The sequence below is a fragment of the Myotis daubentonii genome, chromosome 3 (assembly GCF_963259705.1).
Source record: "Myotis daubentonii chromosome 3, mMyoDau2.1, whole genome shotgun sequence".
Lineage (NCBI taxonomy): Eukaryota > Metazoa > Chordata > Mammalia > Chiroptera > Vespertilionidae > Myotis > Myotis daubentonii.
Genome location: NC_081842.1, coordinates 181,103,000 through 181,175,088, shown reverse-complemented (window position 1 = coordinate 181,175,088; position 72,089 = coordinate 181,103,000). Strand labels below are relative to the sequence as shown.

Below are 72,089 nucleotides of genomic sequence, written 5' to 3'. Positions count from 1 at the left end.
TGGTGATGAATGGATTTCCTGGTCTTCTGGCATCTTCAGGAGAGGCTGTATGAAATTACTGGCCCATCAGCTCCCACCCATCCCACCCTCGCCAGTCAGGGGTGGCCTCATGGAGTGTTCACTCTCCGGCACTTCTAGGCTGTTCAACTGCAGATGTTAAGAAGCTGGTCCTGTGGTGGCTCAGTTGTGACACTAAAGCCCCAGAGGAGAAGGCGATACACAAGAATATGTGTTTGGGGCAGGCACCTGCAGGGCAAGCCCTCAGGGGACCTGAGGGGTTAGGAGAAATTGCCTCTGCTTCTGAAGGTCTTTGCCATCATCTCTATCTGCAGCAGTAGCAGAGGCCGCAGAAGCCTGAGTTCAAGATCATGGGAGCCAAGCAAGTCTTCCCTAGGCTTGCGGTGGCCAGGAGCAAGGTGAGGGGCAGATCCTGGTTAGGACATAAATCTGAATCCCCTCTAGTTAGGGTACATGGAACTGTTTTCCCTTTGAACAATTCCTGACATGTTTAAACTAAAATCAACATTGAAAGGAAGCATTAATTGAAGCACTGTAAACATCTTTAGGTTCTGAAGGTCAGGGGCTATTTCTTAAGACCTAATGTTTTCCTTTAGATGATTTCCAAACTGTAAAAGCTGGTTGCTATTCATATTGTAGAAGCGCTGGAGAAAGGTTGGAAAGTATCTAAAAGTGTAAGAAAAAAAATAAAAATCCCTTTTATCAACAATACCTAGAAGTAAATTTGTAGTATTATGTGTGTGTTACAAGAAATAAAGGCAGCTGTTATATAAATGTTAAGTAAAAAATGAACTAAAGCTGCATACAAACAGTGTGTTGGATATATATTCCTTTTAAGAAATATTTGGTTGTGGTAAAGTGTATATAACATGAAATATGGCATTTTAGCCATTTTTAAGAGTATAATTCAATGGCATTCATACCCCTTTTCCTCTTTCCTATTATCACTGTTGTAAGATACAATTGCCCATGTCTCTTAGAGATTCCATACCTGTGACAACTGCAAAAGGTCAGCTTCAGCAGCCACGGCCTGATAACAGTGACCTGATGAGGGCTCATTCTGCTGAGGTATGCAGTGAGGTTCAAGGGATGTGGGAGGGACACCGAGAGCACCTGCTATACCTCTGTGTGGTCCTCAAAGAATAAAGGAAGGATCTCTCTTGCTTTAAATCACAGCCCAGAAGTCTATAAGACTCCAGTTTAGTGCCCACCACATAAGGTGGTTCTTCTGTGTGAAAAGCATCTGCCCCGGGCTGAAACCCACAGCATCCAGAAAAGACACTGATTCCCTTCTGAATGGGGCCTGGGATTTTCAGTGATGAGCATCTGGATCACTCTATTAGATAAGCACCTTAGGCCTGCAGAGTGCAGATCAAGCGTGGGAGAGACCCAGAAGGAGCAATGGAGGAGGGAGCTGAGATTCAGTTACAACCTGGGCACCACCTGCAATAGTGAAGACTGGAGCTTGTTCCGCTAACCCACCTGCATTCATTAAGTCTCAAGGAGAGTGCACTGAGCAAGGCTCATGGAAGGAGATTGCACTGAGAAATCTTGAGATGGAGCAGTCATGGTGATAGGCGTGACTGCAGTAAACGATGGCCTGTGTCAGACGCCCTTTATGTCCTGTAGTAACTATGTGTCTTTCAGCTCTCTCTTCACTCCACACATTGCTGCAGCATCAGCTTCCCATGGGAGTAACTTTTCAATACCTCCTGTTTCTTGCTTTCTGCCCCAGGTCTTCCCTGACACCTCAGAGTGGGAGGTCCAGGGGAACTTGCTCAATACTCATGTTTGTGCTGCCCTGGACATATAGAGGGAGGCAACACCCATGGGTAATCCTTGGCCAATGGGGAATGGAGTCAGCGGACATATACTCCTTCCCCCCATCTATTCAGTGGATGATTCTGAGGTGCATTCTACACAGCTCTTCAGAGGATCACAGTGGGACGGAGCCCCCTTGCACACAGTGGTGACAAGCTCATCCTTGCCCTGACTTTCCCACTTTTCCTGTCTTTCTTTCCGTCCCACCATTCCTCTTCCCTGAAATACCTTCCCCAAATAAGTTACATGCTAGCAAGCTCTTACCTGAGGCTGTGCTTTCTAGGAGAACCCAGGGTAAGATTAGTAGTGTGTATCCAACTCAACATAAATGTCATAAGCCTGTCTCCCCTATCATTATAATGGATATGAACATTTTTAATAGTTGTAACTTAAGGCAGCCTCTAGGGCCACACTGCCTGTCAAATACTGCCTGTTAAATAACCTTGGGCAAGTTATTTAATGTTTTGGTGCTAATAGTAATAATACCCTCATAGGGTTTTTGAGAGAAATTAATATGTTAATTCAGATTAAGTGCTTTGAACTTTGCCTGGCACAGAATAGCTGATACACTGTACTCTCTATTTTTATTCTAACAAGAAAGTGGCTAATTACAATTTCCCTACCGTTTTCACAATTTTCCACAGTTGACTAAGGCGCTGTGTGAACCGTAGTGGCACGAACGGTTCTGCCACAACCATGCTCACTGTGGAAACAACCTCCATGTGGGCCATTTCCACATTCCAGCTTATTTCCTAAGGATAGATTTCTGGAAGTAGAGCTTCTGGGTCCAAATAGCCCTTTGCCATGGCAGCACTTAGCACACTCCGTTGTAACAGGATTACCTGTGACCCCTGAGATGTAAGTCCTTGAGGGTAGAAGCCAGGACTTTGGATCCTCATTGTATCTTCAGTACTTGAAAAACAAAAGACTCAGCCCTAGTGTCAAATAAACACAATCATGGTATGTGTGTGTATATATATATATATATATATATATATATATATATATATATATATATATATATATATATTTCTGAAGTGTTTTCCAGAGTAGGTGACATATTCTTAATATATTTTATAGTGAGCTTAGAGGGCGTGAATATCTAAAATGGATCAGGATACACACAACACAGACAACTTGCACAGACAGACATATGATCAGAGTTTACAAGAGCTGGTGGGCAGAATATATTACTGTAATATAAACTTGCCCACCCACCCCCATTACAAAAAAGTGAACATGTTTCATATTCCAACTTTGTCAGTAACCAAGGGGCAGAAATGGATCCCATGAGAAAATAAACATTTGGCCTTCATAATTAAAAGTCAATATTAGACGAGGACCCCAAACAGTCCAGGCAATTACCTGCCTCCTCTTAGCTCAGGCCTTGGTGAGTCCTCCCTACATTCCGTGGGAGGAACAGCTGCTCTGCCAAGGCTCACCTGGTTAGAATTTTTCATGGAGCGTGACTTTGAGAAAAAAATCCCAGTCAAGCAAAACTGTGCAAATTAATTTGGGTTTACGTTACCAAATAGGTATCCCAACTGAGTGTCTGCAAAGGGGTCTGAAGGAAAACTGAAACATAAAATGTCATATAAACAGAATAAGAATTGACCACTTTGGAAGCAATAAAATTAGTACCTTCTGGGAAATTAAACTCAGTTACAAAAAGATACTAAGTGTAAACAGAATTGATGGAAACAGACACAATATACATAACTCTTAGTTTGGAGATAGTTTAAGATGTTTCAACTATTATTGTGCATCTCCCTGCCCGGTGCCATGCTATGTACCAGGGTGTGGGGTTTTTAAATCAGATTATATAGATTTCCAGGTATAATGAAAACACAAGATGGGTCACCCTCCTCCTTGAGATGCAGAATTCTTTCACGTGAATTCCCATCGCACCAGATGAGAAACTGCCTTCTAATCTCCTTGGGACTCTCAGGGGAGAGTGCTTGGGGAGGTTTCTGTTTCTCCTGATTATAGTGGCTGTGGCTGTGGGCTCCTGATTCTAATGAATTGAAATCAATCACCTGGCTGTTCACACCGGCAGTTTCTTTTCCACGTGACATTAGCCCACCATGAACACCAGTCCATCTTTTAATCCCCAAACACCACTGATACCAACTGGGCAGCACCAGACTTCTACTGAGTGGTGGTGGGACGATAGAGGGAGTCTCACATTCTAGCATCTACCACAACCTCAACATGAGTATTCAAGTATTCTTATTCTTTTTTTAATTGTTTTATTGCTTAAAGTATTACAAAGAGTATTATATATCTCCTTTTTTTTCTCCCCTTGACCTTCCCCTAGCCTCCCATACCCCCCAGTGTCTTGTGTTCATTGGTTATGCTTATATGCATGCATACAAGTCCTTTGGTTGATCTCTTACCCACCCCCCCAACCCTCCTTGGCCTTCCTGCTGTAGTATTCTTATTCTTAAGTCATTTATCCACTTGGCCACTAGGAGTTTCTGTCTAGTTTATTTCTTACCCCGCTCTCCCTTCAACTCTGCTTCTCAATACTCTTCACCCCAAACTCCCAATTCTTGTAGCTAACTGATTCTGTGTTAAAATGTCTTTAATGGATTTCTTGTTCAGGTCTATCATGCTAGTTTCTTAAAATAATGGGGGGGTGCATTATTGGGTGTTTCAGGGGATAATAATATAACAGGAAAAAGAACAATAACACTGGGATGAGAAAGAACTCTTCAAACCCTGTACATTTTCTCTGTGAATTGCTTCAACAGGGACAGATCTGCAATCTCTAAGCCTCTGTGCCCTCAAACTGAAAATAGGGACACTACCAGCTATTTCAAAGGTTATGGGAGGACTCGACGAAGCAGTATATGGGGGACATCCATGGATGGACAGAGATAAGACGTGGAGAGCTCAGCGAAGACTGAAATAATTTGGCAGACTGTGGCCCAATGAGCCTGCAGACAAATGGGTATTTGTTTTGTTTGTTTTATTTTTTTTTTGGATTTCCCAGCATACTCATACTTTTTCAAGTCAAGTGTGTTGTGAACATTTTTTGAAAAATAAGATGTTCCACATGAAAATCTGGTGTTCTGCATTTGAAAAGGTCAGGAGATCTAAAACACCAGGCCTGCCCTCTCCCTGGCAACACCCGGCTGGCCTTTAGCCGTGACTGCCCCGTGACAGCGGGTCAGCGTCACTCATTTCTGTGGGCTGCTGGCTTCCATCAGCTCCAGGGTCCGCAACTCCCATCCTACGTGTGAGTCCAGGGGCCGCTCTGCTGAAGGCAGAAATAGAACATCTGGTCTGACGAGAACGCAGGCAGTCAGGACGCTATGAGACCAAACCACTGAAACTGGGATTCTCCTGGAACTTCTGAAATCCACGATTTCTAGAAAAATGGAATGGTGAGGGATAAAGGGTTGGAGGAGTTAGGCCTGGGATGGAGACTGTATATTTAGATTGGGGCCAGGCTCAGCAATCCTGCCATGGTCCCTCAGGGACTAGCTGCCTTACTCAAGGACTAGCTGACCTATTCCGTGCAGTTTTTTATGGCAACAAGAGCTTCAGTTTTCAGTTTCTAGGAGCTTCCAAGTTCCTTCTTGCCCTGTTTCCTCTTATCTTACCAAAACACGATTTTAACAGCTAGAGAATGCAGGTAGGTAGGGGCCCCTCTGTCTGCTGATTCCTTCCATATGTAGGTTATTTCATTTTCCAAGGGGCCCTGGGTTTGGGAAAACTACTTGTCCAGTATAATCACCTGTGAGCTAGTATAAACTCAAGCTTTACTGCAATTTATTAGTCACTGACATACCAAAAGGAAACGAGGTTTAAAGAAACTAAGAAAATAGCCAATGGAGATTTTAACCTAAGGTATATTTGAGCATATTTGTGTTTGCTTTTTTAAAAGAAAAAACAGATCCATTGCTATCAGTGTCAGTGCAACATCCTGCACAGATATGTTACAGCTGATGTGGCTTGCAAGCCCATATGTTCAAAACAGCCCAAGAATGGGTTTCAGCAGCCCTTCCCTGGTCCCCAGGAAGACTGGTGTTGGAAGCTCATGAGAGATCAAAGCCTTGGGTCTGTAAGAGTCTTGCTTTGTAAATTTCAGATTGCCCAAAACATCTTTAAGGGGAAAGTTGGTATATACCCTAGGGCAGATGAATGTCTTTCTTATAACCTGAAGAGATACCATGTTTGTGCCGATTAGGCCCTTAAGAATCTCCAACTCCCTCTTTTTAAAGGTAGGAAAATGTAGGCCCAAAGAAGAAATTCATTCAGTAAGCCACCCAGCCCTCAGTCGGTGTGGCACTGTGACATGGTGGGGAGAGAACCCTTGTCTTCACGGAGCTTAAAGGTTGACAGGTGAGACAGACACATAATACACGAATATGAAACTATTAGAGGCCTGGTGCATGAAATTTGTACACAGGTAGGATCCCTAGGCCTGGCCGGCGATCAGGGCCAATCTGCTGGGTGACCAAGGGGCAATTGGGAGGCCTCCACTGGCACCCGCCTTAGCTGGCCTGGGGCCTGTGAGCTTGGGGCAGCTTCTGAATTGGGCATCCCCTGGTGGTCAGTGCGCATCATAACGACCAGTTGTTCCACCGGTCATTCAACTGTTCGGTCAATTTGCATATTAGACTTTTGTTATATAGGATAACTGATACAGGTACAGAGAAGTGTATACATAGACAGGCTTAACCTGGGCTGGTGGGGGGTCTCTGAGGAAGTGAGACTAAGTAAGAATAAGTAGGAATTAACTAGGCAGACAAAGTCAAGTCATGGGGTAGAAAATATCCTGCCAAGAACATAAAAATTAGGAGATTCTGATGATGGGCAGTGGGAGAGGGAAGGCTCTGTGCAGTGTTCTTTATTCACCTCCCCAAGATATTCCTTCAAACAAGTGTTAGAATGTTGCCACTCCTGCTTCTAATTATCTTTAAACATTTCTGCACGTTGCACGATCCTGGGCATTGCAAATGCTTATTTTTCTTCTGAAGCACAGGGCCTGTTACAGAATCTGCGATTGCTGAGATATCTGCTTTGTCTCCCTTGTTTCTTTACTTTCTGCTGGAAGTGCTAATCGACAGAAAATCTTTCCAAATCTTCTAAACCTGAAGAGAGGAAAAAGGAGGAACTCTCTGACTAATTGGACTTTAAGTGAAAAATTCCCCCCCCCCTCTGATTGTCAGGGGAAGTCAGTGACCAATGAAACGATGTGCAGATTGCTCATACATCCGAGCTCCTCCCGCCCGTGTTGCTATATGGGATTAGAGTAACTGGAAAATATTAACCACCAGACCTGTGATGAGAGGCACCTGGAGACTTGGCTCCGTTCTGTAGAAATGATCATTGGATGGCTCATTAGTGAGAACGTTAACAAGATTAAGCAAATGTTTCTGCTGAATCAGCTCCAGTCAAAATTATGTAGCTTTTGGCCAAAAAACATCATGAGACACACGGAGCAAAGGGTAGTTACAATGTACTTTAATAGTCATATTGCAACAGTCCCATTCACTAAGCCATACTAACCTTGTTTAGAGAATTAGGTCCATGAAAAGAAACAGATCTATATGTCGTGTTCTCATTTTAAATATAATGCTAAAAATGGCCTTAGATCTGATGTTAGAAGAATCGATTTAAAGAATGTACATACTCATCTACATATCAATATCTGATAATGTGTTACTTTTCCTGAAATGGTAGTTAATTACTATTTAAAATCATCTCAAAAACCCCATGGTCATGGTTCCAAGTTCCCTGGATAGGATTAAAATTAATGTAGTATAACCTAAATAAAATTGAGATGCCCGGTGGTGCAACCTTAAATGATGTCACATGAAAAAAAAAGAGAAAAGAATGAATTATTTTTCTCATTTTAAAAAGTATTCCAAAAATGCAAAGGGAGAGATTCCATATATGACGTATTGTCACCTTTCCTAAGTTTCTTCCTTTTCCTCCCTCACATGTATAGCAATTGTCCGGCAGTGCCCTTTCTAAACTGTCCAAATTCTCTCTCAACCTAGAGGCCAGTGGCTCACATTTTTGTAAATCACTCTGAGTATATTCATTTGTCTTCTGCCACCGAATACCTGCCCTCTCCAAGGGGTCATACAGCATCTCTTAATTCTCTCTATCACTCTGCAAGATAAGTGGTAAAGACAATTTCCCAGGAAAGTATGCCTGTGTGAGGGAGGAAGAAAGAGTGACTCTGATGGGGGAAAAGTTAATATACAAATGTTCACAACCCCTTTGCTTTAGTCTTAAAAGTCCATCCCTCTCAGTATATTGCAAATCCCTTTAGGAAAAAGAATGAGCCTGACTGTACATACAGGGTGAGACAAAAAGAAGTATACAGTTGTTCATATGGAAAGTTAATAAATACTAATATGAGAATAAACTATTTTTGCATACTCACAACTGTAAACCTACTTTTGCCCCACCATGTATCATAGTCCCTGAGCAATTTAATGAAGCATTCTACTATGACTTGGGTATACAAATAAGCCTGTTGAGAACAGTTTTTAAGTGGAGTCTCTTGGTGGTCATTAACTCAAGAAATAGTCACAAAGCATCAAACCTGTGGGTCTTGGAGATTCTGAGGTTGGATAACTCTTGCCCTGTGGACCTTTCATTTCATTATGGCCCATTAAGACATCACCTTTCTTTGGATCAATGAGTGTTAAGGGCCCCTCTTAACCTCATGCAGCAAAGTAAGAACAGGATTGACTGGGAAGCCTTGTTCTGTCACCGTATAAGGGCAGAGTTAATCTGTATATAATCACATACAATGCCTCCCTAGGAATCCCCCTTGGCTGGTGATCTGGGCCATCTGATCATTCTCACCTCAGAACCCATTTGTTCCCTCTTGCACATGAACTAGCTGCCCTACTTACATAAAACTATTTCTGCTCCCTTCTATGGCTGACTGAGTTCCCAGTTAGCGAGAAGACTGACTTTGGTTATATTCTTTTCATTCTATAAATATTTCTTGAGCACCTGAACTATGAAAATCATTGTGGTTGGTGCTAGCAAAACCAGAAAAACATTGAGCTTCTTGTGATTATGGATGGCCTGATGGGGTGAATGGGGTTAGTCAGAAGGTGGAAGATTTCACACCTTATTAGATACCAAAGCCAATAAATGTAAGTGCTAGGAGACAGGGAAATCCAAAGTTGTATAATTATATAGAAGGGCGTTTGACTCAGAAGGCTGGGAAGGGGGTCATTGTCAGAGAAGTCTTCATGGAAGAGACTCTGGAAATGAATTATGAAGAATTCCTGGGAAATTCACCAAACCCAGAGCAGGTAGCATATACTTAGAAGTAAGCAAGATCGTGTGCTTTAAAAAGCAGAGCCTGAGCAAGGATTACAGTTGATTTATTGAAGGGGTGCAAAGTCAAGGCCCATGTATTTTAATAGTGGGAACTCAGCAACACATAGTGGCTCTTGGTCCAGAAGGATAGTGCCCCTTGCTTGCAGGAACCATCTTGAGCTGGCACTTCAGCTACACCTTGGAGAGGGTTTTTCACTAGTCTCTCAGGCCAGCAGCTTCTGGGTGGTATGTTGCGTGGTATGTCCAGTAGGTCCAACGGATACATGTGCATGTAGATTTGACCTTCACTCCTCATGCCAAGTGCCTTAGGTCAGGTTCCCTAAGACAGGGATTTTTTATGCAAATGATTTATTGAGGGAATACTTACAGGATAAATCTGTAAGGAGTTAGGGCAGGGGAGATGTGGTTTTAGCTGAGTTTACTGCAGTGTGATCTCTAAGGGAGCTCTGGAACATGAAAGGCACCAGAGCTCCCTGAGGCAAGGAACTGTGCTTTTGCATCTCAACATCAGTGATTGGTCTTGGAACACCCCTGGGACAGCATTTCTAGAAAAGGTGGTTCTATTGGTTAAGGGCAATTTTCTGGAGAAATGTACACCTATGAGCTGTTAACATCCCACACTCACATCAGCTAGGTAATGGGTGTGCTGATCCAGGAAAGATCTTCTTGAGGCCCCAACAGTTGACTCCACTATGCCTTGTAACCCTCCCTTGAAAGTTCTAGGTTACCTTGATAGTATTGTCACAACCACTAAGCTGGAAGGTGCCCCATCCCAGCTTGCAAATCTGGGAAGTCTAGCCAGCTGTCAGATTAGAACATTTCTATTCCTTTACTGCAACTTCCGTTCATCGACTCAACACATTTGTTAAATCCTGACTGTGGCACATATGATATGCTTTGGGGATATGGAAATAAATCTAACAATATTGTTCTTATAAGCATTCTAATCCTGGCATTTTATAGATAGCATTTACTGAGATTTTATATAGCAACTCAAGCCTTAATCTACTGTAATCACAGAACCATTCATCAGGATGAGGCATTGAATCACTTATAGGCACCATATATTTTCATATCACTGGCTATGATGTCTGCCTCTATCAACTCCTGATCTGCTTCTTCGGGATGATCTGATGTCTCTGTGGGATTTGCTTCTGCTGACAAAGTCAGCACAAGTAGTCATGATAACAGCTTACATTTGGGGGCACTTAAAGCATGTTGGGTACTTAAAATGATAAACAGTTTTCATCAGTTCCAGAAACTACTCTATAATGAAGTTTTTCAAAGTATGGCCCACCATATTCTCATCAGATCCCCCTCCTCTAAGAGAAGACAGTCTGCCTGCCATGCCAAGACTTCTTCAAGACAAGTTCTCTTGGTCCCACTCCCCTGTAACTAGGTTTTACTGCCCATATGACCCTCACAAATATAAGATTGAGCCAGTATGGGTAGCATTAGTAGTTCCTCTTAAATAAAATGGAAAGGGTGTGAGGCAGACGTTTGTCAGTGCTGCCTTTATCCCTGAGAATGAATTGTTTCATTATGCTCCAAACAGCTTCCAGCTTTTAGGATCTGCATCTCTGCTGCCCCATCCCCATGGAGAGCGGGCTGGGAGTGCTGGGGACGGACCACCACCCACACTCAGGCCTTAACCGAGGACAACTGGGGGGGACAGCAGTACCCAGGGCCCTTGAAAGAGGCAAGGGACAATCCTGAGGGATGTGCGCTACACGATTTCTGAGGTTAAGCTCCAGCCCCCCACAGGGTAACTAGCCTAATACATCTGGTATTGACCATATTCCCCTTATTACTTCTTCATTACCAGCCAATGTTCCCTGAACCTCCCAAGTAAACCAGTGGCACCTAATCTTTGTTTCAGGGCCTGCATCTGGGGGAACCCAAACTAAAACACCAAGTCTTAAAAACAAAAATTCACATTTTAAAGCATCTTGTTCATTGCCTTTCAGCTCACCCCCATAGTAAATGGGAGAAAGGCTATTCAACTAAGATGTCTATTAACAGTATACCAGATTTAGCTGTAAGGCAAGAATGGCAGCAAAGGGAAGAGGTTATGCCTTGAACACCTTGCATTTCAAGTGCACAGGACCAGGCCTTAGTGTCAGTTCTTAGTGAGAAAGTAATCTATTCAGGAAGGCAGCTGAGCCTAGACCATGTTGCTATCTCCATTCCAAAGAACCCAGCAAGCCTCTGGAAGCTTTCCACCAGACATCCCATTGCACAGTCTAGAACAGTGGTTCTCAACCTTCCTAATGCTGCGACCCTTTAATACAGTTCCTCATGTTGTGGTGACCCCCAACCATAAAATTATTTTCGTTGCTACTTCATAACTGTAATTTTGCTACTGTTATGAATCGTCATGTAAATATCTGATATGAAGGATGTATTTTCATTGTTATGAATTGAACATAATAGTGATAAATCACAAAAACAATATGTAATTATATATGTGTTTTCCAATGGTCTTAGGCGACCCCTGTGAAAGAGTCGTTCAACCTCCAAAGGGGTCGTGACCCACAGGTTGAGAACCACTGGCCTAGAAGGAACGTGACGTGCTCCCCAAATCAAGATCCATAGATTTTGTTCAGTCTTCACCAACTGTTTTATATTTTATCAGCCTAAATACAGAAAAGCCTTTTCAACAGATGGATTGCATCAGATTCTGTAAACATTGTAATTGTTTGGCAGGATTAGTGCTTGTGCTGAAAAATGTAATTTGCAAAGATACACACAGACGGCATATATTCCCCCAATACACACAGCAACGCAGTTTAGGCTGCAAAGGAGGCCCCATCATATGCCTTCTGTACAGTGCTCATTAACTCATCAAATCCAGAATTAAACAGCAATTATCTCCAACATTTCAGACTGCCGTTTCTGCCATTTGCTGTTTCATGCGAGCTTGAGAAATGAAATAAAGCACATCCCCCATCCGTTTCTCCCCAGAATATTCACAGAGACCCTGGAGGGCAGCCAAGTGACACAGTGCTAAATAAAATCAGCCCTTTCAAATTAGGTGTGGGCAGAGCAGCTATTTTACTTTACAAAAAAGATAAGCATCCTGTCGTTTGGGCGGTTTCACAGTCGTTGCCCAAGGAAATTTACAAAGATGCTGGTCTAGCTTACTAGGAACTCCCCTCAGATGACTGTTCTGGGAATGATTCAGAGGGCTTGGGGAAAGAATCCTCTTGACTTATATAATTTCATCAGCCGCCCATTTTAATAGAGTATTTTATTGCTAAAATCAAGGAGGAAAGAAATTGCAAGCAAGTCAATCTCAGGCATGCTGCCAGGCAGACCTAGGTCCACGGAAAGTTCAAGGCTGATGGAAGAACCCTCCACTCGAGACTTGTGAGAGCGATCGTGGGCTTATCATGTTAATCATCGAAGGCCTCCTCTGCACCAGGCACTGGACTAAGCATGTCACTCCTTGGGTTGAGGCTTAAATGGTTTTAAAATGAGAGGATTAAAGCTCAGGGGTCTTTAATAACCTGCCCAAAGAGGTTGCTGTCAGACCTGATTCAAACTTAGTTTTGCCAAAGTTCCCGACTCTAAAGCTCCTTTTGTCAAATCTTCAAAGAAATCCCTGATGTTTCTAAAACCTATTTAGCCCACTAGGAAGAAATTGTTTTCTTCTCCCTGATTTCTACTCAAATTTGAGGAGTGGAGAAGAGGCAAACTCCTAAATGATGGGGCTTGGGAGAAAAAAAAAGAACTTGTTGGTTATAAGTAAAGTCATCTTTTTTCAAGTTCGTTTCTCTTTCAATTCTGAAAGACTTCACAGCCAAACTTTGTGGCAGAAGATGTTTCCTGTTCATCCAAATTGCAATAATTACACACAATACTGCTTCAGTGTTTTCTGATTACAAATAAACAAAAAACAAACAAACAAAGAACAAGTAAAAGAATAAAGATAGAAAAGCACACACAAAAAAGTCATAGGTTCAATTCCTGGTTAGGGCACATGCCTGGGTTGTGGGCTTGACCCCCAGTAGGGGACATGCAGGAGGCAGCCAATGGATGTTTCTCTCATCGATGTTTCTCTTTCTCTCTTCCTCTCCATTCCTCTCAAACAAAACAAAACAAACAAAAAATCAATCCAAAGTGATTATAAAGTATACAGAAAAGTATAAAAATTATAAATCCCCAGTGAATTAAAGCAACATGAAATTTTTTCTGTAACTACATCTCCCACATAGTTTAAGAGACATTTATCACTATTCCAGAAGATCCCTTCATGCCACCTATACATCACTGCCCTCTATTTCCCCACCTTGTAACCATTGTGCATATTTCTCTAAACTACTGTTGAGTTTTGCCAAGTTTGAGTTTTATGTAAAGGCAACATTGCTTATGTATTCATGTTGTTTCATGTAGCTATAGCTCAGTCATTTTTATTATTGTACTAGAGGCCCAGTGCATGAATTCGTGAGGTCCCTTGGCCTGGCAGGTGATTGGGGCTGATTGGGTGGGGGGGGGGGGGGCTGGCCAGCCAGGAGGAAGGACCATGGGAGGTTGGCCGGCTGTGGGAGGTTGGCTGTGGGAGTGCACTGATCACCAGGGGGCAGCTCCTGTGTTGAGAATCTGCCCCCTGGTGGTCAGTGCATGTCATAGCAGCCAGTAGACCGGTTGTTCTGTTGCTTAGGCATATATATATATATATATATATATATATATATATATATATATAGAGAGAGAGAGAGAGAGAGAGAGAGAGAGTAGAGGCCCAGTGCACAAAAATTTGTGCACTCGGGGAGATCCCTCAGCCCAACCTGTGCCCCCTTGCAGTCTGGAACCCCTTGGGGGATGTCCACCTGCTGGCTTAGGCCTGCTCCCCGGGGGATTGGGCCTAAGATGGCAGTGAGACATTCCTCTTGCAGCCCGGGAGCCCTCAGGGGATGTCCACTGCCAGTGGGGAGCAGGCCTAAGCTGTGGTTGGACATCCTTAGCGTTGATGAGGAGGTGGGAGAGGCTTCCACCACCACCGGTGTACTGGCAGCCATCAGCGTGGCTTATGGCTGAGCAGAGCTCTCCCTGTGGTAGCACACCGACCACCAGGGGGCAGCTCCTGCATTGAGTGTCTGCCCCCTGGTGGTCAGTGTGTGTCATAGTGACCAGTCATTCCCAGTTGTTCTGCTGTTAGGGTCAATTTGCATATTACCCTTTTATTATATAGGATAGAGGCCTGGTGCATGGGCAGGGGCCAGCTGGTATGCCCTGAAGGGTGTCCCAGATCAGGGTGGGGGGTCCCGCTGGGGTGCCTGGCCAGCCTGGGTGAGGGGCTGAGGGCCGTTTTCAGACTGGCCATACACTCTTCAGGATGGGGGTCCCTGCTGGAGTGCCTGGCCAGCCTGGGTGAGGGGCTGAGGGGTGTTTTCAGGTTGGCCACACCCCCTTCAGGGAGGGGGGTCCTGCTGGGGTGCCTGGCCAGCCTGGGTGAGGGGCTGATGGCTGTTTGCAGGTTGGCCACAGCCCCTTCAGGGTGGGTGTCCTGCTGGGGTTCCTGGCCAGTCTGGGTGAGGGGCTGATGGCTGTTTTCAGGCTGGCCACAGCTCTTTCAGGGTGGGGGTCCCTACTGGGGTGCCTGGCCAGCCTGGGTGAGGGGCTGATGGCTGTTTGCAGGCTGGCCACAGCCCCTTCAGTGTGGGGGTCCCCACTGGGGTGCCTGGACATCCTGGGTGAGGAGCTGAGGGCCATTTGCAGGCTTGCCACAGCCCCTTCAGGGTGGGGAGTTCTGCTAGGGTGCCTGGCCAGCCTGGGTGAGGGGCTGAGGGTCGTTTTCAGGCTGGCTAAGCCCCCCAGTGGGGACCCTCACCCCATGAGGGTGTGGCCAGCCTGGGTGAGGGGCTGATGGCTATTTGCAGGCTGGCCACAGCCCCCAGCCACCCAAGCTCCCAGTGGAGGCTGGCTGGAAGTAGGATCTGGGATTTATTTATCTTCTATAATTGAAACTTTGTTGCCTTGAGCAGAGGCCACAGCCGGCCAGGGCAGGTGGGAAGCTTAGCTTCCTCCATCACTGGGGCAACCAAGCCTCCTGCTTGCTCCAACTCTGTGGCTGCCGGCCGCCATCTTGGTTGGGTTAATTTGCATATAGTCACTCTGATTGGCTGGTTGGCATGGCTTGGGGCATAGTGGAGGTATGGTCAATTTGCATGTTTCTCTTTTATTAGATTAGATAATAGTCTATTATAGGTTAGTTTAGCAGACTTAGCAAATAAAAATTCAAGATACCTAACTAAATTTGAATTTCAGATAAGTATTTTTAGTATAAATATGTCCCATGCACTATTTGTAATTTACTTATATTGTAAAATTTTATTTTCCTACAATTTAAATGGGCATCTTATATATTATTTGACAATCCTACTTTTACAATCATTGAAAATTATCTAATACTCTACTTTTAGAAAGTTTCAACTTTTGGCAAGTTTCAACTTTTGGCTATTGCAGATATGTTCCTAAGGACATTCTTATACATGTCTTTTCATCATTAAGGTTTTAAAACAAATTCTTTCTTCTTTGTGCAATATGTGAATATATGCTTTCAATTAAAATGTGATCAAATTATAGTTTCAACATTTTGCATGTCCTGGACATTATAATTTTGGGAGTGTGTAGTTTCCTTTGGGTGATTGGGAAATGTCAAATTATAGTAAAATTGGGGCACATTTTATTGATAATTTAGATACTCAGTCACAGTTCTAGAGAACCACTCTGGAGACTTTGAAGAATACGAGAGAACAGAAACCAAGAGGTGGTTGCAGAATAAGCAAGATAGAACACTCGAGATTTGCCTCAGTCTCTTTTCTAGACAACAAAGTGAAGACATGATTAAAGATACAATCCCAAGGAAGTATGAGTGGAGAGGAGATGTGGGAAAGCCCAGAAGGAAAGCAGCTAAAGGTGGGGCACTATTGAGCTGGCTATGGCTTCAAGAAAACTTTATAGCAGGTTACTTAGTCACAGGAGAGGGCCTTAGAGAGGCCTGTGGATCCATTGAATCAGATTGACAGTTGTAGAATGCCAGCCATTCATCTTTAAAGTGTGCTGCTGAGGGTGGTAACACTCCCATACTTCCAGGTTTGGATAGTCTAGCCTTGCTGTTAGAACATTGGAGAGGCCAGATTCTCTCTGGTCACAACCCAGTCAGACCAGGGAAGTAGAGCTGCTATTTAGCCGCTACAGGAAAATGATGGAGGTCTTGCAGAATCCCGTTCCCTGCCTGAGGAAGCTATGGGACAATGTGAATATATATATACACAAATTGTCCCCGCAGGAGTTCGACTGGGAGACAGATCGCTGGCTATGACAAGTGCTGACCACCAGGGGTTGGTGTAGAACAAAGGAAGGCCAGGCGGCAGCTGGCAGCTTGGGAAGGGAGGCTCTGTATAAGCAGGAGTGAAAGCTCCGGTACAGTGGTAAACGGCCTGCCAGAGCATTGAAGCCATGTCTCAAAGCGCACACAGTCCCTCATAGAGGTTGGGAGCTGTGTTGGCTCAAAGTGTGGGTGGAAAAGGGGGTTCTTTGGAAAGTAACCGCCCAGGGTGATCTAGTCACAAATTCCCAACTGGGCAACTCTTGGTGGGCAGTCACGCCCCAGGCCTATCTCTGTAGGAAAATATTTATCTTTGCCTTAAGCAAGCCCTGTTCATGGTTCTTGTGCATCTAGGTTAACACACCTTGGAAATGCCAGGGTAATCCTCTTTTTTTCAGACTTCTTAGAAACAACCACCCTTAAGAAACCACCCATAATCTTATAATCCAATCCCTGTCTCTTTATCTCCCACCCTCATGTAATCTTTTTACATTCCCGCCTTAATTTCAAATGTATGAAAGAAACTGCAGTTTGGGTGCATGGCATCAGCAACCCAGGCAGCGGCAGAGGCGGAGGCGGAGGCGGTGGCAGCAGGGGCGGCAAGAGCAGCAGCAACAGCAACATCAGCAACAGCTGCCCAGCGAGGCAGGGAGGCAGGGGTACTGCCCGTGCGCCCCGGTGGCGAGGAGGCGGAAGATGGCGGATGTGCTCAGTGTCCTGCGACAGTACAACATCCAGAAGAAGGAGATCGTGGGGAAGGAGGACAAAGTCATCTTTGGCGGCGACTTCTCCTGGCCCAAGAACATGAAGACCAACTACGTGGTGTGGGCGACTGGACAGGAAGGCCGACCCAGGGAGTACTACACGCTGGATTCTGTCTTATTTCTACTTGATAACATGCACCTCTCTCATCCTGTTTATGTCCGCCGCGCAGCCACTGAAAACATCCCTGTGGTGAGAAGGCCTGACCGAAAAGACCTACTTGGATATCTCAGTGGCGAAGCATCAAGGCCGGCGAGCAGCGCCCGCAGCGCCCCTGTGGAAATCGGGCTTCGGCGACCCACTCACGTGAAACGCGCCGCGGATGCAGCTCCAGCAGCAAAGAAACCGCGGACTGAGGACGCAGGGCGGGTGCGCCTCGATAAAGAGCGATGGGCTGCCCGCTTGGGGGCCCACAGAGAAGGGAATGTACAGACTGAACAGATCAGGTCTTTGTCTGAAGCCATGTCCGTGGAGAAAATTACGGCCATCAAAGTCAAAATATGGCCAAGAAAAGATCATCAAGACCAACTTGGGTGATGACAGAACCGCTCTCCAACCGAGGAGCTTTGTGGACAGCGATGTGGATGTGACCGGGACATCGTCAGCGGACAGAGTGGGGAGGACACACACGACTATCCTACAGAGCACGGGCAAGGCCTTTGCCAAGGATGTTTTTGCAATTCTTCAGGCCGTGGAAGTCAGAGAAAAAGGGCCCGTGCCTCAAAAGCGACCGGCCCCCCGTGCAGCACCTGCGGCTCCCACCTTGCCTACCACACAGCCTATCCCAGCTGCCTACGACAGGTATGACCAGGAACGATTCAAAGGAAAACAAGAAACGGGAGGCTTCCACATTGACACGAGGGGCACCTACCGTGGGATGACGCTGGAGTCCGTGACAGAGGGCGCGGCAGCCCGTGACACTCAGACTCCCGCGGCACAGCCAGTGCCAGTGCCCAGGCCAGTTTCTCAGGCCAGACCTCCCCCGAATCAGAAGAAAGGCTCTCTCGGACACCCATCATCATCATCCCTGCGGCCGCCCCCTCTCTCCTCACCATGCTGAATGCCAAGGACCTCCTGCAGGCCCTGACGTTTGTCCCATCGATGAGAAGAAGAAACAGGGCCGCCGACGAGAGAATGAAACGCTGATACAGAGAAGAAAGGACCGGGTGCAGCCCAGGGGCACCGCGCTCGGCCTCACGGTGCCCTACAGAGTCGTGGACCAGCCTCTGAAACTCACGCCTCAGGACTGGCACCAGGTGGTGGCCATCTTCGTGCACAGTCCCGCTTGACAGTTCAAAGGGTGGCCATGGCTTTTGCCTGATGGATCGCCAATTGACATGTTTGCGAAAATTAAAGCCTTCCATCTCCAATATGAGCACGTTCCTCGAGACCCCAGCGTTCAGAAGTGGAACGTAACAGTGCTAGAGCTCAGCCATTACCAACGCCACTCAGACAGACTGCTTTTCTTAAGCTTCTGGGATACACTGGATAGCTACATGGCAAGGCATAAATCCCACTTGAGATTCTGAATTACGTGGTTTTCCCGTGTGGAAATCTGGGTTAAGAAGCGTGGATATACTTTCATCTAAAGACTGAGTGTCAAGCTGTATGAATTTATCAAAATCTCACAAATTACAAAGGTCATAGATTGAGCAAAAGATCTCATCCGATGCTTTTGTGCTTCAAGGGGATCACATGATGCCTGTCATTCATATAAGTAAACTTTTTGGCCTACAACTATCTGTAATAATAAAAACACAATATGCTAATTGGACCAGACATCCTTCTGGACATCCTTCTGTCCTTCTGGAGGAAGCCAGGGCTGCGAGGAAAGCCAGTGCATACAGCCGGGGGAAGGAAGACTTACTCTTGCATGAAGTTCATGCATTGGGCCACTAGTTTTTTTTTAATATTAGCATTCTAGTCTGTAATAGAAATTGTATATTTTGATAGGAGTTTTTTCTCCATTGGTTAAGCTAGCATTACTTAAAGTGTGTTTCTTAGAAAAAAAAAGAAACTGCAAAAACTGTTATTTGCTGAAGTATTTGAGATCTTGTTTTGACTCAAATAAACTAAAAAATTCTCTATAGGTTTGGACATTTCTTATGTTGATGAAAGCATTTAAGTCTCTGTTCAATCATTAGTTGACCATTAAGCAAACCAAGCAGAGACTTCAGTGGTCACACATCAAAAGTGATTGTGCCCTAGCTGGTTCGGCTCAGCGGATAGAGCATCAGCCTGCGGACTGAAGGTCCCGGGTTCAATTCTGGTCAAGGGCACATGCCCAGGTTTCAGGCTACATCCCCAGTGGGGAAGTGCAGAAGGCAGCTATTCAATGATTCTCTCTCATCATTGATGTTTCTATCCCTCCCTCTCCCTTCTTCTCTAAAATTAATAAAAAATATATATTTTTTAAAAAGTGATTTTTCTTTCATTTAATGTTCTGGGTAAAACAGGAACTGAAAATACACATTTGGATGTGAAATAACATCTAGAAGTCATGTGGGGTGGTAAAATGGCTGAAGTTGGGTTGATCTGGGGTGTTCTAAGTTGAGTGCAAGCCTCAAAACCTAGGTGGAGACCACAGACCAACAAGTCATTGAGAAACATGGAAACAAGCATCTGATGCTAGGCATGTCCACCTGATAGCAGCCCCACATGAGGCTGCTTCCACCGATGTTAAGCAGAGTTTGAGCACAAGTTCTCCATCTTGCCTGGCATTAGGACCCTCCTTTATCCTCTGTCTCAGATCTTAAAAGCTCAGGCACCTCAATTGTCTTCTGTTTTATAATCAAGCACCTGAAGTTGGTACACTGAAGTTGTGGCTCAGCTGAAGTCACTAACAAGACCTTTGCCTGCACCAACGTGGTGCAGCGCCCCAGCTACTCCTGCAGTGGGAGGGCCTTCAGTGAATTCACCTTCAGCTGGGACTCCAGGCAAGTGCAGAAGCCTAACTAGAACATCCTGAGTCGAGCAGTGCACAGTCTGTCATCTTGTGGGGAATGTTTCTCTGACCTGCCAGAGATATGGGAGTTTAGGAATCTATAATTAACACAAATAAACATAAGTTAAAGGAGAAAGCCTTCCAGTCGTCTCGCTACCTAGTGTCAGAAAGCTCTCAGGAAGAGGCTGGCTTCCCCTCTCTAACCCTGCCTCCCCACTCTTCACAGACTCAAGTTTCCACAGCCCTGGGGCCAAGGGCGCCTTCAATCCAGTGATTCTCTCTCCAGTAGAGTGAGGGCGACCAGCTGGTGAAACCATTTCAGAAGGGCTGATTGATTCTCATGACATGAGGTGTTGTAAGACTTGTAACAAGTTTATAGACCTCTGTGGAAATCTGACTCATTTTTCTTATCGCCCATATACAGGTTTTAAGGTGAACAGATGACCGTGTGGAGGTGATTATTTGGCAAAGAAGGGACATCTGGGCTGTAGTCACAGCAAGTGAATGTCTTTAGCTGGTGGAGGGGGAGAGGAGACACACTTACCAGGATTTTGGTGGGAAAAGAGCATTTGGGTTAATTTGTCTCAACAGGAGTTTCATTAACTAAATATTCAAGTAGCAGTGTTTGAGAGCTGTGATTCTCGACTCTCAAAAGTTGCCTGGAGAAATCTGTCATCCCCTAGAATGGCTATGTACTGTAGCAGCTCCACCCCAGAGAGCACCATGCTGTTCTTTGCTAGATCTAGATAGAAAAAGCCATGTGGGGGACCAGAGGGAAAGACATATCCTTCATGACTTATATCTGGGGAAGACCTGATGGCCACCAGTTGGGTGAGTTTTCACATTGGACCTGGATAGGCCAGAGGCTTAACTAGCAAAGGGGAGACGGGGAAGGGAGGCGGGGAGAACCGAGCTGGGAAAGGCCTGTGGTCAGACCAAGGACAGAGAGCCTGGTAAAGCTTGTTAGCCATCAAGGACGAGGGAAACACTCAGGGCCTGTGCTGCCCTGCTCCTCATGGACACTGGCCAGGCGGACACCATTCCACTGACTGGGAGGTGGAACTGGGCTATATCCTCGCTTACCCTACAGGCTACACACTTCAAATACCCAGCACTGAGAATAATGCCAGGCTACTTCCCACAAGCATGTCAAGGAGAAATCAGTCTGACTGAACTTTTAAGAACATAAATGTTTATTAAAAACCTAACCAAGAACAAACCCTGGGACGCTGGAAAATCAGTGTTTCTTCTGTAAGTCAGCATCAATCACTGGTGTTGGCACACCTGAGAAGTTACAGGTGCCTCAGTCCAAACATCAGGTCTTAAATAGTCTTCTCAAATGCTAGTGGTCAGAACTAATCTTCAACAATTGCAAATGTGTGTGGGCCCTGATTATTAGTATAGGCACTGTTACAGCTGGACAGCTGGCTGCCCTACGTCCACTACCACAACCCTCAGCCACTCCCATAGCCTCAGAGAAGTTACACATCCTCAACACTCCACTTGTGGGCCAGTCTCTCCATCACCTTCCTGCTGGCAAGCCTGGCAAAGCGCTTCTGCTCAGATCCACTGCATCTGTACATCCATCCCTGTGATATCCTGGACAGATGGTGAATCTGTTGGGAGGAGGTGCTGGGCCGCTGTAGTGATGTCTCACTTTCTTATTCTTGTTATCCTTGGCATTATTCTTCTTGATAAAGTTGGCCATGGGGTCCCCTTCTCTTTCTTGTTCTCTCAGCATCTGATCCACATCTTTATCATTAATACAGCAGGTCAGACGCTTTTGCATTTTCTTTATTGCATCCTCCACATTTTGTTGCTGCTTCCAGCTCTAGACAAGCCCTTTTCCCCACTGGGCATATAGAGCATGTCTCTGAGTCCTTGTCTGTTTCTCTCCTTTGCTCTAAACTTTCAAGTTTCTTTTATGACCAGACTTATCTTGAAATATGGGTTCAGCATATTGGAATTCAGCTTCAAATACCATGGTTTCTTGAATTTCTGCTGCTCTCGCTGTTTGTCAGTTCACACCAACCCAGTGCTGGCCCTAGAATACACGTGTGCATCCTCCTTTCCCAGAGGCTGAGCACTTTGAGGTGGAGACAGGTAGGATTCAGAAGAGTTGGCCCTCTTGTTTCCTCCCTGGTGGAGAAGGGTCAGAGATCGAGCTCTAGTCTTCCAGGTCTTTCATGGAGGTGACATATCTGAATCAGAATCCTGGGGCCCTGAACTTTGTTTCTTCAATGGAGGAGAATGATCTGAACTGGAGGCTTTCCAACTGTCACTTGGGAAGAAAGAAAAATCCAACGTGTGACTCTGATGTCTTCTAGGTGAAGCGCTTGTATGAAATTTCCCATGGCTGGTGAAGAGCCTTTAGAATCATGCTGTGTATTTCCAAAATGGAATTTTGCTTGCTTTTTTTGCTATTCTTCAGGTGTGAGGGATGAAAGAGTCCTGGATCCGTCCAATGTGGAGAAGTTTTGCTAGAGGCTCTTTCTGGGGCTTTACTGCTTTTGGTTCTGGGCAGTGAATGAGGAACATTAGGAACCAAATTGGGGAAGTTATGACTGGCCCTCCTGAGCTGTGATGTGTCCAAAGATTCGAGTCTTTCTAGGTTGAGATGAGTCAGGGGAGCTGTTCGGCACTTCTATTGGGAGAGATATCTGAGGAATTGTTATCGGTCCCCCTAAGAGGAGAGGATCTGGGGGGTTATATGGACCTTGTAGGAGGAGAGGATCTGGGGTATCATATGGACCTCCTACCTAGGAGGAGAAGGATCTGGGGAGTCCTGACAGAAATGTCTGTGTGAATGTAGATCCTCATTGTGGCCTCCCAGAAGCTTCTATTTGGCACTGGATGAAAGGTATTCACCTGTTCAGCCTCTTCTGGCCACTTATCTATAAATTCAGCCACTGAAGGCAACTCTCCCTAATCTTCCTTTTCCTCCTCTTCTGGATTAGTGGTGGAGAAAGATGTACAGCTCACATCATCCACAATCCATATTCCCCTCAACCCACATGACCAGATTGAACCACTTTTGGGGACACTTGAGACTGGAGTCTGAGTGCCTGTGGTAGCAGGCATCTGCCCCTGACAAGTAACTTCAGATACTTAGCCTTGGAGGACAGAGGGGAGCTGTCTGTCACCATTGCCCTGGTGAAGGCAAGGACAGGGCTCTGAATGAACTTGATATAAAGATATTAGCTCTTGATTGGATGAAAGGATTCGAGAAGGAAATTGGTGAAAGCAGCTTAGGGAAGTGGTGAGCTGTCAATTGGGTGTTGGAGTTTGGATAGAATTTACCTGGGCACAGGTTAGGTGGGAAGTGAGATGGAATTAGGTTTATGGAAATGAGGCTAGTGTATGGAGAACAGTTTGACATCTTTCTTAGAAGGAAAGCCTTGCACAACCTGAACAACGAGAGTATTGGCACCATTAGAAAAGCTGTCTTTGCCTTTAGGTAGCAAAATGCTTTCATCTCTTCTGAGAACCTTGGGTCCACTCTATTTTCATTGCAGTTGGCTCCAGCCTAGGAGCCAGCCATGTTGCCCTGAACATGCCATAAAACAAATCCTGTGCCTCAGGTTTAGAGTCCTAGAACATTTTGGGGATGGGGAGGCCGGCTTCACATGTAACTAAACCCAAAATAAAAAATCACACCAATTCAATTTTGATCTGGAATCAAACGAGAGAATGACTTGAGACTTAGTTATTTCATTACCATAGTTACTAACATTACCATTGTTTGCTTGCAAAAGAAAAATGGGTTATAGATTAAGTTGAAAAGGCTATAGCTATTTATGAGCAAGTTAGCCATCAATACTCAAGACTGAATCAGTCTGGCTGAGATGATCACACCTAGCAGAGAAGGAAAAAGGCCTTCTACACTAATAAAAGACAAAGATGCTAATTGCCACACCCACCAGCCACTCAGAGCGACTATATGCAAATTAACCCAACCAAGATGGCGGCTGGCAGCCATGGAGCTGAAGCAAGCAGGAGGCTTGGTTGCCTGGGCGATGGAGGAAGCCAAGCTTCCCACCTGCCCTGAGCTGGCTGTGGCCTCTGCTCATGGCAACAAAGTTTCAATTATAGAAGACAAATAAATCCCAGATAGCTGCTTCCAGCCAGCCTCCACTGGGAGCTTGGGTGGCTGGGGGATGTGGCCAGCCTGCAAATAGCCATCAGCCCCTCACCCAGGCTGGCCACACCCTCTTGGGGTGAGGGTCCCTGCTGGGGGGTTAACCAGCCTGCAAATGGCCCTCAGCCCCTCACCCAGGCTGGCCAGGCACCCCAGCAGGACTCCCCACCCTAAAGGGGCTGTGGCAAGCCTGCAAATGGCCCTCAGCCCCTCACCCAGGATGGCCAGACACCCCAGTGGGGAACCCCACCCTGAAGGAGCTGTGGCCAGTCTGCAAACAGCCATCAGCCCCTCACCCAGGCTAGCCAGGCACTCCTATATAATCAAAGGGTAATATGCAAATTGACCTTAACAGCAGAACAACTAGGAATGACTGGTCACTATGACACACACTGACCACCAGGGGGCAGCTGCTCAATGTAGGAGCTGCCCCCTGGTGCTCATTGCGCTCCACAGTGGGAGCTCTGCTCAACACAAGCCAGGCTGATGGCTGCCAGTACAGTGATGGTGGTGGGAGCCTCTCCTCCTCCTCAGCAGCGCTAAGGATGTCCGACTGCAGCTTAGGCCTGCTCCCAGCTGTCAATTGGACATCCCCTGAGGGCTCCTGGCTGTCAGAGGGATGTCTGATTGCCAGCTTTGGCCCAATCCCCCAGGGAGCAGGCCTAAGCCAGCAGGTGGTCATCCCCTGAGGGGTCCCAGACTGTGAGAGGGCACAGGCCGGGCTGAGGGACACCCCCCGAGAGCACAAATTTTTGTGCACTGGGCCTCTAGTCTTTTATAATTCTAAATGAGAACCAAGAGAAATTTGATTACTAGGATGGGACAAAGAAAAAGGCAGAAGTTAATGAGGACTGTTGATTATTAAATGCTTTTATAGCTAAGAACTTTGTCAGTAAACACTAAAATTCTTCCTGTTCAATGTAATAACTATTCCTGACAACACTATTTGATTTAGGAAGCTGCCATATTTATGGATACTGACATCATCACTGAGAATGCATTTTTACTTGCTAGAATAACACCAGTCCTAAGAAGAGGTAGGCTACTACATATCTGAGGTTGTTCATTCTAAAAATCCCTCAGGTATCTAAGAGGGAAATCTGCAATGGAAGAGATGAAGCACTTCCCTGCACAACATCACTAGAATGAACATACCATCTCTTGATAATTACTAAGAAACTTTGTTTTTACAGAAGAATTTTCCATCTTAGTTTGCTTTAGAGGAATCTTGTTAATTCTAAAAGTTTTTCTACATAGAATAAGGAATTCCACTGTAGAGACAGAGGCATAGTATCCATACATCTAGAACTCACCTAAGCACAAACACCAACCCAAGAATGAGCTCATCATTTGAGTAAAAAGATTGGTTTCACGGACCCAGTTGAACAAATGCTACAATATTCACTAGAAGATCCAGTTTCTCTTTTCATGTGCAGTGTAGCTATGTGGAGTAGGACCCCTTCTTCCAAAGGTGTGGACTCAGTTCATCTACTTACCACCTGCCTCTGGACTAGCCAGTTGTAGTCAACTACCCACTCAAGTCTGGATGGATGAGAGAAGGTCAGTATTTGCTAGCAAGAATCAAAGCATAGGTCTAGGATACATGACACAGATCTGCTTAATGTGCTGGATGACTGAGCTTTTGGTGGGTGATGGCTTAACTATATTCCCACCCTGACTGTATTCAGGTCTGACATGCCTAGGGTAGCATTCCTTCTCATTGATAGAGGATTTGAGGAAGTGAAGTGACTTTGCAAAAGCCATGTGAATGGTTGAGTGTGAGGGTCAAGTTTCAAGTTCTTTGACTTGAAAATTATTCATGTGAAAATCATTCACCTAGTGAGGGCAAAAAAATCCCAGTTTATTTTTTATTTAAGAATAGTAACAGTTTGTATGGTCTTTTATGTTGAAAATGGACAGATTTTAATGTACCTTAAAAATGTTTTAGCTACATCCTCAGACATTCCTCACTTTTGAGACTCACTACTCAAGTTCCTGTTGTTGACCCGAAAATATTTTTACTCAAAGAGTGAAAAATGAGTTGCACACAGTCATTTTAGCTGTTTCCCAAGAGAGTCATTCTTTGTGCTCACATTTAAATGCATTGTGCTTTATGGCCGTCTCTTCCCCACTTTCCCTGAGCATTTAGCTCCTCCTGGGTCTGAGTTCTCTCCTGGCAGTGTTCAAAGATCTTAATTCTGTGTCCAGTACTGTACAGTATTGCTGATGTTATACAAACACACTTAATGAAACCATGAGAGGATATGCTGGTTTATAGGTGTTTTAACTGCATCATCATAAAAATCCTTGGTGGATTGTTATATACATGTTTATGGCTGTTTTAGTGATATTTGAACAAGTTGATTGAGACTTTGGATAGGCTGAGAATGCTTTGTCTTCCCACTTAAAATATTTTGATTCCTGCTATCTAATATGCTTTTTAGGAGAAGACTAATATTTGATAAAATATTAAAGTAAATATGCATTATTTCTCAGGTACAACTATCCTAGAGGACATATGAGTAGCCAGATGCTTGCACTTGCATGTAGAAACTCCAGGAGGTGGCGACTACAGGAGTCCAGTACAATTGCACTGAAGTGGCCACAAATACCCCTAGTGGTATAATCTTTGAGGAGATGATTTTTCTGAAATGTATGTATTTTTCCCCTGCCCCTAAATTTTATACTAATAGTTAACCTTGCTCTGAGATGTTTTCTTTGAAAACTCAGTAAGTATTAACTAGTACAGTAGTTAAGTTCCAACTTCAAGTTATAAACAGTTTTCACCTGCATATAACGTGTGCACTGTGTTGGGCTGCTCTTTACTAGATCCTGAGATCTAGCATTCTGGAGCTCTGGAGCCCTGCCCCATAATTGCCAGTATTGACAGCCTCCAATGACTAATAACTAAAATTGACCCCATAAGTTTTAAAGATGAGCTCGGGGGAGTGTAACACTGTACCTCTTAGAAGCTGTTGAATTGTCCCTCTTGGCAGTTGCTGAGTTATACTATCGATCACCATTGAGATCTTAATTTCACAGCCCACAATGAGATCCCCCCCCCACCCCCCCTCCCCACACACACACAAAATTCTAGAGTCACAGCTGACTGACAGCACTATTAGGTTCCTCACTATCATCCTGGAGTCAAAATACACAGGGAATAATTGTATAGCTACATAACTCATTAAGGAACTCAAGAGCTTTGAGAGGCAGTATGCCTTTGACATAAAAGTATAGAGTAGCTGGGGGTTGAGGGCAGCAGGGGAGAGGTCAATGGGGGGAAAAGGAGACATATGTAATACTATATGTAATACTTTAAACAATAAACAATTTAACAAAAAGAGTATAGGGTAGCAAAGAGAAATGGCTTTGGAGTCAGACTACTAGTACATATATTTAAGTCTCGGCAATCTGAGAATAGACCATTTCCTTACTCTGTTCCTCAACTTACTCATCTGTCAAGTGGGTATGTTAATAGCATCTAACGTATGGTTTGTGAAGATACCCCACAGTGTTTGGCATAAAGAACATGAATGTTATCTACTATTAAATTATTTGCCTTTTTCCTGGCTGGTGCTACCAAGTTAGGTAATTCGAAAGAATGTTAGCCAATAACTAATACAGAAAATTCAAGAAGTTCCCCTAAAACAGTGGTTCTCAACCTTCTGGCCCTTTAAATACAGTTCCTCTTGTTGTGACCCAACCATAATATTATTGTCGTTGCTACTTCATAACTGTAATGTTGCTACTGTTATGAATTGTAATGTAAATATCTGATATGCAGGGTGGTTTTAGGCGACCCCTGTGAAAGAGTCGTTCGACCACCAAAGAGGTCGCGACCCACAGGTTGAGAACCACTGCCCAAAAAAGAGGATTCATTTCTTAAGAAGTAGGTTTGTAGAATTCTTTCCAGAATTGCATTTATCTGAAGTGAGACATGTAGGTATATGCTCATTGCTTTAAGCATATTTTTTAGGTTGCTAGTTTCCTTAGTTTGTTTTCCTATTTCTAAACATTTATTTTCCTGTGACTAGACAATACTTTAGGTGTGTTTTTTCTTGTTGTTTGTTTGTTTTTAAATTCTTGGTAGTCAAAGAAAAATCTGAGTATTTGCATGTCTTTTCCATTAGGTTTAAGATAAGCTCATCTCTGATCAAAACCAAATTGAACTTCCAAAAGGTAAAGACATCTGTTCTATATTATCTTTTATGGTTTGCAATATTTGACTGGTATTTCTATTGTGGCATAAGTGTTTGAGGAGAAATGATCATGGTCTTCTTCCCAGACCTATAAGAACTCCAACCTGATTCCTGGGGGGACGATCTGCAAGTGAACAACTGATTAGTCAGCTGCTCTGTTCAGTTTCACGTGAACAGCATGTCAGATGATGCCTCACATCCTAGCAGGGGCCTTCCATTTCCATTTGGGGAGTTTCAAGAACTTGGAATCCTGAAATAATCAGCTTTTTTATCATGAAAACAATAGGTAATATTTTCCATCCTTTCGGTGGAGGAGCCAAAAACTCAAGGTGCAAATGGGATTAGACCTTTAAGAGTCTTTCTGTTGCATTTCACATAACTATTCCCTCTCCTGGCCCCCAGAGGGAAGAATTTGAACCATAACAAAAGGAAACAAGACTCTTGGCATTCAAGTCTCTCCAGCTTTTCAACTATCAATGGACTATTTATTATTTCCAGCATCCTTTATCATGCATCTTCATAAATTACCTCTTACTTCTGGCTTGTTGGTAGCATTCATCCAAAACTAAGTCAAATGGCAGCCTCTATGAGGCCTGCTCTCCGCTCAGCCAAAACAAAACAAAACAAAACTCCAGTTAGAACTAATCTTCACTGCTATGCAGCGACTCTCATAAAACTGAATTCTACCCTGTCTGAACACAAGCGACAGGCTTGGCTTTTCCCTAACAAACCCCTTTAAGTTACCTTTTTTATGGAGCCTTGTGCTTCAGAGTAAATATATATAAAATATCTCTAGAAGAGGTATTTAAACCTATCATTCCATGTAAAAACTGAACAAGCAGTAGCCAACATGATTAGATGGAATACAAAACATGTTAGAAGTTTAACTCTATGGTTTGCCATATGTTTGTTGAAATAACATTGGCTATATTTATAAGGTGAGAAAAATACCCATTGGAAAAATTAGTTATTTGGCTTTCAACTGGAAGAGCTGCCAGTGATGTAAAGAAAGTTTTCTGGGGAATTCCACCATAGTGAAAACAAGCAAAAGAAATCAACAGTTCCCATACTTAATTATCCAACATCCCCTAATTAATTCTTGTGACTATGGAAGCATGCCACTGATATTTCCATTAAGAGTACCTGCTGCAGGAAACACAGCCAGTTGACAGTCTTCAGTGATCTACCATGGCATTCACGATGAGGCTGTGCATCACCTGCTGCCCCCGGTCAGAGGCCACGCAGTGTGGGCTGCTAGAGCCAGCCTGCTTCCATCCGACAAAGCTCCTCAAATGGGCCACCACGGCTCTAGGACTCCTCAGTGACAGGCTTGGCGTCTTCCTGACAAACCACTTTAGACTAGCCTAGACTTTCTCAGGACTGAGCTGTAGTCAGCTTCTTCTTAACCAATCCTGCTTCCATCTCTCCTTTCACAGGAGTAAGAAGTACATTGGTGAGTGCTATCGACAGTGTATAGTATTTGTTTCACAGGTGTTTCCCTTAATAAGTCTCTACTTCTATCTTGGATTCTGTTTCTGAGGATCTGAACTGATAAGGGAGGGAGTACTGGGATTGGTTTGAGAAGGCAACTGGTAGAATGCCTTGAGGACTTACTGCTTGGGCAGCAGTGACAAACCCACCCAGAGTGAAGTTGAGGACAAAGATAATAATTTTATAAGTTGGTCAAACAATTAAATAGCTGATCAGTTGTGACCTGGGAAAATACCCCAGTAAAGGGGAAGCTCCTAGCCAGTGACATGTTTCAGGCAGTTAAAAATTGGGAGGAGACAAACAACAGAATGAGAGAAAATATTTGTAAATCATAAATAAGAAATTAGTATGCAAAATAAACTACAACAAGAAATTCTAATAAAAAATGGGTAAATTACTTGAATAGATATTTTGCCAAAGAATATGTACAATGGCTAACAAGTACATGAAGATGCTTGCTATCATTAGTCATTAGGGAAATGCAAATTCAAACCACAATGAGGTGACCATTTTAATGGGGATAAAGTGGTACTAAAACTTTTTTTTTGGCAAGGATGTGGATAAATTGGAACCCTTGTGCATTATGGGTGGGAGAATAAAATGGTGCAGTCACTATGGAAGAGTTTGATGATTCCCTGAAAAACTATATGGATTACTATATGATCCATAAATTCCACTCAAAGGAAATGAAAGCAGGGATTCAGACAGGTACTTGTAAGCCACTGTTCACTGCATCATTATTCACAATAGCCAAGAAATAGAGACAGTCCAAGTGTCCATCTACAGATGATTGAGTAAACAAATGGGGTACATTTACAAAACAGGTTATTCAGAGGAGTAAAGTTCTGATACACACACAACATAGATGAACCTCCAGGACATTATACTAAATGATATAAGCCAGGCACAAAAAGACAAATATTGTATGACTGCACTTATTAGATACCCAAATTAGGCAAATTCATAAAGACAAAGTAGATTAGAGGTTACCAGAGCTAGGGAGAAAGGGAATGGGGAGTTATTGCTAAATAGTTGCAGAGTTTTCAAAATAGGTAGTGGTGATGGTTGCATAATATTTTGAATGTAAAATAGCGCTGAACTGTTCAGTTAAAATAAGTTTTATTTTTAAAATGATTAAAATTTTCCTCTGGAGAAAAGAAAGGCAATAAGAACATTTGTCTACACAAATACTTGAAGATTTGTACACCAATTTCTATAAAAGCACTTACTCGTAATTGTCAAAAAGGAGAAACAAATGTCTTTTGGCTGGTGAATGAATAAGGTGTATTGGATTATTCAGTAATAAAAAGGAATGAACTACTGATGAATGTTACAATATGGATGAGCTTCTGATACAGATGAAGTGAAAAGAGGCAAAATACTAGTACCATGTGGTTTTTGATCCCACTTTTATGAAATGCCCAGGCAAATCTAGAGATAGAAATTACATTAATAGTTAGCTGGGGCAGGAAATGGGAATGGGAATTAACTGAAAATTGGCATGAGGAATATTTTGAGTGATAATCTAAAACTGGATTGTGGTGATAGATGCAGTCCTGAATTCACTAAGCTGAATTGTATCCTTAAAAGGGGTGAGTTTTGTAGTATAAGTTATAGCACAATAAAAAATTTCAAGGCCATGTGGGGTAAGAGCAAGTCGCAGCGGGGGAATCACAATGCAGGTCTCTGGGGGTGTTGTGGCAAGGCCTGTGTTTCCACAGTGGAGAATTGTTATGTCTTTCAAGAGGCAGTTGAGTTGCTAGAATTCTGCTAAGTAGAGATCAAAAGGTCAACAAGGGGAGCTCCAAGGGCCCATGAGCCTGGAACTGCCCATTACAAGCTTGGTTCCATCAGATTTACCAAGGTTATAAATTCAGACAGGACCAACAACAGTATGTTGCAATACAGAAATGGATTAGGCAGGAACAAACCTGAGTTGAGCCAGAGATCACAACCTGCATTTACAGGTAGCTCAAGCACCCAGGACACCTATAAGAGATGCATCAATGTTTCTCCCTCACCGTACATGTGAGGGTGTTGTGTGGGTAAGTTTCTTGTACAGATCTGCTGGAGGAAAATTCTGTGCATGGTTTACAGATGGGTATGTCAAAATTGGAGAGCTGCTACTCCTGCTCCCTCCTTCTATACTTTTCAAAGGAATTTTCTCCAATAAGTCGCACTTAATCCATCATGGTCTCTGCTTCCTAGCAGGTCCAAACGGACAGTATCCTAAATCAATATGTAAAAACACTTGAAATCTAATATTGGCAACTGATCTAATTCATTGTCATAGAAGTTAATAGGTGTCTTATATGCACTGCTTAGCAAAAATAAATTATCTTTAAAGGCAAAATGGGAGCCTGGATTGATTTTAGACCTTTTATAATATGCATACAGTGCTATAAATTTTCCTCTAAGCACCACTATCCCACAAATTTTGGTAAGTTGTATTCTTGTTCTAATTTAGTTCAAAATTAAAAAAAATTCTCTCGAGATTTCTTTGATCCATTTGTTATTTAAAAATGTGTAGTTTAAACTTCAAGTATTTTTAATGTTTTCCAGCTATCTTTCTGGTATTCTTTCTGTTACTGATTTCTACTTTAATTCCATTGTGCTTTGAGAGCACACTTTTATATTTTCTAGTCTTTCAAATTTGTTAAGGTGTGTTTTACAAGCTGGAATGTACTCTTAATGAATGTTCTGTATGAGCTTTGAGAAGAATGTGTAGTTTGCTATTGCTGGATTATGCCATAGGTATTAGATTCAATTGATTTATGTTGCTGGTGAGTTATACTAATTTTCTGTCTGCTGGATGTGTCAATTACCTACAGAGGGATATTGAGCTTTCCAAATATGGTAGTGATTTATCCATCTCTCCTTGCAGTTCTATTGGCTTTTGCTTCATGAATGTTGATGCGTTGTTAGGCATACACACATTAAGAATTATTATGTATTCTTGGAAAATTCACCTTTTTATTATATAACACCCTGTCATTTTTGTTATAGAGTTGGCTTTGTGTAAAATGAATACAGATACTCTAGTTCTTTTGCTTACTGTTAGCATGATATTATCTTTCTCCGTGCCTTTATTTTTTTAAAAAAACTATGTATATTTAAGTTGGGCTTTTTATAGAATACATATAGTTGAGTCCTGTTTTTTGATCCACTTCAACAGCCTGTCTTTTTTTGGTGCATTTAGACCCTTGATGTTAAAGTGATTGATAGAGTTGGATTAATATTTATTACAGTTTTCTATTAGTTACCTTTGTTCTTTCATTTTTGTATTCCACTCTCTGGTAGTAGTTGAATATTATTTATTATTGCATTTTTCCTTCTTAGCATGTCAATAATTCTTATTTTAGTGGTTGTTCTTAAGATTTCAGTATACATTTACAAGTAGTCTTCTCTTTTAAAGAGCACCATATCACTTCATGGGTAGTACAATTACCTTGTAATAGTGCATTCTTAATTCATCCCTCTTCTCATAATTTTTGTCATTTGTTTTATTTATCCATAAACTACAGTTGCCAAATACATTACTTTGAACAATATGTGACCTATTAGATCAATTAACAGACTCTTACCTTAATTCATTTCTTCTCTAGTGCTCTTTTCTAATATATAGTCGAGTTTCTGGCTTGTATAATTTTCCCTTCTTTCTGAAGATTTAACATTTCTTGCAAGGCAGGTCCACTGGCTACAAATTCTCTGTTTTGTCTAAGAAAGTATTTTTCTGCTACCCTATTGAACTCTTGAAGGATAATTTTTATTGGATAAAGAATTCTAGGCTGTTTCTCCCCACCCCCCTCCCCAAATCCCCTAAAACGTTTCACTCACTTGCCAGCTCGGTTTCTGGAAAGAAGTCTAATGTAATTTTTATTCTTCTTCCTCTATTGTCAAGGTGTACTAGTATGTTTTCCCCCTGGCCTCTTTCTGGTCCAACATTTTCTATAGTATGAATATATACGTAGATTTTTGTTTCGTTTTGTTTTGTCTTTTGATGTTCTAAGATTCCTGGATATGTGTTTTGGTGTTTATCATTAATTCTGTCATTGTTCCTTCAAATATTTTGTTTCTTTCTCTTTTATGATATTCCTACTACAAGTAACACTCTTTGTAACTGTCCTGAAGTTTAAATATGCTGTTCTATCTTTTTCATTTTTTTCTCTTTGCATTTCAGTGTTAGAAGTTCCTATTGGCATTTCAAGCTTACCAGTTCTTTGGTCACCTCCAGCTTATTGAGTAGCTCAAAGGCACTCTGCTTTTGTTGGTTTTATTCTTAAAGTTTTCATCTCTGTCCACATTCCCCAAGTTTTTCTTGTATCAAATTAGAGCCATTAGCTTATCAGTCAGTTGTTTTAAATTTACCAGTCATTTTTTTTTTTTTAGTATGCCTTGACATTTTTTTTGAAAACTGGAGATTGTGAACTGGGTAAAGGAATGAAGGTAAATGGGCCTTTAGTGTGAGGTTGTGTGTTTATCTAAGGGGCAGGCTATGTTTACTGTAATGGTATGTTTCAGAGGCTAAACCTTCCTGATATTTTTCTTCATTTTGTCTCCCCTGTTGTCTTTGGGTTTCCCTATAAACTTCAATAAAACCTGAGACATGTTTTTTCAGTTGTGTCCCCTGCCATCACATCAGGAAAACTAGGATGTGGTGCTTAGATATGAGGGAAGGAAAAGCTTTCTCAAATTTCAGTCCAGTGGTGAGGTCCTGGGCTTTCAGTGAGCCCATGCACTTGGGCAGTGATCATCACAAATGCTTCTTTGTGTATTTTCCCCTTCTTCCTCATGTGAGACAGAACAGGTAAGAGGGAACTGGAGTTGGGTGCTTCCCTTCCTCCCACATGAAAACCTAGAGGAGGTTGAAGTTGGGTATTTCCTTTCCCATTCGTTGGTTAGGTAACTCTGATAAAATAGTTTCTCTTGAGGGCAGGCCTTAAGAACAGAATGCTCTGGAGTGTTTCATAATGGTTCCTTTTCCTCTCCTTCTGCTGAGCAGGAAGGGGTTATTCTCCTGTCTTCTCTGGGAGAGACTGGTAGGGCTCCTGGTGGAGGGGCGAGGGGAGGGCAACACTCAAGTGTGGGGCCCTCCAAAACCAGCCCCTCGAGTTTTTAAACTCTCTAACTGGTCCACATTGAGTCTCTAGCAGCCATCAGATAGTTTAGTTTCCTACTTAGATACTGGTTCCTGTGAAGTTTTCTGTTACCGAGTTTCTGCTCTACTAAGTTGTTAGGAACTGTAAAATGAGAAAAATGGGAAAACCACCAATTTGCCCAATAGCCTTAATTTTATGATTAATAGGAGTAGAGTTAGACTCTCCATATGTTTAATTTTAGTTTTAGTTGTGTGCACGGGAGTGACTACTTCTACACTCATTACATGACAGACCCCAAACTAGAAGTTCCCACTACCCAAACCTTTACAGACATCTCTATCCAGGAGAAAGTGTGACTTATCCACAAGAGTCAGAACTTATTATAGCTAGCTAGGGTTTTGTTTTGTATTTTAACTCATTTCATTGAGATGGTGGGTGATGTTACTAAGCCTCCAGTGCAAGAATAGCTTGTTTTAATGCTTGGAACCAGATGGACTTGGAGTTCAACAATACATTTCTGGGAACCTTGAACACTGACTTTTGCTTTTAGGCAGCCACCTTCTTTCTTAGAATAGGATACCCTCTTTGTTGTTGTTGTTGTTGTTGTTATTAAAAACATATCTTTCTTCATACCTCAAAAACTAAGTTCTAATAGAAAAAAAAAATAGTCCAGTAACACTGGCCATATCCATGGCTTTTCAAGGGGGAACAAAATGATTACATGGCATTTGACAATCAGTTACCAAATGCATTTTGTGAATGACTCTTGACAAGGTCTTGCTTTAGCATAGGTAAATTGTGTTCAATCATCTGTGAAGAAATGGTTCTCCCGAGATTCTTAGAAGCATAGAGCCATGATCAGACAGCGTCCCATGGTAGGAGGAAGACACGGGAGAAATCAGCCACTTATTTGGCCTGGGCTTCAAATTTAGACACATTGGAATTGCCTCACCATATTTGGCATCAAGTGAAGCATTGAATTAAGACTTTTTTCTTTAGAATATTTCAAACAAAGAGGCCCCAAACCATGTGAGAAATGTTGGGGGAATATCCTGTTACCATCTTTTATTGGTACAAGCAAGGAGAACAGCTAAAGCTAGAATAGATCTTGTCCTCAACAGTTTAATGGGCCGGCCACTCAACTATTAGGCCAATAGAAGGGAGGGCTTATTGAGTTGCTTTCCCAGATTCAGCTCTGTAGGAAAGCTGAGACTGTTATGCAGGAGCAGTGGTAGCCAACAAGCTCTGTATGGGTTCTGGAGTATGGAGACACTTTGCCTATTTTGTTTGAGGCAGTTACTAGGCTCCTTGTTCAAGTTGATGTAACACCATTAGTTATCCTGTTGCCTTATAGATCTGTTCTGCACATTTGGGCCACATAGGCCCATTTTAGGCATCAGTATTACAATACAAGCTCCAGGGGCAACCCTTAAATATTTGGGCATCTTTCTATACTATATCCATCTTTTAATGTTGGAAGTTCAAATTCACTAACCTGAGCAGAAATACCTATTTTGAATGTCTGCAAAAAGGCAAGAGATTCCTTCCTATCATAGAATTCAACTTCAGTAGATACCTTTAGATGTAGTAGATGTACCTGACATAGATAGTTGATCTATCTACATTCAAGACACCTCCAGAAGTGATCATTTTCTCATTTTACAGATGAAACTGAGATTAACCCACCAGACTCACATAGCATTTGGAGTTGCATTAAGATTCAAACTTCCAATCCCTTGCTTTATCATACCTCTAGCTTCAGTGACCACAGGAAGGCTGAGGAAGTAGCCACATTGGAAATAGACGCCAAAATGTGAGCACACCAGGAAGAAGGGACAGAAAGAGATTTACAAGCAGAGGCAGCAGCTTAACCCGAGGCACAAGATTTGGTTTATGACTCATTCAGGGCAGCACAATTAGCTCCTAGGCTGAAGCAAAATGCAATGGAAATAGAGTGGACCCAAGCTTCTCAGAAGAGATGAAAGCATTTTACTACCTAAAGTCGTAGACAGCTCTTCAAATGGTGCCAAAACTCTGGTCTGTTCAGCTTGTGTAAGTCTTTCCTTCTAAGAAAGATGTCAAACTGTTCTCCATACACTAGCCTCATTCCTATAAACCATATTCCATCTCACTTCCCACATGACCTGTGCCCAGGTAAATTCTATCCAAACTCCAAAGCCCAATTGACAGCTTACAGCTTCCCTAAGCTGCTTTAACCAGAAGTTTTCTTCTCAAATCCTTTCACCCTTTCTCTGACTGGCTTATTTCACTTAGCACAGTGGTCAGCAAACCACGGCTCATGAGCCATATGCAGCTCTTTGGCCCCTTGAGTGTGGCTCTTCCACAAAATACCACGTGTGGGCGCGCACGTACAGTGCAATTGAAAATTCGTGGCCCATGCACAGAAGTCAGTTTTCGGCCTGGGTGAGTCTATTTTGAAGAAGTGGCGTTAGAAGAAGTGGGGGGTGGACATATAGAGAGGATGAACGAAAGGAGACAGATGAAACAAGTATACAAGACGAGTGTGGATGAGAGAGTTGGAAGGGGTCAACCTCAGCGAACGTACCTCAATCATATTGAGGACGTTTTTAGCAAAGGCCAGCTTAGGAGTGCCCTGATTAAGTTAATAACAATGTACCTACCTCTATAGTTTAAGTTTAAAAAATTTGGCTCTCAAAAGAAATGTCAATTGTTGTACCCTTGATATTTGTCTCTGTTGACTAATGAGTTTGCCGACCACTGACTTAGCATAATGCTCTCCAGTTCCATCCATGCTGTTGCAAATGGTAAAAGTTCCACTTGAACAAAAATAGATCCAGAGACAAATGGCAGGGGAAGTGGAGGGTTAGAGAGCAACCAAAGGACTTGTATGCATGCATATTAGCATAACCAATGGACACAGACACTGGGGCAGTGGGGGCTTGCCCTGGGTGGGAATGGTTGGGGGGGTGTTAATTGGGGGGGAAAGGAGACATATATAAAACGGTAGACAATAAAAAATAAAAATAAATCCTTTCACCCAATCAAGAGCGAATGTCTTTACATCAAGTTCAGTCAGAGCCCCACCCTTGCAGCCACCCTGAGGGCAGGCAACTCTTCTCAGCTACTTGGCCTTGGAGGGAGAGCAGGTTGCTTGTGGGGGCAGTTGCCGAAATCCACGGAGGCTGGGACTCCTTTCTCAAGCATAGCAAAAACAGCCTAAGCCTAAAGATATCTGTGGGAAGGGAATGCGGATTGCGGATAGCAGTGTGAGCTGCCCATCTGTCTCCTTTAGCATTTGAGAATACCCGAGACCTGACTTTGGACTGAGGCACCTGTAACTTCTCAGGAGCGCCAACACTGGCGGTTGCTGCTGACTTCCAGAAGAAACACTGATTTCCCAGTGTCCCAGGGTTTGTTCTTCCTTATTTTTGTTTGTTTGTTTGTTTTTTGTTTTTATAAACACACATGTGGGTTTGTTGTTTTGTGTTTGTTTTTTTAATAACAGTTCAGTCAGAGATTGATTTCTCCTTGTCATGCTTGTGGGAAGTAGCCTAGCACTGTTCTCAGTGCTGGGTATTTGAACTATGTTGTCATTCCAGAGGATGACAAGTTTCTCCAGACAACTTTTGAAAGTCTAAAATCATAGCTCTCCAATATTGCTATTTGAATATTTAGTTAATGTGACTCCTGTTGAGATAAAATAGCCAAAAAGTTTTTTCCTGCCAAAATCCTTGTTTGTGTCCTCTCCGCCTCCCACTAGCTAAAGACATTCACTTGCTGTGATTTGCCCAGATGTCCCTTCTTTGCCAAATAATCACCTCCACACGGTCATCTGTTCACCTTAAAACCTTTATATGGGCGATAAGAAAAATGAGTCAGATTTCCACGGAGGTCTATAAACTTGTTACAAGTCCTACAACACCTCGGGTCATGAGGATCAATCAGCCCTTCTGAAATGGTTTCACCAGCTGGTCGCCCTCACTCTACTGGAGAGAGAATCACTGGGTTGGAAGCGCCCTTGGCCACGGGCTGTGGAAACGTGAGTCTGTGAAGAGTGGGGAGGCAGGGTTAGAGAGGGGAAGCCAGCCTCTTCCTGAGAGCTTTCTGACACTAGGTAGCGAGACTACTGGGAGGCTTTGTCCTTTAGCTTATGCTCATTTGTCTTGATTGCAGATTCCTAAACTCTCATTTCTCTGGCAGGTCAGAGAAATATTCCTCACAAGATTACAGACTGTGTACTGCTTGAGTCGGGATGTTCTAGTTAGGCTTCTGCACTTGCCTGGAGTCCCAGCTGAAGGTGAATTCCCTTAAGACACCCCCCCCCCGACACCACCCCCAACTGCATGAGTAGCTGGGGCGCTGCACCACCTTGCTGCAGGCAAAGGTCTTGTTAGTGACTTCAGCTGAGCCACAACTTCAGTGTACCAACTTCAGGTGCTTGATTATAAAACAGAACACAATTGAGGAGCCTGAGCTTTTAAGATCTGAGACAGAGGATAAAGGAGGGTCCTAATGCCAGGCAAGATGGAGAACTTGTGCTCAAACTCTGCTTAACATCGGTGGAAGCAGCCTCATGTGGGGCTGCTATCAGGTGGACATTCCCAGTACCAGATGCTTGTTTCCATGTTTCTCAATGACTTGTTCAGTGATCCCCACTGAGATGTTAAGGCTAGAACTCAACTTAGAACACCCCAAATCAATCCAACTTCAGCCATTTTACCACCCCACGTGCCTTCTAGATGTTATTTCACATCCAACTGTTCATATCTTCATTGGTGGAGTCTAGTGGGGTTAAGTGATAAATAGCAGGCCACCTGTCACAAAGGTGCTTGGCCCTTTCTCTTTCCCCTCCCTGAAAGTCATCAAGTGTAGCTTATTCTCCCCTCTGTCATCAGCTGGCACTGGACTGCTAATGACTATTGAGCACAAATGGATTCTAGTAGCTTGTTAGCATCAGCCCAGCATTTACTCTAGCCCAGGTTTCAATAGAAACAGTTGAGCCCCCAAAAGCAGAATATTCACAATCCAACTTGAGCTCTTGGCTTGCTCTGTAGTTGGGAAACCCCTCCCAGGGAAATACAATGCTCCCCAAAGTCATGATTGGCTCTATATGAACCCCCTGGCTTTGAGAACCCCAGTATAGGGCAACAGAGCCCTATGAAGAGGTAGATACTATAGTGAGAAATCCTTCTTATGGAAAGGAGCATCCCTGCCCCAGTTCTTCCAAGCTGGGGGGAGTCACGGCTTGCAAACTTCTGTAGTCAGTTTTTATTATTTTTTTGTTAATCCTCATCTGAGGATATTTTTCCCATTGATTTTTAGAGAGAAGGGAGGGAGAGAGACAGAGCGAGAAACATGGATATGAGAGAGACACATCAATTGGTTGCTCCCCACCCCCACCTGCCCATGTCCTGACCAGGGCTGGGGAGCAAGCCTGCAATTGAGGTATGTGCCTTGATCGGAATCGAACATGGGACCCTTCAGTCCATGGGCCAATGCTCACTGAGCCAAACCCATGAGGGCTCTGAGCTCAGTTTTTAGAAGAAGGAGCCTGACCTTCCCTGCCATTGTGGGAGTACCGGCAGCGTTGCCATGCTAGTTAGAGAGCGTCTCCTCTCCTGTGGGTCCCTCTTCAAGGGACTGGGAAGTAGCTCTGCAGGAAAGCATCTGCCCCGTTTTAACAGGTTAGGCAGAGCCTGAACCAAAAGGAGGAAGAAGCATTACAGAGCTGTGCAGTCCACCAACAACTAGAAAACTGCCTATTCAGAACTGGTAGAGGGATGAGGTGAAGACACAGGCTTTGTAAGAGAAGCCACAGGAAAAGAGAATGGTCTCTTCAGTAAGACAGTGTTCCAGGTCCTGGAAGTAGGACTGAGACAGAAAGTTCTTGCAGAAAGAAAGGGAAAGAACAGATACCACTTCTTCACTTCTCACCAGTTCCCCCACTTCCCCAGTCTCCATCTCATTACAAACCCATTAACGTACACAAATAGTAAGATGCCCTGCTCCGAGAGGAAACAAGCAGCCCTGCTGCCCAGAGCAGAAGCCCTCCACAATGCCACAGGTGACTGTCTTGGCTTTTAAAGGTGGGTGTCCTGGGCGCATGCTCAGCAAGAAATGGAGCTGCATCAGGGAGGGGAAAACACCTGCCTCCCCAACCCTCTTCTCGCTCTCCACTGCAAAGGCTCCCACCTCATCTCGGAAGAGCAGGGGCAGCTGAGAGTAACTGAGGCAGCAACTTTATCTGGTGGGTTAATCTCCCAGAGCTGTGCCTCCTCCTCCCTTTTTTCACCTTTTCCTCAAGCTCTGCCTCAAGATTTATGCTGCAGAGTGTCCTGGGAGGAGCAGTGCTCAAAGACTAGCTCTGAGAAGCTTTGCATTATTTTGCCAAATGAGTGCGAGAATTCTCCTGTGGGTGTCTCCACTCATGGATAGGGTTGCCAGGTTTAACCAATGAAAGGACAGGATACCCAATGACATTTGAATTTCAGATAATGAGCACATTGTTTTGTAGTATAGGTATGCTGCATTTCAGCTCCACTGTCCTATTTGGGATATATCTGTCTTGCAAAATTATTTGTTGTTTATTTGTTGTTTTCATTGTCACTGGACATAATAAACTTTATCTGGCAACTCCCATGAGGCCCCAGACCACCCAGAAGATTCCTCCTCCCAGCCAAATGCTGGTTGAGTTCTTTGTGATACTAATGAGAGCAATACAAGATAATTCATTGCTATTGCACCTGAAACTGCATCACCAACCTGTCCAGCTATGCCCTGCCCTGAAGAGAGTTACCCTCATATTCAACAGGCTCTAGAGCAGTGGTTCTCAACCTTCTGGCCCTTTAAGTACAGTTCCTCATGTTGTGACTCAACCATAAAATTATTTTCGTTGCTATTTCATAACTGTAATGTTGCTACTGTTATGAATCATAATGTAAATATCTGATATGCAGGATGGTCTTAGGCGACCCCTGTGAAAGGTTCGTTCGACCACCAAAGGGGGCGCGACCCACAGGTTGAGAACCGCTGCTCTAGAGAGTACATAGTTCAAAGCCGGAAGCTACCCCTTGAGGAAGAACTCTGTTAAACTTCCTGTGTGAGTTGGATTAGATTTCATCTTCCTGTGGTCATTAATTTCCCCACCTGTGGGATGACTTGAACTCAATAATAATGGCAATTATTCACGGAGCCAGGCATGCCCACCAGGCTCATTATTTCTAATTGGTTCAACAGATCTAGATCTGTATGTTACAGCTTTACATTTCACAGGACTCAGAGAAACAAAGGGTCCCTAGCAGGTAAGGGCTAGGATTGAAACCTAGACCCAGTTGATTTTCAGTCCTGGGATCTTTTCTGTTCTTCATTCCACTTCTCTAAATGTTTCTGGATTGTTCATTCAGTCATGTTTGTTTGATTGCTTGCTTGTTGGTTGGTTGGTTGTTTATAATTAGGTAATACAGACACATGTTACACACACACACACACACACACAACAGGTGCAAAATGGTGAAAAGTAAGACTTCCTTCCTTGTTTTTCTTCTAGTCACTAATTCTTCTCTCCAGAGCAAATCAGCCAATCAATAGTTTTCAGATACATCTTGTTCATTTTCTTTTCCACAGAAGGTGGCCTCCTATACAATTTTTTCTGCATTTCCCCTTTTCCCACTTAATGTAAGTTCAAGATCTTTTCATTTCAGTAAATATAAAAGCATCTTTTTAAATATGGCTGCCATTATATGCATATGCTAAATTTTCTCTTACCAATGGTTTATAGAAGTACACACTTAGATTTATTTCCCATATTTTGCCCCCCCTTTTAAAAAAATGCTTTAATAAATATTTTACTATAAGCTTATATTTGTACATGTGCTATCCATGGGATGCACAGTCAGGTATTTAAATATTTAGGAATGAAATCATTCACTCAAAGGATATGTGCATTATAAACTTTGAGAGATACTGCCGGATGGAGTGGAAGTTGAGATAATAACGGACATGCCTTTCAACAATATATAATTACCTGTTGGCCTGAAAAGTTCCTTACCCAAGTCTCTGCCAATCTGATAGGTAAAAAAATAGTGTCTCACAATGATTTTAATTTGCGTGTATCTTATTATAAATGTGACTGGGGATCTTTTCCTGTGTTTGAGCCTTTTTCTCCTCTTGGGAATGTCCATCTGGATTATCGTGGGCCCAAGGAATGAAGACAACACATGGGCAAATTCTTGTATTCAGCTGGTAAAATAATGCCAAGTTGTTACACCTTTTCTTATTAACTTGTAGAGGAATATCAGATTCTAAAAAAAAAAAAAAAGCCACTTTACCTATGATTTGAATTTCAAATATTTGTAGGTTTTCTTTTAACTTTGTGCATTTCCATTTTTCTAATTCACTGTGTTTATTTTTTATCTAGTCAGATTTATGGCTTCAGAATTTAGTATCAAACTTAGATAGACTTTCCCTGTTCTAAGGTTCTAAAACAAACTTTTCTTTTCTTTCTTTCTTTCTTTCTTTCTTTCTTTCTTTCTTTCTTTCTTTCTTTCTTTCTTTCTTTCTTTCTTTCTTTCTTTCTTCCTTCCTTCCTTCCTTCCTTCCTTCCTTCCTTCCTTCCTTCCTTCCTTTCTTTCTTTCTTTCTTTCTTTCTTTCTTTCTTTCTTTCTTTCTTTCTTTCTTTCTTTCTTTCTTTCTTTCTTTCTTTCTTTCTTTTTGTCTCACAATTCCATTTTTTAAAGTATTAGAATATTTTGACCTAACAAAAATGTGTTCATCTGTCATCAGCATCTAAAATGTTCTCTTTCAGTCTATAATTTTGTACTGACTTTTTATGTTTGAGTGTATGAGTGTATTTGGTCCCAGGTTATTTTCTTCCTACTGCTCCATAAGGTATGTTTGTAGCTTTTCTTGTTGACCTGCAGTGCCTCTCACTTAGGGAAGGAGACTATATCCCTCACCACTGATGTGTAATTGACAAGTGGTCACCAACATTTTTATAATGTGAGATCATGTTACACGCTTATTTTCTGCTTGAAGGGAAATCATGAGTTTCTACCAGCTCTGTTGTTCTTTTCTCTTTGCCACAAGAATGGCATGTCCCAAAAAAGGGCTATTCTTTCAGGCTAGGTCCAGCAGATCCACAGCCACCAGGAATGTAAATGAGAAATACATGTTTACTGTTATAAACTACTGAGACTTTAGGGTTGTTTGTTACCTAAGCAAACCTGACATTCACATCTTAATTGTATCTATGTTTAGCCCCTGTATCATGAAGTATAATGTACATCAAAAATAAGGAAACAAAACAAATGTTTCCTGCCATAAATTACCACTAAGTTAATCCCCATGTGACCATCACCAACCAGGTCAAGAGGCGAAATATTTCCAGCCTTGGTAAACAAGACTATACCCTCTCTTCAATGCGATAGGCTGAATTGTGTCCCCTAAGATTCCTAAGTTGAAGTCCCAACCCACCGATACTTCAGAATGTGACTGTATTTAGAGAGTCTTTGAGGAGGTAATTAAGTTAAAATGAGATCTTTAGGGTGGGCCCTACTCCAGTGTGACAGGTATCATTATAAGAAGAGGAAATTAGGACACAAATATGCACAGAAGAAAGACCAGGTGGAGACATGGGGAGAAGAGAGCTCTCTGTAAGCCAAGGAGAGAGGTCTCAGAAGAGACTAACCCTGCCAACACCTTGATCTTGGACTTCTGCCTCCAGAGATCTAAATACATTTTGTTGTTTAAGCCTGTGTTGTTTTGTTATGGCAGCTCTAGGAAATTAATTTACTCATAATAGTGGATTCCTCAATATCTGTTAGCAATAATCTCCATACTTACTTCCATCAGTGTAGTTTGTTGCTTGCTTTGTTTTTTAGTTTTCATAGAAATATAATCATGCACTGTGTGTGTGTGTGTGTGTGTGTGTTGATTACTTGTGCTCAAAATTATAATTGTGAGATTCATCACTCTCTTTGCTATAAAAATATTCTACCATGTATTAACTCATTCTACTGTTTGTGAAATTTTGTGCTGTGTCTGATCTGGAACTATTATGAATAATACTGATATATAATCCTTGAACACACCTCCTTGTGCTTATGTGCATCAAAGAGTAAAATTCCTGTATTATAGGGTATGTGTATGTTTAAGTTTAGTAGATAATGCCAAATAATTTCAAAATTATTTTAATAATTCATGGTTTCACCAGCAACTCTGATGTTCTACATTCTTGTTAACACTTGCTATTGTCAGACTTTTTAACTACCTTTTCATTTAAGAATATAAAATTGTTTCTTATTATGGTTTGAATTTGTATTTCTGTGATTGCAAATGAGGTTAAGTAACTTTTAAAAAACATTGATTGGTCATTAGAATATCCTTTTTTTGCAGTCTTTTTTCAACATTCTTGCATGTTTCTGTTGGATAGTCTTTTTCTTATTGATTTGCATATTTTCTTTATTTATATGAAAGTGAGCCCTTTGTTGGTTATTATGCTATTAATATATTCTTTCATACAGAAAATGTAAATTTGTTCTGTAACCTACACCATATTAAAAATCAATTAGATTATGGTTCTAAAAATAAAAAGACAAAACGATAAAATTCTTAGAAGATAATATTGAAGACTATCTCATGACCTTGACATAAAGGAAATCTTAAGCAGGGCACAAAAATGAGATTGATAAATTTGATCACAACAATTAAAATATTACTATTCCCAAACTACCATTAAAATAGTTAGAAGGCAAGCCCACAGAGGGGAAGTGATATTTCTAGGGGTGTCTAAGTGAGGTAAATCCTCAGTTTCATGGGTGGAAGTTAATGGATAATGTTTAAAGTTGATCCATCAAGAAATAACAAAACAATAATAAATACAGAAGCACATAATAGGTCACTATTTCTGGGACTAGGGCTGAAACTGAGGATAGGTGGGATAGAGAAGGAAAACTATTGGTTTCTACGATAACCCCTCTATATTATTTTGTTAACTATGTGCATGTATTACTTTGTGGTTTTTTTTAAGGTACTCTTTTTTAGAAATATATAGTAATTCTTCAACTCTTATTGATGTACCTCTGGAGTGAAGAATGGAGACACCTTCTTAGACCTCCAGCCAAGCCCTAAGACTGTGATGACAAATTAAAAAAAAAAAAGATGCTTTTAGGTCTGCTATTTTACAATAAAAATCACAAGAATTTTATATTCTTAGTCATCATATATTGGTGTTAGTTTAATGTGAAACAATCTTTTATTTAAATTACTTACATATTTACTCAAATTTCCTAGCAAATTTCATGTTCAGGAAGATCCAGCAGGTTTATTCTTTGGCTTCAAGTAGTCTCAGGACACCCCTGAGAAACCCCTGGGCTGTAAGTAACCCAGTTTGAGAAGGATATTTCTAACTTGTTAATGCTGCCATAATGGCTAAATATACTAGCATTATGGCTTCCAGATGTTGTATCTACTTCAGATGGTAGATAGGGAGCACAAGGCAGCGTAATCGTGCAGTACTCATTTTGCAATCAGAAGCTCTGACTAGGACCTTACTCTGAGCAAGTTACTTGAAGTCCCAAGACTTTCACCTTCTCAACTATAAAACAAGCCTAATAAATACTGATTTTTCCTATTACCCCACAAAGTTGTTCTGTGGCTTATGTGAGAAATTATTTTGTAAACCATGTAACATTTGTCTTCCAGAGTACTGGCAGAAATTTTGTATGTCAAATTTTAATGCCAGAATTTTCAACATAAGTTGAAAATGTGATATGTTTTAATATCTATACAGCTTCTCCAAGGCGTTTGCATTGGCCAGTGAGTTCCATTGGATGAAAATTTACAGCTCCCACTCCGTATCAGGGTAGGCAGTAGGAATTACCAATATACAAAGAGGACTCCCTGTCCTCGAGTCACATACAATCTAGGGAATCTGCATTATAGATTTGGTAGCAATGCCTTTTACATGAGCACACATGCCACACATTTTCCTGACTGTGTTGCCTTGGGAAGTCATTTCCTTTCCCAGGCTTTAGTTTCTTTATCTATAAAAGGAAGATGTTAAAATTTTATATATACTTAAGATTCATTGATTTCCAATATTCTATATTTACCAGGATCTTTTAATGCCTTTTTAAAAAATCTTCAGCAGTGCTTGATTGAGTACCTTCTTCATGATCAATATATGAGTCAGGGTTCACCAAGAAGTACTCAAAATTGAACACAGAGGAAACTAAGTACATTGGTGAAAGAGGAGCTGCAAGGCCTCCCCCGCCCAAACACACACACACACACAGACACACACACACACACACACACACACACACACATACACACCCTGAGATTAGCAGCAGCAGAAACCTGCTATCCCTGGAAGGACAAAGGGCTGGAAGGACAAAGGGAGAAACTGATGTTTCCAAAGACCATGGTCAAGGTCACCTGGAGGTCGATGGAACCAGGCAGGCTTGTCTAGTGTCCATAGAGGAGACACAATCAGGGCCAGAGACACTGAGTCAAAGAATAGTGCAAGTATAACATGGATTTTTTTTCTCCTTTGCCCATTACCTCCAACTTGTGCCTCCTAAGGTCCAACCCAGCAGAGCTTTCTAAGCAGGTGCTGGGGAAATGCAGCCTTCTGGGGTCATCTCCAGTGACGCAGAGCAAAGCAGGGGAAGGGGGAAGAATGATTTTAGCATAAAGAGTACACAGACTGACCCCATCACTGTGGTGCTTAGTACTCCTTCAAGGAGCTTATGATGCATCAGAGGAAACCAAGATCATACATTAAAAATTATTTTATTAACATACTGCATATTATCTGAAACCTACAAAATATTGGCTTTACTTTTTTTTCAGATGAGAAAACAGGCTCAGAGAGCTAACTTGCCCAAACTCACAGAGCAAGTAAAAGTGAAGCAAAATTGGAACCTATAACCACCTGCCTCCCACGGATGTGATCTTTCTTTCATGCACATGAGGTGTTGCAAATTCTCAGTAAGAGGGGTATTCAGAAAAAGGAAGGTCTTTTCCTCATCTGAAATCCCACAAATGGGATTTAAAAAGCTCCAATGGGAATCCTCTATCAGTAGAGTTTGGCATCCTTTAGGAGGGCTTCATAGAAAACCAGCCACGGTGGCCCAGTGGTTGAGTGTCGACCTATGAACCAGGAGGTCATGGTTTGATTCCAGGTCAGAGCACATGACTAGGCTTGATCCCTAGTGTGCAGCCTGCAAGAGGCAACTGATCAATGATTATCTCTCATTATTGGTGTTTCTATCTCTCTCTCCCTCTCTGAAATCAATAAAAAGAAAAAAAATAGAAAAGGTAGGGCTCTTCGGGGTCTTCAAAGATATGTAGGACTCACAGAGAAAGGGTCTGAGTAAAGTTCCTCTTGTTTTTCTCTCTCTGAGAAATCTCTTCTCTCTCAGCAGACTTGATTTGAGTGTTGAGCACTGAAACATAATATTGCTTCCAGGAACCTTGATGGGCTTTCCTAAGTCTTCCTTAGGGTATGAAAAGCAGTTGTCACATCACACAGCTCTGGGGCCTTGGAGGCATCTGAGAGAGTGTCTGGGGTCCACCCTCCATCCCCAGGGCCTTGCACCCTGACTCAGGGATACCTGCATGTTTGACATTAGTTTTCCTGGGCAACTGGATCTCTATTGGCCATACATCTGAGAATTCTCAAGAACACTGTTTATTCCTTGAGAAATCTGGAAGGAATTAGGCTGAATAAATTGGCTCTCAACCTGGCTGTTTCAGATGGCAGCAAAGAAATAACATATGCTGCTTTTTCCCCTTTTTCTTTTTTTTTATTTATTGAAGGGGAAATGAAAACACAACCATATCCACACAAAAAAAATAGATTTTGTCAAATTATGCTTCATTTCTCCAGAAAGTGGAAACCTTTGATAAGAATATTTAGGTGTCTCAGAAGAGTGTTAGGATAGCAAGAAGCCTGGGGAATTCATTCTAAGCATGTCTGCAACCTGTGCAGCATAAATTTAAGTTGAACTGCGGTGTCCACAGAGCCAACCTGCAGCTGAGTTGCTAGGGCTACTGATGCAGTAAGCAAACACAACAAAAAATGTTCCCCTCTTAATCCTCCACCGATCCTACCTTTCTAACCTCAGCGCCAGACATTCATCAAAAGAAAGCCACATGGAGACTTTGAAATATTATTCAGAAAGAAATTAAAAGGAAAAACAAAAGGAGAAATAATTAATCAGGATTAAACCTAACACATGCATTGTTTTAACTGCTCAATCTCAGTTTACAAATAATTAATGATAACAATGATAGGTGACACGTTTGAGCACTGTGCTAAGTTCTTAGCTTATATTACCTTTTACATGTAAGAGTAACCTCATAAATGAAGTACTATTATTATCCCTACCTTATAATGATAAAAATTAGAATTTAAGTATATTTCCTGAGCTAATACATTTAGAAAGTAAAGGAGCCAGATTTCAATATTATGTCTACCTAACTGCATCATCCAGCTCTAAACCATTATACCTATGGAATGGGCATGGAGATCTGCTGCGCAGATTTTTCTTCAAGAAAGAATTTGTTGCTCCAGCTGCTTTGGGTGCTATCAGTAGGCAGCCTTCAGCTGTCAGCCCCTTTGGAGTCCTCTCAGCTGCTGAGCACCACCTCACCCAAGGTCAAATCTTTCCCAGGGCTGCTCATATCCAATGGCTGATGGGCAGTCCCAGACACATAGTCACTTGGTATCCTATGGTCAAGCTGGCAGCCTTTTCTGTCACCTGGTATCTGGCCAGAGCATTATTCCTAGGTGTGGAATGTGATCCTTTAAAACCTGAAAAATTCTGCCAAGTGTTTTGCTTCCTTCTTTATGGTAGCTGAAGCAAGATCCAGGAATTTGTCTTTTACTTTGGAAGGCATATCCTAACATGCCCTTGACCACTGGGCTGCGAAAAGCTTTACTGACGTGGCATATCTCAGAATCTTTGTAGGTTTTTGCTTCCTATCTTTTGGAGCACTTGTGTCTTCCCCAGGCTTCCTGTGTTCTAGAGACTTGTTCATTCTACTCGATCAGCATGATATCATCAATATGATGTTCCAGGATTGTCCTAGAGGCTCAGATCTCTTTGGGTTACATTATAATAGACAATGTACAAATTAACATGGACTTGGAGAAAATTGTACATGAATATTTTGTCTCTTCCATGTGGATGCTAGCTTTTAAAAATCTGATCAGAAAAGGAAAGAAGCGTCCAATCAGTAAAGCTTCCTGAGGCCCCGTTAGTCTTCTCCATCAAAGATACCACATGGAATACAGCAGCAGCATTAGATTACTTCCTGTTTAACTTGCAATAATCTACAATCATTCTCCAGGATTCGTTATTGTTTTTTATTTATTATCTTGGAAAGGGTGAGAGGAACATCATTAAAGGCTTCTCCTTGGTTTCTCTACTGTGATAGCTCTTACCCAACAGACCCAATGTAGGGGTTACTCCAACTGCCAAGTACATCAATCCCATTTATAAATTCAGAGAGTGGGGAAATGGCCACCAGGTGGATTGATTGTTTGCCAATCATTGGCCAGGATTTTATTTCAGGCATCTTATATGCCACTACTCTAATAGGGGATGTGTGATAATCCTCCATGTCTTTCACAGTTCTCTTTTTTTCAATCAACCAAGTAAATGGCTGAAGCTCCCTTTGGGGCAGAAAGGAGGGAATTCATGCAGTATATATTAGTTGTAGTTTGACAGGGTCCTTCCTCATGGGAATTGAGCCACATCTTCATTCAACAAGTTTTTAGTCTGAAAACTGGTTCAACTTTAAAAACTAGGCAAGGGATTGGGACCTTTTATGGTGACAACCTCCTTCAGTCTCTTGCTCCTCCAAGCTTGCTCTCTTTGGATTATAGCATTAAGCAGTGTCCTCATTAACAGCCCATCTATGTTACCCCTAGAGATGGGGTCTTCTATTAACTCTCTCCACAACTTTCAAGCCCTGCAGCTGCCATTCCAACCTTACCAGTCATTATAACAGCAAAATCCAGGCTGCTGGTAGTTAAGCACCACTATCTGACCTCCACTGCTCCACTGTGGGAAGGAGGGTAGCATTATCTACATTGTTATCAACAAATCAATGTCTGTAACAACTCTACCTTTGTCACAAGTCTATGGGCATTCAACAGAACAGAGACTTTTCTGCCTGGTCAGAGAAGAAAGAGCCCTTTGTTCTGTAGGTCCTAGAATAGAAAAACAGCATTATAGACTAAATGCGTTTCTTTTTTGCTTCCAATTGTCCCTAAGAGATGGACATTAGGTCTGCCCTCTTATGGAGCCAGTTAGAAATGTCCTCACTTTTGTCTGATTAGCAAAGTAACAAGAGCCAAGTAGAATACTATATTAAATTGAAGATGGCTGTTATTCAGGGGAAAACTTAAATCTTCCCAACAAAAAACAATGCACATAAAAGAAAATTGTAGAGCTACATCTCTAATGAACATAAATGCAAAAATCCTCAATAAAATATTAGCAAAACAAATTCAACAGCACACCATGATCAAGTGGGGTTTGATCCAGGGATGCACGAATTATTTAGTATCCACAAATCAATCAATGTGACATACCACATTAACAAAGTAAAGGTTAAAAAATATGATTATCTCAATAAAGGAAGAAAAAGCCTTTGATAAAATTCAACATCCATTCATGATAAAAAAAAAAAAAACTTTCAACAAATTGGATATAAAGGAAATATACCTGAAGATAGTAAAGGCCAGGCCATTTCTGATAAGTCCACAGAAAATATAATACTTGATGGTAAAAAGGTATAAGCTTTTCCTCTGAGACCAGGAACAAGAAAAGGATGCCCACTCTCATTCAATACTAGGGGCCCAGTGCATGAATTCATGCACCTTGAAAGAAACTGTGGGCCATGAGGCTGCAGTGGGCACAGGGGCAGGTCTGGCCCCTGCTGCCATAGTCCCTGATCCCCTATCTGCTGGCAGCCCTGCTCCCACCACTGATGCTGTCCCCACTTGCACCTGCTGACAGCATGGAGCGATTAGGGCCAGTGCCAGAAGCGGGTATGAGCAGCAGCTACTGCCCCTCAGAAGTAGGGGGAAGTGGAGAAGCGCTGAGGGGTGATCAGGGCTGGTAGCCACTGCTAGCACCCTCTGATGGCACCAAGTGATCAGAACCGGCGCTGGGTGCCAGAAGCAGGTACGAGTGGTGGCTCTGGTGCTGGCTGCAGGTGTGAGAAGGGCCAGCACTGGCAGTGGGTGCGAGTGCCGGGCAGGACCACGGTTTGCAGGAACAAAGAATTTTCAGTAACCACCAGAGGCTGGGTCTGATGACAGCAACTGGAGCCCCATCCTGGTCTGGTACCCTTGCTCACCTGCTCCACCATCCCACCACAGTCAATGCCGGCCATGTTCTGTGCTCTGCCACCTGCTGCTGACGCCTGCAATGTTCCACACACGCCCCCTGGTGGTCAGCACACCTCATAGCAACCAGTTGTTCAGTTATTCTGCAGTTTGGTCTATTTGCACATTAGAGTTTTATATATAGAGATAGTACTGAAAGTCCTAGTCAGAGCAATTAGGCAAGAAAATAGGAATTAGAAAGAATGACTATTGTTAAAATGTCCATACTATTCAAATCAACCTACAGATTCAATGTGTCCCTATCAAATTTTCAACTGCATTTTTTTACAGAAAGAGAAAAAAACAATTCTAAAATTTGTATTAAATCATAAAAGGTCAGAATAGCTAAAGCAATCTTGAGAAAGAAGAACAAAGCTGCATGCATCATACTCCTTTAATTTAGACTACATGACAAAGCCATAGTAATCAAAACATATGGTATTTGTATAAAAGCAAATACATAGATCAATGGAACAGAATACAGAGATCAGAATTGAGTCCAATTAATTTATGTCAAAGGAGCCAATAATACAGAATGGGGAAAATAATCTCTTCAATAAATGGTATTGGGAAAACTATGCAAAAGAATACAACTATAACTCTATTTTACACCATACAAATTTAATTCAAAGTTGGTTAAAATTTGAATCTAAGATATGAGACCATTAAAATCCTAGAGGAAAATGTAAACAATGACACTATATTAAACTAAAAGTGTTCTGCATTGCAAAGGAAACCACTAACAAAATGAAAAAGCATCCTATGGAAAGGGAAAAAATACTTGCAAATTATATATACCCCAAATATAAAGAACTAACACAACTCAACAGCAAAAGAACACAAACAACCTGATTAAAAATTGGACTGAGGAACTGAATAGACTTTTTCCCAGAGAAGACATATAATTGGCTAACAGGTATATGACAGGTACTCAACATCACAAATCATCAAGGAAATAAAAAGCAAAACCACAATGAGATTTGTCCTGCTTGTTAGAATTACTATTTTCAAAAAGACTGGAGATAACAAGTGTTAGTGAGGATACAGAGAAAAGGGAAACTTTGTGCAGCCACTGTGGAAAAATAGTATGGAAGTTCCTAAAAATAAAAATAGAGCTACCATATGATTCAGTAATTCCATCTCTGGGTATATATCCAAAGTAAATGAAAACAGGATCTCAAAGAAATAACTGCACTCCCATGTTCATTGGCATTATTTACAATAGCTAAGATAAGGAAACAAACTAAGTGCCTCTCAATGAATGAATAAAGACATATATATATATATATATATATATATATATATATATATATATATTCACATCTTTATTATTCAGCCATGAGAAAGAAGGAAATATTGCTGTTGACAATGTTGTGCCCAGATTTCAAGGTTCCCAAGACCCCCAGGGAGCCAGTCAGTCCGATGCAAAAGCAAAGAGTCCTTTATTATGCAAGCCGGCTTGCACTCCCCGTTCACCAGACCCACCAACACAGCGGAAAGTCCAGTGGCCGAGAGAGGGAGGCCTGATGAGACAGGGGGTTTTAAAGGGGGGTGGAGTGAGGGCAGGAGAGGGGACTGTGGGCCCCGCCGATTGGCCAGGCGCGAGTCGGTACAGGATGTGGTCATAGTGATGGCGTGCACTTCCCTTGATTATTATTGGTTAGTCCAGAGAAATCCTGGGTGTGGCTAGCAGCGGCTTCTTCCCATGAGGAAGCACATGGCTCCATCCCAAAATGGAGGACCCAAGGCAAGATGGAGGGCGCACATGGTTCTGTCCCAAGATGGAAGACCCAAGGCAAGATGGAGGGCGCAGTCCTTGTCCGGCTCCTGCTGCTGCCGCTCGAACACACCACAAGGCAGGATGGCCCTCCCACACAGCACCTGCAGCCGGCCTGCGGGCGGACCAGGACTCCCGCAGCGGCGCGTCTGGGCAGCACAGGCCCAGCAAACGGGGTGCGGCCGGTGGAGCGGCCCGGCTCTGGAAGAGCAGCATCCGCTCGGAGCAGGCCCGGCCCGTGGCCAGTGCACCGCAGCATGGCGACCTCCCCGGCTAGGGCACGCGCACCACTCCGCTGCCGCCACTGCTGCACCGGGGCCGGGGATCCACGCGGCTCGCGCGGATGGCCGGTCCGGGGGGCAGCGGGCGGGTGGCAGCCTGCGCCAGGCTCCCGCTGCGGGCTGGGGAGCCGGTGCCCCATGGGGCCCGGCAGCCGGCCCACGCAGGCCCCCCCGACCGGGCCCGAGGGCCGCATGGACCCCCGGCCCCAGTGCGGGCAAGCGGGGAGCCGACCACGGGGGAAGGGAGGAAAGAGCCAGGCGGTGAGGCCTTCTGCTCCCATGACCTCCCCCGTGGTCGGTCACCGCCCGGCCCCACCCCTCGGCCCGCCGCCGCCGGCCACTCAGCCCTTCCGGACACTGTTACCCGCTCCGGGGAGTCCAGGCCCTACGGCGGGTGGGCGCGGAGGGATTTCAGAGCCCTGCAGCCAGACTCCTCCTCCCGCACTGCCCGGAGAGGCGGGCGGCGCGCCTTTCAACAACAACATTGATGGGCCCTGAAAACATGCTAAGTGCTATAAGCCAGACAGAAAAAGACAAATACTGTTGATATCACTTATATGTAGAATCTAAAAAGAAAAAGAAAAAGATCCAAGCTCATAGAAACAGATAGTAGAAAAGTTGCTAGGGACTAAAGGGGGGAGAAATAGGGAGAGATTGGTAAAAAAAAGTACAAACTTTTACTATAAGATGAATAAGGTCTGTGGATATAGTGTATAACATAGTGACTACGGTTGATAACACAATGATATAATTGAAATTTGCTAAGAGAGTAGAAATTAAATGTTTTCATCACCCAAAAAAGAGACGAATATATGAGGTGATGGATGTGTTAATTAACCTTTGGGAGGAATCCTTTAGGAATACATATTTATAACAAATCATCACAATGTACACTTTAACACGTTAAGCGCCCAGCCTGTTTTGTCTTCTGGACGGAAAGTATAGTGTCAGTCACCGGTGACTGACTGGCCGCTTAACATGTTAAATATCTTACTAGTTTGGTCAATTATACCTCAAAAGAGTTTTAAAAAGTCTACAAAAATAATGTTTCTTTTTAAATGCACAAATCTTTTTTGAAAAAATAGAAACTACTTTTCAAATTTTAGATTTTTCCAAAATTTTAACATTTGTATTAAAATAAAATTGCTTTATTGCTACATTTCTACTTTAGTAGAAGATTACAAGGGGGGAAAACCCTCTTTTATTGGGTGGCCCTGAGTCTCATTGAGGAGTAGGTATTTCCCCAGAGTCACCTCAATAAGATGGGAACTTATCATACTTGCTTTTGTTTAATATCTGTGTTCTCTTATTACTTTCAAGCTCCCTTAGATAAAGCCATGGCTCTTTATCACCAGACCTAGCATAGTGCATCATAGCTTGACTAGAATAGTGCCTGGCAATACTTATTGTTTCATAAATTCATTAATTAATTATGCAATAAATACTGGATAAGTGAGCAGTAGATGCACAAATTATTATAGAGCATCAAATCAAATTTAAATTCTTAGTCATCCATTGCCTAGTGGATATCTGCTCTCTCATTCGCAAATAGATTTTATCCTGTACGTGGAAAAAAATCCAGCAGGATGTAGCCTTTTACTCAGAGAGCAAAAAGAGGAAGGGATACATTAGATGTCAGCAATTGGGAATCCTGCCCACCTCAGGACATTGGTAGCATTTTAATGATATAGACGCCTATCTATTTTCTTTGCCCCAACCACCTCCTTCCTATATTATACATCCCTATTGAATTCTCATTTTCAGTAGCATCTGGTGCTAGCTTTAACATATCAGCAGAAACAAAGAGTGACATTTCCGATCTTCTTAGGTTCAGCACTGCCCATATAGTGTCTTTTGTTAATTGGTTTCGGCCTCTAGAGGCACTGAGTCACTATTTCCTTTACGGACAACTTCTAAGTCTTGTCTTCTCAGAGAACTTACAGCTCTTCATCTTATCATCTCATTTGATCCTCCCAAAGGTCCTATGACGTAAATAACCAGATGTCATGCGCGGAAAGGTCACTGAATGAGGAAATCAGAAGACAATGATTCTTATTTTTACTATTATTAGTTGTGTGACAGTCATGAAATGAAATGGTGTGTTTTGGTTTTGTTTTGTTTTTTTGATCCAACACCCAACAAATATTTGGTGAGATGCTAAAGGTATAGTGGGACATAAGACAGGTAAGTTCTCTTTTCTCACAGTGCTTTCATTCCAGCGAGGTTCAGACAAATGAAAAGGCAGCAAATAGACAAGAAAAATTTAGATATTAATAAATGCTAATTACTGGATTAATAAATATTCTGGAAAAAATAGAAAAAGGGGGATGTATTAAATAGTGACCAGTGGAAGCTATTCTAATTAGGAGGTCAGAGAATGCCCCCTCCAGAGAAGTGAAACTTTCCCATGTCTGACAAAGAGGAGTCAGCCCATGAAGATGGAGATGAAGAGCTTTCCATGCAGAAGGAACAGATATTTATAGCTCGTTACAGAAGTTCCAAGATGGCACAGGCTGGGTTGTCTTGACAGTTTTTATTATTGGTGTTTCCCATTTTACAGATGACGCTCCTAAGGCCTAGAGCAGTGAAGCAACTTGCTCAGGAGTAAATGTTGACTTATAAGAGCATGGATTCAGATCCATAATTCTGACTCTTAAAGAGAATGTTCTTCATTTAAATTCTTAGCCCCCTTAGTTCAGACACTCATGATCCCACCTCTGGATAATTTCAGTTGATTTCTAATTGGTTTCTCAGCGTCTATGTCTACCTCCTCCAACTTCCAGCCCACTTCATCTTTGGTATTGAAGATGGCCAGTTTTATTTCTAATATGGAAGTCTAATCATGTCTCTCTCTCTCTCTCTCTCTCTCTCTCTCTCTCTCTCTCTCTCTCTCACTTTAAATGCTTCCTGTGGCTCCTAGAAGCCTAAAGATAAAGTCCAAGATCTCCAACTTATTATTTAATGGATTCTCAACATTTCAGCCTTATCTCTTAGCACCATCTTTCCCAATCCTTCCTTTAGCCTCACTGAATGAAATGTCAGGCCATTTTATGCCACTGTGTTTTTAAACCTTACTATTCTCTTTTGTTAGTAAATCCCAATGATCTTGCAATTACTCATGCAAATGACATTTACTGTGTAAAGTACATCACTCCCTTATCTATGCCAGCATAACACTTTGGCTCTATTATAGTACTTAGTTCCCATATCTATTGCAATGGTTCATTTACTTGCCCTATTAGATTGTGAGGTCCTAAAGGGCAGAAAACAATGTTTTTTTGTGTGCTGAAGAATTTTAGTAATTAGTTCATGTGTGCCATGAGATTTTTTTTAAAAAGGTTGAAAATTGCTGCCTTCGTTTATCAATCATAGTGGTTTTTTAAATTCTTGGACTGATCATTCCAATATCCCTGCCCTGTCTGGTTCCAATGTTTGCTCTGACTCTTTAAATTGTGTTTCTTGCCTTTTAGAATGCCTTGTAATTTTCTCTTGATATTCGACCTGATGTATCACGTAGAAGGAGCTGCTGTAAATATGCCTTTAATAATGTGATGATGAGATGTGGGGGAAGAAAAAGCATTCTATAGTCCAATGACTAGGTCTCAGTGTGTCAGTAAGTCTTACCTGTGGACTGTGAACTTTACTACTGTTTCTCACCCCCCCATAGATGGGGTGGGATGGCAAGCATGGGCTGGAGTTGGGTATTTCCCTTCCCCTAGCTCAGGTTGGCTCTGTTTAAGGAGTTCTCCCTGAGGCAGGCAGGCTTTGCTAAGAAGAACAGAGTTCTCTGGTGTGTTTAAAAATGGTTCCTTTCCCCTCTTCCTGCCAGAACCCGGAGGGGATTTTTCTCTGATATTTACTGTTGGAATCTAGTCAAGTTCCTGGAGGTAAATGTCACCATATTATGAGGGGCCTCCTAAAATTCCCCTGGAGTTCTGAACTCTCAGACTTGTCCACAGGAGCCTGAATCAGTTCCTCAACTGCAGGGCAGGTTTTCCGCCCAGTCAGTGGTTCCTGAGGAGGTTTCCACGTGTCATCTCTGCTCCCGGAGCTGTGACTCTTTGTATTCCCTTTTCTGTCTCTCCAATCTTGGGGGCAGTGTCTTGCCCTGTGTCCTCCCCTCTCTTATAGATCTGAGAAGAGTTCTTCATTTTTCCGTTCAGCTTTTTACTTGTTAGGAAGGTGTGGAACTTCCAATCTCATTTCGTGTGGAATTGGCAAACGGAGCCTGTGCAGTAATTTTTGGTTGGCTGTTGGATATTGTGAATGTTGCATTGTTGAGTATCTGGATTTGTTGCTTTCCTTTAGAGAATGTTGGCATTTATTCTGCAAGTGGTTCATGCTACGTTCAGAGCAACTTCATTTTCCCCTAGCTTTATTTCTTAAACTTTTTTTTAGGATAGGTTTAAGGTACTCCTTTTCTTTGGTATAACCTTATTCTCCAACTAAGGCATGCCACTTCTTGGGTCTCAAGCAAATGACTCAGGTGTTGCATTATGTCTCTCCATTCTGGCTATTTGGTATATGAAGAGAGCATTATGTGAGTTTTGAGAATTTTTCAGCTTACACATTCCCAGTTGCTCTTTGCCCTTGTTCATAGGATTTCACCTTACACATCAGTAAGTTAGTATTGAGGGTACAATAAATGTAAGCCAGTGCAATTTTCTCTGCATTTCTGCAGCTTCTCCTTCCTCCTCCCTCAGCGTGGCTCTCTCCTCTCTGAGACTCTTCTTTGCAACTCCCAGCACTGCCTATTGGAAGTTATTTTACAGTTGCTAAATATAAAACACTTTTAAAAATTACTTTGTTCATTTTTCTAGTTTTTTTGCTATGAGAAAGTATGTTTTCTGTTACTCCATCATAGCCAGAAGCAGATATTCAGAAATGCCAAGCCTTTAAATAGTAGGCAAACTGGCTATAAAATACTAGATTAGTGTGACTTCATTTTGCATTTCTCTGATTATTAATCAAATTAGGAATATTTTTTCCAGGTTTATTGGACATTTGTGCGCTGCTTCTACTCATATGTTTGGCCTGTTTTTTAAAAAAATTGTATTGTCTTGTTCTTGTTGATTAAATGAATTCTTTGAAAATCCTGGTACTAATTCCTTGCCAATTATATTATTAAATATATTGGCTCCAAATATCTTGTTAGTCTTCTTACTTTACAATGCATTTTGTTTAATAAAAATTTTGTTTTGTTTTAAATATGGATAACTATTAATTTTGTTTTTTCTTGTTTAATAATTCTTTGGTTTATTCAAAAATGTTAGTTTTATTTCTCATATTCATAGCTTTGATTCACTTATAATCATTTACTTTCTTTTTTTTTTTTTTAGTTAATGTTCTTCTAAGGATATTTCTCCATTGATTCTTAGAGAGAATGAAAGAGGGGGGAGAGACAGAGAGAGAAACATCGATGAGAAAGAGACACATCAATTGGTTTCCTCCTGCAACCGAGGTATGCGCCCTTGACTGGAATCAAACCCAGGACCATTCAGTCTGTGGTCAATGCTCTATCCACTGAGCAAAACCAGGTAAGGCAATGATTGATTTTTGTGCATGATGTTCAATAGGAAACTAATTTAATTTTTCCCAGTAAGTATATCCAATGGCATCCATTCCATTTATTGGGCTAATCCTTTATGTACATGATTCTGTTTCTGAGCTCTGTATTCCTCTCATTAATCTGATTGTCCATGCGAGCTTGTCCTAATTCTATAGAGTTTTCATTTCTAGAGCTTCATAATAAAGCTTGATATTTGATAGAGTAAGATCAAGCACTCTTATTTTTTCAAATGTTTCTTAGCTCTTTCTCTCTTGGCTAAGTTCAATAACAAGTACTACTAAGATTAGGTTTTAAATTCATAAATTATGGAAATTCGACATCTTTGTTGAATCTCTCCAACAATGAACATGTTAATATATATTCATTTACTCAGGTTTTTAAAAATATTATCCAATAAGTCTTTATAATTTTCCTAATAGAGGACATGAATATTTTTCATTACACTATTTCTATATGTTAAAGTTTTTAAAATTTTATCTTTATTGTTGAAAGTATTACAGATGTCCTCTCCCCCCCACCCCATTGACCTCCTCCACTCCATTCTCACCCCTCTAAAGTTTTTAATTACTATTTAAATGGGATCTGTATTTTCTATTACATTTTACTAATTTTGTACTTTTATAAAAGTGTATTTGATATTTGTATATTTACCTTATATCTGTTAATTTTGCTTAATTAATTAGATAAAATATAGTGCCTATGAATAAGGATGGTTTTTGTCTTTCTTTAATTTCTATTACTATATTTAAAATTTTCTCTTTAATTGTATTAAGTAGGACTTACTGCAATGTTGATTAGAAGTAGACTAGTTCTATTGTTTCACTGTCAAACATGATGTTTTGTAGGTTTTGATAAATAATTGAGGGTGTTACTTTCTAATCAAAGTTGATTAGGATATTTTTCCATGTTTAATGTCTGCTAAATATTTTAAATACTTATTCTACATCTATTGAGATGGTTGTTTATTTTTTCTCCTATAATGTATCAGTGAAGTATACTATGTAATATATTTCCAGATTAACTGTTCCTGCTTTCTTAGTGCACATTACTTGCAGATTACTTTCAGCAAGCAAACAAAACAAAAACCCCTCAGCTTTATTCTACATGTAACTATTTTATTAAATACTAGAGGCTCAGTGCACAATTTCATGCATGGGTGGGGTCCAGCAAGCCTGGCCTGATCAGGGCTGATTGGGCCCAGCCAGCCCCGCCCCCTGGTCAAACTCCTGGTCAAACTCTTGGTCGAACCCCCAGCCAAGAGGACAATTTGCATATTAGGCTTTTATTATATAGGAGTTTTGTGCTTGTCCTGTTTCTACTTTATATGAGGATCAGTTTGATCATAATCCAACTTTCTTTAATGGCTATTGGTTTGTTTTAAATTTCTATTTTGTTTATCGAGTCAATTTTAGCAATTAATTTTTTTTCCTGGAAATGTAACCATTTCAACTAAGTTTGAAAATGTATTCAGATAAAATTATTCTTTGTAATCACTTCATTCTTTATGCTAAATTATGTTTATAAGAGGAATTGGGTACTTTTTAAGTGGTTCAAGGATCTCTACATTTGTTTCAGGAAAGTGGTGTTAGAGAGAATTCACCACCACCCTTCCTCTACAACATAGCTGCCAAACATGTGACATCATTACTCACACTATCACTAAAGTTTCTATCCCATGGAAATGTGGCCTGATAATCTAGTAGTGTGGAGATATGCATAATTATCTCCTTTTGAGTTTTGTTTTGTTTTGTTTTGTTTTTTTGGTTAATCCCCACCTGAGGATATTTTTTCCACTGATTTTTAGAGAGAGTGGAAGGGAAAGAGGAAGGGAGGGAGAGAAAGAGAGAGGCACATCAATTGGTTGCCTCCCACACGCACCCTGACTGGGGTTGGGATGGAACCTGCAACCCAGGTACATACCCTTGCCTGGAATTCAAATCAGTGACCCTTTGGATGCATGGGCAGACACTCCAACCACTGAGCCATACTGACCAAGGCGGTCTCCTTTCAACAAATAAAGAATTGGAGGCTCATGGAGTTTAAGAAAACTGCCCAAGTGTAAAAGCTATTTAGTGTAGAGTTAGGTTTTTAAAAAATCTACAAGTCAAGCTCTTTCCATCACAGTGTCCTTTCTCAGTGTGTGGTCTGACAGCCACCTAGAGCAGAATCACTGCAGGGATTTGATTAACAATTCTCATTGCTGAGCCCTATCCCAGATATACTGATCCGGATCTCCACGGGGCACAGGGCCTAGGAATCTGCATTGTAAACACATTTTATAGATGCTTTTTACCCACTACATTTTAAGAATGTCTGTATCTATAGCAGCTTTCATATTAAGTCACTCAACAAAGTAGAATACTTAACAAGTAAGTCATTTACTACTGAATTTCCATCCCTGGTGGCTGGCTTTCCTGGTTCAGGAAATTATAACCAAACTTCTCATGTACTTACTCCATTTAACAGAAAAAAAAGGTAATGCTGACTTCAGTGTAAATATTCGAAATAGGGCATTCCTGCAACTGGCTGAGAGCCCCACAGGCACACACGGCACCAGGAAAGGAGCTGCACAAACTCGGGGTCATGGAAATATTAGCAAAGGAAATGAAGTAAGAAAACGGATGTGAGAATGGGACTGTTGCAGAGCTCCATATTACAATGAGAAATATGACACCAAAGCCCCAATAAAGAAGTCTTTAAAAGTCTTCCTAGCTTCTTTATCAGCTAAGAGGTTTTTCTCTTTTATCTGTGGTTTGGTTTTGGTCTCTCTTTTGCATTTGCTTTTTTCCTGGATTTTTGGAAGTTCCTGTATGTTGATTTTCTGGAAAAGGATTAAAGAAAAACAATCTCCTTTTCTACCTTTATTGACAATTGCTGCCTTCTGTGTTCCTTCATTTAGTACTGATTCAATATCTCATTCACACATTCCCTCAGCAAACAGATAATTGAGCACTGGACACTGTATTAGGCGCTGCAAGCCTTGCTCTTGAAAATGGCACAATTTATGGGGCAAGGAGAGTGGAATAATAAATAATCACAATCAAAAGTTGAAAATGGTAAAATAAAAATGTCTTATCTTTCTGGCTGAGAGAACTGACATTTTATAAAGGACTGGGTAGAAGAAAAAAGGTGAATAATTTAGAGTACTAGGCTTCCTGGGTGAGAATCTTGTCTCTTATTGTATGTGCACCCTTAATCTCTCTGTGCCTCAAATTCTTCATCTGTAAAATGGAAACAGTTAGTGTCTACCTCACAGGGTTGTGAGATTAAATCAGGTGATATTTGTAAAGTGCTCAGAATAGTTCAAGGTGCGTAGTTATATATAAATGTTAGTTATTACTGTTGTTATTATCATGATGACCCATTCCATTCCTTACTCTAAGGCTAATGTGAACAATAGCCCAGAGGCATGTGAAGGAGTATGCTGTCCACGCAGTGACAAGAACTTCTATAAATGGAGTGTACAGCTCACGTGTGCATTTAGCATTTTAATGGTAGCCAAGCTATTCTTCTACTTTTCATACAATGTATTTATGATTTCAAACAAAAGCCATAACAATTTAGCATTGTTGTTGTTGTTTTCTTTTACCGAATGAATTATTTTCTAGACAATTTTTTAATGAGTGCCTCCCTATGCAGGTCCTATTATAAACAATACAGATAACAATCCCCGCCTGTGGAGAGTTTATATTGTAGTGGGAGGGTAAGAAGAAAGACAATAAACATTAATTAAATAGACTACAGAGGATGATTATAATGTACCGAAGAACAAAATAAAGTAGGGAAGGAAATAGGAAGCAACAGGACCAACGTGGGAACACGAGAGTGCCATTTTTTATAGGGAGCTCAGGAAAGGCCCTGCTAGGAAATAAAATGTGAATAAAAATCTAGAAGCATAGGAGGCAGAGCAAGTCACTTCGTAGTTGGAAGTAGAAAGCATTTTAGGCAGAAGAAATAGCAAGTGCAAAGGCCCTGAGGTAAGCTTACCATGCTTGATCACGAATAACAAGAAAGCCAATGTCACTGAACTCTAGAAGTCCCTCCCTATCCACAGGGGAGACCTTACAAGACCCCAGTAGAAGCCTGAACATACCTACGATAAGTTTAACGTACAAATTAGCATAGTAAGAGAGTAATAGCAACTAATAATAAAATAGAATCATAACAATATACTGCTTTAAAAGTTATGTGAATGTGGTCTCTCTCTTAGAATATTTTATTGTGCTGTGCTCACCTTCGCACTTAAAGGAAGCACTTAATGGTTTCTCTTTGGCATATCTGAATTGCTGGCATCAACCTTTTTGTGCTTTGGGGCCATTACTAAGTAAAATAAGGGTTACTTGAACACAGAGCTGTGATACCATGACAGTTGGCTTGAAAATGGAGACAGCTACTAAGTAACTAACAGATGGGAAGCATACAGAGCATGGACAAGACAAAGGGATGATTCTACTGAGAGCGGCACCCAATTTAACACTTATGAATTATTTCTAAAATTTTCTATTTAATATTTTCAGACCGCAATTGACCTTGAGTAACTAAAATCTCTGAAAGTGAATCAGACAAGGGGAGACTATTATAGATTTCAAAGCCAGAGGGGTCATAAGGTCTTGAGAGTATAGAGACTTAAGAAGTTATAGGAGGATTATGAGGATAAATGGGAGTCACTGAAGGGTCTTGAGCAGTGGAGGATATGCTCTGACTTACATTTATATTTTTTAATACATTTTTATTGATATCAGAAAGGAAGGGAGAAGGAGAAAGAGTTAGAAACATCAATGATGAGAGAGAACCAACAATCGGTTGCCTCCCACATGACTCCTACTGGGGACTGAGCCTGCAACCCGAGCATATGCCCCCGACCGGAATCGAATCAGAAAAAAACATTTGGTCCACAGGCCAACACTCTGTTCACTGAGCCAAACCAGCTAGGGCATGACTTACATTTTTAAAAGGATAAACCCACAGCCAAGATCATACTCGATGGACAGAAACTAAAAGTGTTTCCACTAAGATTAGGAACAAGACAGAACTGTCTGCTTTTATCTCTCTTATTCAACAGAGTACTGAAAGTTCTTACCATAGCAATTAGACAAGAAGAAGAAATAAAAAGCACCTAGATTGGAAAAGAGGAAGTAAAACTGCCATTATTCATAAATGACATGATACTGTACATAGAAAACCCTAAAAGCAGGGGTGGGGAACCTTTTTCTTCCAAGGGCCATTTGCATATTTATAAAATCATTTGCGGGCCATACAAAATTATCAATTTAAAAAGTAGCCTGCTATATTTGATCAAACATTTAATTAGCTCACCCCTAATGCTTTGGCAGGGCCAGACCACATGATTTTGCAGGCCTTATGTGGCCTGTGAGCTGGACGTTCCCACACCCCCTGCCCTTAAGCCTCCACCAAGAAACTACTAGAACTGATCAATGAATTTGGTAAAGTAGCAGGATACAAAATTAATATTCAGAAATTGGTGGCCTTTTTATACACCAATAATGAACTATCAGAAAGAGAAATTCAGAGAGAAATCCCCCCCCCCCAAAAAAAAGTACCTAAGAATAAATTTAACCAAGGAGGTAAAAGACCTGTACTTGGAAAATTTAGGATACTGAAGAAAAAAATTGAGAAATTATTTTTTGTAAATTAAAATCCTGAGTCAATAAAAAAAAAAGGACCGCTCTGTCAGCAATGTGGAGAATATGGCTGAAAGCTATATATATATATATTATGCATTTATCCAGTAGTTACATAAGTTCCAGCTCCAAGTTCCCTTCCAGGACCACCCTTCCCTTTTATATAGTGATGTTATTTTGTTTTAAACAAGTTTACTGAGTATAATTGACATAAAATAAACTGCATTGCATTTAAAGTGTACAAATGGATAAGATTTGATATGTGCATAAGCCGTCACTGTATCTGAGCTAGTGATTCAGTACCTCTGCAGTTCCTCATATGGAATGGTTTTATTTTACTAGTTGCATCACCCAGTTGCTGTTGTAAAAGTGGGGTGGAGTAGGTGGTGTGTGGAGTACAGGCAGTGGCCATTTGTTCTATATTCTTGGCAAGGACCAGGACACCATTGCGTATACCTGACATGGTGGGTTTCCTTCCTCTTTTGCTTCCTTTAGAAATACCTAGAAGGGTATTTGCAGGGCCAATTTCAACTATTCCAGACCTTTCATTGCATTTGGAAAGGTGTGGCCTACGGTTCTGAGCAGAAAGAGAGAGGAGCCTGTGTTTTATGTGGCAAATATTTCTTGCCAAGATTGTTTGATGGAAGCCCATCCAGCCATTTGCAGCTATTTCGGTCCTGTTATAAGGAAAGTAAGCTATTTGGTTTGGAATTGCCTAGGTTTCTGACAGACACTTATAAGCCAATTAAAATGGATGAAAGATGTGGCAGAAGGAGAATTTTTCCCCCCTAAGGAATAAAGACATTCCAACATCTGCATCATTACACTTGGCAATAATTCCCCCCTTGGAGCTAATTAAGAAATGTGGGTGGGTTGTTTTTAACTTCCTTAATTCTACCTTTGATTCTCCTTCCACCTCACCCCTCATCCCTGAGTAGCAATATATTTTCTTACTAGGTGAGGGGAAACTCCTAAATAGCTTAATAATGTACCTTGCCAATATTATCCACAGCACCTTGGAATTTCCTTCCACCAAATGCGCTGCCTCTCCAAGTTCTTTCTCAGTCCCAGCCAGACAATGGCTCCTTCTTCCCTTACTCTGCGCTGACTCTGTGAGTCTCTTGTGACATTTATTTTTACCCAAATAGCTAAACAAGATTTATTTTCTCAAGTTCATATCCATCCATCCATCTGTCTATATATTCACATGTAAGATTTGTGTTCAATGATTATTTATTGAACATCTACTATAGCAGTCAGGGTCCTAGTAGGAAACACATGGCACATACAAATGGGGTGATTTGAAAAGAAATCAGTATGGGGAGGATGTACAACACATGAGTGAATGAGTATTGGAAACCTACGAAGAATTAGTGTAGAATCTTGGATATAGAAACAATAGGAAGCATTACCACTCCTAAGCCTAAAGAGGCAAGAAGGAAGAATTACTAGAACCAAGAGAGAGAGGGAGAGACTTGACTAAATTGAAACCTTGCCTCTGGCTAAGGGATGAAGCCAACCCCAGTATCCTTCCAGGAAGAAGCCTGGGGGATAAACACACTGACCTTACTCTCTTTCTTCTTTCCTCCTTATCTTTTGCCATGTTGACCCTTGACAAAATTCCTAAAGAAACAGGACAAAAGGAAACCTATTAATGTCAGTGATGCAGATCAGATTTCCTAAGGACAGAGCCTGAGAGAGTGGATCAGAAGGACAGACAACTGCTTTTGACAAACAAAATAATTGAACTGCTCTCTGAGCGAATATTTAGGTATCCTATAGGAATGTCAAACTCAACTGATAGAGATTGAATTATTTTGTTCCAACAATATTGCTCTTTTCCCTCTATTACCAATCTTGGTGTCACCATCTGCCAGGTCACTCAAATCAGAAATACTGGGGACTTGAGTTTTATTCTATAATTTATTTTGTCTTTTAGCTCCTGCCCTTCCACCCTCGGTTATGTCACCATGCAGTGCTATTTTATCCCTAAGATGTTCCCAACATCTGCCTCTCCTCTACACCCCTATTACCATTGCCTAGTGCAGACTTTTGCATCTATCTTATTTATTGCACAAGCAACCTCCCACTCTCTAATTCATCCTCCTCCACATTGCCACCAGAGTGACTTTTCTAAACATAATTCTTCTTACTTGTTTATTGTGTCTCTCCCACTAGAATATAATCTCCATCTTTTGTTTACTACTCTATTCTCAGAACATATGTATGGTTTTGAGTGATACTAAAGGACATTTTGGCTGCTTCCAAGTTTTGGCAGTTATGAATAAAACATCTGTGTGCAGATTTTTGTGTGAACATAAGTTTTTTTAACTCCTTTGAGTAAAATTCCAAGGAGCATGATTATTGAATTATATAGTAACAGTATGTTTAGTTTGGTAAGAAATTGCCTAACTGTCCTCCAAGGTGTCTGTACCTTTTACATTCCCACCAGCAATGAATGAGAGGACCTACTGCTTCACATCCTTGTCAGCATTTAACGTTGTCAGTGTTCCAGATTTTGGCCATTCCAGTAAGTGTTAGTGGTATTTCATTGTTGTTCTAATATGCATTTCCCTGATGAAGTGTCTTTTGTATGCTCATTTGCCATCTGTATATATTCATGGCACATAAGCATACAAAAAGACACCTTATCATATGTCATCAGGGACATGCAAAGCCTTTGGTCCATTTTCTTATTGAATTGCTTATTTTCTTATTGTTGAATATTAATAGTTCTTAGTATGTTTTGGATAACAGTTCTTTACCAGATGTGTCTTTTGCAATATTTTCTCTGTCTGTGGCTTGTCTCCTTATCCTCTTGACATTGTTTTCAGCGTTTTTTGATTTTAATAAAGTCTAGCTTGTTAATTATTTTGTGAAAAAATGAAATCCAACTATGTAATTTTAAAGATCTTATTGACTACATTCAATGATTCAGCCAGCATCCAATCTAGCAGATAGAAAGGAGCTCCGAGTTGCTGTACAAAATACAAGACTTTCATAGGCAGAGGGAGCAGAAACAAGAAAGTTCTGCCAGAGAAAAGCGGATTGTGTATTGCAAGATTACTTTTTTTAGAGGATAGCAAGGGTCTATCAAGCAGGTTGCCTAGTTGTTGATAACTAGGTGATTCCTGATGGATTGGTTTAAGATTCCTTTTCTTGGAGAGCTGAAATTCTAATTAAGTCTCAGTTTGGTGATGTGGGCTTAGCATAAGCAATTCCATTTTGGGCCTATTGTCTTGTTTCTTTCCTGGTTCATGCCTTTGGAGTTGTACCTAAATTAGCTGCTAAATATCTTTTTAAATCCTCAATGGATGGGTAAAACTCTTGGGACAACATTGAATATAGCAATAACAAATTAACTAAGAATATCATTCAGAATATATCAACACTAATAAAAGAGAAAAATGGTAATTGGCGTACGAGCTACCCTTTTCATTGGCTAATCAGGGCTATATGCAAATTAACTGCCAACTAAGATTGGCAGTTAACTGCCAACTAAGATTGGCAGTTAACTGCCAACAAGATGGCGGTTAATTTGCATATGTAGGCACAATGCAGGGAGGCGAAAGGGAAAGCAGGAAGAAGCCCCCTGCCACTGACAGTGATAAGAAACCCAGGGGGGAGCTAAGAGCTGGGGGGCAGGGCAAAGGCGGCCCTGGGGCCGCCTTTGCCCTGCCCCCCAGCCATGATCGGAGAATCAGGCGCCTTTTCCGCCCTGGCCAGTGATAGCAGGAAGTAGGGGTGGAGCCAGCGATGGGAGCTGGGCACGGTGGAAGCTGGCAGTCCCAGGAGCTAGGGGTCCCTTGCCTGGGCCTAAAGTGAAGCCCGCGATCGTGGGGCCGCTGCAGCTGCGGGTCCCCGCTGCCCGGGCCGGATGCCTCAGCCAGAGGCATCCGGCCTGGGCAAGGGGCCGATCCTGCAATTGGAGGGTGATGGGGGTCAACGCCTGAGGGCTCCCAGTATGTGAGAGGGGGCAGGCTGGGCTGAGGGACACTCCCCCCCACACACACCCAGTGCACGAATTTCGTGCACCTGGCCCCTAGTGTGTATATATATATATTTTTTTTTAGGGGCCCGGTGCACGAAATTCGTGCACTGGGCAGGGGGCGGGGGGTGGTCCCTCAGCCCAGCCTGCCCTCTCTCACATACTGGGAGCCCTCAGGGGATGTCCTACTGATGGCTTAGACCTGCTCCCTGCTCCCCTTGGGGAAGGGGCTTAAGCTGCAGTTTGGCCTCCCTTTGTGGGAGGCGACCGGGCTGATCAGGGAAAGGCACCAGCCCCATCATCCCGCTGCTGCAGCCACTGCCAGTCACCGCAGTCACCAAGGTGTTTTCATCAACACGGACTCCAGTCCCTTCACCATGAAAAAAATGACAACTTTCTTTAGGCATTTTCAAGATATGTCTTTCATAGGATATGGCATTTTTTTTTTTATCCTCACCTGAGGATATGTTTCCATTGATTTTTAGAGAATGTGGAAGAGAAAGGGAAAGACAGAGAGAAACATCAAAGTGAGAAGAACACTTTGATTGGTTGCCTCCTGCATGAGCGCTGACCTGGGCCCCAGCCAGGGAAGAGCCTGCAACCTAGGTACATGCCCTTGGTCAGAATTGAACCCAGACCCTGTGGTAGGCAGGCCGAGGCATTATCTACTGAGCCAAACCAGCTAGGGCGGGATATGACATTTATTAGCCCCTCCAGCAGCAGACCTTTGTTTTTTGCTCCAGGAGTGAGGTGGAAAAACCCTACATCACCTTCTTGGATTCTTATTACCCAAGTTACTAAGAATATTACCAGTGGCATACAGGGAGCTTAGCAAATGAGCAGTCAGAAAAGGTGTTTCCTATGCAGTTCACACTGATCCCCAGCTCAGCCCCTGCCCAGGCCTAAAGCCTTAGGCTGGGCATTAGGCCTGGACAGGGGACCCCCAGCCCTGTGCGATTGCAGGCTCCACCCCTACCCAGGCCTCAAGCCTCTGGCGAGGGCATTAGGCCTGGACAGGAGACCCCCAACCTGCTCAGATAGCAGGCTCCGCCCCTGCCCAGGCAAGAGGGGCATTAGGCCTGAGCAGAAGACCCCCAGTCTGCTCCGATCACCTGCCCAGGACTAAGACCTCTGGCCAGGGCCTTAGGCCTGAGCAGGGGACCCCCAGCCTGCTCAAATAGCAGGCTCCGCTCCTGCCCAGGCCAGAGGGGCGTTATGCCTGGGCAGGGGACCCCCAGTCTGCTCCAATTGCCTGCCGAGGCCTAAGACCTCTGGCCGGGGCCTTAGGCCTGGGCAGGGGACCTGCAGCTTGCTCTGATTGCAGGCTCCGCCCCGGCCCAGGCCTCAGGCCTCTGGCCAGGGCATTAGGCCTGGGTAGTGGACCCCCAGCCTGCTCCAATTGCAGGCCCCTCCCCTGACCAGGCCTCAGGCCTCTGGCGGGGGCAATCTCTGGCACCGCCTCCCCAGGTGGCATCTGGCACTGCCCACCCCACCTGCTGTATGCAAATTTAATGGCCATCTTTGTTGGGTTGATTTGCATACTCTTCTGATCGGCTGGTGGGCGTATCAAAGGTATGGTCAATTAGCATCTTTGTCTTTTATTAGTGTGTGTGTGTATATATATATATATATATATATATATATATATATATATATATAACTTAGAAAACCATTTGATGTATTGGGAAGTCTTTGACATATCCTATATATATCCTATAGGAGTATATAATAAGAGTTGCAAAAGACAACATTAAAACAAATGATGCAGAAAGAATATTTGAAATATGTTGAATAATAAATTTCCACTAAGATAAAGTGAGCTTCAATGCTAATAATATAAATATAAATAAGTTCATGCCAAAATATATCAATGATAAAGATCTTTAAAGCCAACAGAATAAAAATATAGAAAGATTATGTACAAAAATAATCATTTAGATAACAGACGTCTCATCAATAGCAACAAGGAACAAAGACAATGGAGTAATATTAACATGCTGAGGAAAAACAAGTCTTAAAAATGAGGTATATGTAAGATAAAAAAAAAACAAACATTATTTAAAAATAAATAGGAAAAACATAATTCCAGGCCTAAAAAGACTAAAATCCTGCCCGACCAGTGTGTCTCAGTGGTTGAGTGTCAATCTATGAGCCAGAAGGTCATGGTTTGGTTCCGGTCAGGGCACTTATCTGGGTTGCAGGCTAAATCCCTGTGTGGGGTATGCAGGAGGCAGCCAACCAATGATTCTCTCTTATTACTGATGTTTCTATCTCCTTCTGCCTCTTTCTTTCTCTCTGAAATCAATAAAAAAAAA

At 42.1% G+C, this 72,089-nt stretch overlaps 2 pseudogenes; one reads left to right on the top strand and one right to left on the bottom strand.

Moving 5' to 3' along the window:
- The first annotated feature begins 17,191 nt into the window (after positions 1–17,191).
- Positions 17,192–18,786, top strand: LOC132229489 (parafibromin-like; annotated as a pseudogene).
- A 2,896-nt stretch (positions 18,787–21,682) lies between these two features.
- On the bottom strand, positions 21,683–67,389 carry LOC132229758 (BUD13 homolog; annotated as a pseudogene).
- Positions 67,390–72,089: the final 4,700 nt, after the last annotated feature.